The sequence below is a fragment of the Panicum virgatum genome, chromosome 5N (genome assembly GCF_016808335.1).
Source record: "Panicum virgatum strain AP13 chromosome 5N, P.virgatum_v5, whole genome shotgun sequence".
Taxonomy (NCBI): domain Eukaryota; kingdom Viridiplantae; phylum Streptophyta; class Magnoliopsida; order Poales; family Poaceae; genus Panicum; species Panicum virgatum.
Genome location: NC_053149.1, coordinates 40,377,074 through 40,449,162, shown reverse-complemented (window position 1 = coordinate 40,449,162; position 72,089 = coordinate 40,377,074). Strand labels below are relative to the sequence as shown.

At 42.7% G+C, this 72,089-nt stretch overlaps 2 protein-coding genes and 1 long non-coding RNA gene across 10 annotated transcripts in view; 1 reads left to right on the top strand and 2 right to left on the bottom strand.

The window, feature by feature from the left end:
- The window catches only part of LOC120673690 (prostaglandin E synthase 2-like), an 8,625-nt gene extending 682 nt beyond the window's left edge, over window positions 1-7,943 (top strand). Inside the window, exons 2-6 of the mRNA XM_039954656.1 lie at window positions 312-446; window positions 571-646; window positions 1,379-1,473; window positions 7,287-7,454; window positions 7,581-7,943. Of these exons, the coding sequence (XP_039810590.1) occupies window positions 312-446; window positions 571-646; window positions 1,379-1,473; window positions 7,287-7,454; window positions 7,581-7,741 (635 nt within the window). The 3' untranslated portion in view covers window positions 7,742-7,943. The remainder of the gene's footprint in view (window positions 1-311; window positions 447-570; window positions 647-1,378; window positions 1,474-7,286; window positions 7,455-7,580) is intronic.
- A 24,877-nt stretch (window positions 7,944-32,820) lies between these two features.
- LOC120673221 lies at window positions 32,821-37,314 on the bottom strand. Of its 7 annotated transcripts, none has more exons than XR_005674569.1 (5): window positions 36,569-37,314; window positions 34,915-36,363; window positions 34,463-34,540; window positions 33,743-33,799; window positions 32,821-33,410 (listed from the first exon to the last, which is right to left on the bottom strand). It is a non-coding gene; the product is annotated as an uncharacterized LOC120673221 (long non-coding RNA). The 7 variants fall into 7 exon arrangements; XR_005674570.1 differs by having other exon boundaries at window positions 32,821-33,355; XR_005674568.1 differs by having other exon boundaries at window positions 32,821-33,799; window positions 34,915-35,114; window positions 35,194-36,363.
- Window positions 37,315-41,361: 4,047 nt separating this feature from the next.
- Window positions 41,362-52,110, bottom strand: LOC120672355 (developmentally-regulated G-protein 2). Of its 2 annotated transcripts, XM_039952706.1 has the most exons (20): window positions 51,925-52,110; window positions 51,616-51,718; window positions 51,076-51,143; window positions 50,813-50,889; window positions 50,192-50,372; window positions 50,028-50,084; window positions 48,827-48,901; window positions 47,634-47,753; window positions 47,386-47,556; window positions 47,150-47,263; window positions 46,886-47,056; window positions 46,665-46,733; window positions 46,510-46,543; window positions 45,408-46,025; window positions 45,178-45,277; window positions 45,013-45,078; window positions 43,192-43,356; window positions 43,005-43,101; window positions 41,918-42,048; window positions 41,362-41,829 (listed from the first exon to the last, which is right to left on the bottom strand). In XM_039952706.1, the coding sequence occupies exons 2-19, from the start codon at window positions 51,683-51,685 to the stop codon at window positions 41,929-41,931; spliced, it is 2,373 nt and encodes a 790-aa protein (XP_039808640.1). In that variant the 5' UTR covers window positions 51,686-51,718; window positions 51,925-52,110; the 3' UTR covers window positions 41,362-41,829; window positions 41,918-41,928. The 2 variants fall into 2 exon arrangements, with proteins under 2 accessions (XP_039808640.1, XP_039808639.1); XM_039952705.1 differs by lacking the exons at window positions 41,362-41,829; window positions 41,918-42,048; window positions 43,005-43,101; ... (3 more) ...; window positions 45,408-46,025; window positions 51,925-52,110 and having other exon boundaries at window positions 46,302-46,733; window positions 51,547-51,637.
- Window positions 52,111-72,089: the final 19,979 nt, after the last annotated feature.

The following is a 72,089-nucleotide window of genomic DNA, read 5'->3' as shown; positions in this document are numbered from 1 at the left end:
TCGAGAAAGTCTTTTGTTTTAGGATAATATGAAGTTTTTTGAAGGTACATCATGTTAAATAATCAAATGACGGATGATTTGCTCTGTTTGCTCGTAATTCAACAAGGAATAGTTTATTGCAAAACAGTGCATCACCACTGAGAGGAGTACTAGTTTGCTGAAAATTTTTGTTTCAGTGTTGGTTTTTCCATTAAATAAGAGCAGTAGGACAGTAGCAATTGTCTGTTTGAAAACAATAACTTGTTCTGTTCTTGAATATTGGTGCTCCCACTGCCATGACACTAACCTTTTTTCCATTGCCTTCATATCAGCCTTCTTAGACTATCATGATATACCATACAAGGTTGTGGAAGTTAATCCATTGAGCAAAAAGGAAATCAAGTGGTCTGATTACAAGAAAGTCCCGATATTGACAGTAGATGGTGAACAGCTTGTTGATTCATCAGGTTACACTTTTTTTTTTTGATCTTTTGTCCTTTTTCATCACCGTACTTGCAAATCCCATGTTCTTTTTTCCCTATGGGCGAAGCAATGAATTCATTTTGCATTTTTCTGATCTGTTTTTGGCAGATATAATCAATATACTACACCGCAGGATCAGACCTGATGATGAACTCACAAATGAAGAAGAAGCAAAATGGCGAAGGTATCTTATCATTACTTTCATTAATTGCCTGTGCAGTTAGTGGTGCTTGATATGATTTCATGGTGTTGGTTCTCTCATTATTTAGCTTTTGTGTTATAGTGTTCTTTTTTTTTTAAATTTATGTATATGTGTTACTAAGTTATGACTTTCCATTGCAAAATTTCTAGCGAGCCCATGGTGTGGAAGTTAGAAGGAATATAGTATTTTAAAGTTAAACAAAACAAACATCAAATTAAATTTGCCTTGTTAAATTTCAGGTTCTGCTAGTTCCTTGAAATGTTTGCAAATAACTTTTTCGTAACTCCTTGCTTCCGCACATGTTTGAAGAAACTTGTGCCAACCCAGCTGCCTTTTGCCCTGTACTGACCTTATCGCTGTACCATTCACTACCACTATGGCCCATTGGGGCGAACTGGTATTCTATTGGAATCAGTTTTTTTTTAAATTATGCTTTCCTCACCACTCTGCATGATTATGCCTAAAACCAGTGCTTAAAAAGAACAGTGCCATACACAAGGTGGTACAACACTTTACTTAGAGATAGGCATTTTTTTTTCTAGGTGGTTTTCTGTATTTGCTTTATGTTTATTGTGTTGATATGCCAAAAGCACAGCTGATTAGGCGCTGAGGAGCCTGACCACCTGCCTATAGCGTTGCAATTTTCAAAACATTGGTAGGATCTCTTGCTTGTCCAAATTTCTTTTTTCTTCTAATGTTTGTTCCTTTATCTAGGTGGGTTGATGAGCACCTTGTGCACATGTTGTCTCCTAACATATATCGGACAACTTCAGAAGCTCTAGAATCTTTTGACTACATTTCCCAACATGGTAACCTGATAAAGTCTCAACTCTGTTCTGTGTATCCTTCTATGCTTCCTTTATTTCTGTTGAAATTTAGAGGTGCACTTTCAGTGTCTTTTGAATGCCTGTGCAAATTTAAGCTCATGCTTCTAATTATTGAGGGCCACATAAAGCACACAATTGTAAATAGGTGGTATTTGGGTGATATCTGCATGCAATCAAGTTGATAGGAAGTTGTGAATTCTGAATTCCACAATGAACAATGATGAGAAACATATCTGGATCAAATTGGATTATATTTTTGCTTGGTCTTTAATGAGGGGTTACAGACAGATCTGGATAATTGTCCAATGTTGAAAATACCTATTTCTTGTTGCCACTCCCAAATCTGTTTCCATTCATTTTATTCCAATTACCATCATTCCACAGTAATGCCTGCTACTATTCGAGATCTTCAGCATCCCATTGATTTCCAATATTTGTGACAACAGCACAACACTATCTGCAGTGGGGTTCTGTTGTTACCTGAGATGGAGAGAGAGACTGTCGAGAGCAAGAGCCAAGAGTAGCAGCCAGCAGCAAGTAGATGAAGAGAGAGCACATGGGCCACATGGGCCTAGAGTATATGGGCCAAGATATATACTTAACACCCCCCTTCAAACTCAAGGCGGAGATGGAGGATCCGAAGCGTTGAGTTTGAGCAGATGAAGCCGATGTTGCTCTCGAGTTTGTGCTTTAATGAAAAAATCTGCCACTTGCAGTTCTGATGGCACATACTGGAGAGCAATCGTCTTTTGATGACAGTGAGACCGAGTGAAGGAGGCATCAACACCAATATGCTTGGTAAGTTCATGTTTCACAGGATCATTGGCAATCTGTATGGCTCCAGTATTATCACAGAGAAGAGGTGTGGGGGCATCAGGAGAGATGCCAAAATCAGCTAATAACCAATGAAGCCATACAATCTCTGAAGTGGTAGTGGCAAATGCTCGAAGTTCTGCCTCTGTACTAGACCGAGATACAGCTGCCTGCTTCTTAGACTTCCATACAAGAGGAGAAGAGCCAAGAAATATGCAATAACCAGTGACAGAACGACGATCTGTTGGATCACTCGCCCAAGTGGAGTCTGAATAAGCATGAAGACGAAGCGGACTATCACGAGCATAAAACAAACACTGAGATGATGTCCCTCTTAAGTATCTCAACACACGAAGCAAATGTCCAAAATGAACTGAAGTAGGAGCACCCACAAACTGACTCAAAATATGGACTGTATGTGCAATGTCAGGTCTGGTAACAGTGAGATAAACAAGACTGCCCACAATATGCCTATATCTTGAAGGATCCGCCAAAGGTGTACCATCATTAGGACGAAGCTGCAAGTGAAGATCCATTGGTGTTGCAGCAGTTCGATTATCAGTAATGCCAGAACGAGCAATAAGATCTTGTATATATTTGGACTGAGAAAGGTAATAGCCCTTGGCAGAACGCAAAACCTCAATCCCTAAGAAATAACTGAGAGGACCCAAATCAGACATCTGAAAGTGCTCACCAAGTTGCTTCTTGACATGAGAAATGTGTTCCACATCATCCCCCGTAATCAACATGTCATCAACATAGAGGAGAAGCAAGGTACGACCACGCGGAGATAGATGAATAAATAAAACAGGATCATGATCACTCTGTGAAAAACCAGTAGCCAGTATTACAAAGACAAAACGCTCAAACCAAGCACGAGGGGCCTGTTTAAGGCCATATAATGCACGACGAAGATGACAAACATATCCTGGAGGTGCATCAACACCTGGTGGAAGCTGCATATAAACTTCCTCATGTAAATCACCATGAAGAAAAGCATTCTTAACATCCATCTGAGAGATAGTCCAAAAACAAGAAGCAGCCGCTGCAATCAGAGTACGAACAGTGGTCATGTGTGCAACAGGAGCAAATGTCTCATCATAATCATGCCCCTTTGTCTGCTGAAAACCCCTGGCAACGAGACGAGCTTTATATCTCTCAATAGAACCATCTGACTTGGTTTTAATTTTGAACACCCATTTACATGTGATAGACACTGCATGTGGTGGTAATGGAACAAGATCCCAAGTTCCTGTCCGATCAAGGGCAGCAAGCTCCTCAGACATAGCAAGCTGCCATTCAGGAATACCAACAGCTTCCTGATAAGTGACTGGCTCATGAACAAGTGCATTCACACGAGGAAAACCATACTTATCTTCAGGATGAATAGTACTACGATCTCGTAGATTATATCGTGGACCAGTCTGTAACTCATCAGAAACAATATGTGACTCATCAATATTATTATTAGAAGCATCAACAACAGGCGTGTCAGGACTAGCCGAGGTGGGAGAACTAGAAGGAAGCTCAGTGGGGATTTTGGGACGATGAGTGAAGAAACGTGTGATAGGTGGTTTTGAAAAAGGGTGAGGTGGAGGTGGAGGTGGAGGTGGAGGTGGAGGTGGAGGAGGTGGTGTTGGAGGTGGAGGAGTTGGTGTAGGTGTCTCATAGAGAGGAGGCGTGATGGAAATAGGAGGAAGACACATAAAAGACGTAGACTCTGTGGAAGAATATGAGGGCTGTGTAGAGGGGTTATAAAAGAAAGGACGATTCTCATCAAATGTCACATCACGGGAGATACGTATGCGACGAGCAGAAGGGTCATAGCAACGATAACCCTTATGTCCAGGACTATACCGTAGAAAAACACATTCAACCGACTGGGCAGTCAACTTAGTCCGTTCACGAGGAGCAAGCAAGACATAACATGTGCAACCAAAAACCCGAAGGTGATCATAGTTGGGAGGTATACCAAAAAGAACCTCACCGGGACATTTGCCAGCAAGTTTGGAGGAAGGTTGCCGATTAATAAGATAAACAGCAGTGGATACAACTTCTCCCCAAAAATGAGAAGGCATAAAAGATGCAATGAGAAGTGTGCGAGCAGTCTCTATAAGATGGCGATGTTTACGTTCAGCAACACCATTTTGAGCATGAGCGCCTGCACATGAGAGTTGAGCAAGGGTACCCTCGGAGGTGAGAAATTGGCGAAAAGCTGAGGACAAGTATTCACCTCCAGAATCAGAACGAAACACTTTAACAGCAGTGGAAAATTGAGTGTGCACCATGCGAGCAAAGGACTGGTAAATAGAACACAGTTGGGATCGATGTTTCATAAAATAGATCCAAGTGTATCGAGAATGGTCATCAATGAAAATGACATAGTAACGGTGACCTCCCTTGGAAGTAAAAGGTGCAGGTCCCCAGACATCTGAGTGAATAAGATCAAAAGGTCGAGCAGAATGAGAAGTACTAGTAGAATATGGGAGTTGTACCTGTTTGCCAAGCTGGCAACCCTTGCAGTGGAAACTAGAATCAATAGGGATACGACCAAGACGACCCTCATTAATCAGGGTAGACAATCGAGACCCACATAGGTGGCCAAGACGATGATGCCACTTGGCGAAAGATGAACCTGATGATGACACAGCTGATGACACACGAGCGGTAGAAGAAGGAAGATGTAAGGTGTCCAGAACATAGAGGTTAGAAGAATCTCTACTGCGATGACCAGTCCCAATCACACTTCCACTCTGACGATCTTGGATAAAACATGATGAATCATCAAATCCAACAAAGCAGTTCATATCAGCTATTTGACCAACTGACAGAAGATTCATAGACAACTGAGGTACACAGGAAACATCAGGTATATAAAAATGGGGAGAATGAAGGGAACCTTGATGAGTAATATGACATAATGTACCATCAGCAGTGTGGATAGAAGTAGCATTAGTGACTGGTTGACATGCTACCAACTTAGACTTGTCAGACGTCACATGAAAAGAAGCCCCTGAATCCCGAATCCAAGACTGCGAAGCGAAGTTCTGAGAGGCAGCAACGATTGACACAGTTCCACTAGTATGAACCGCAGCACTAGGCTTGATATCATTAGCCATAACACTGGATTGCAACATGTGGAAGAAAGCTGATACTTGTACTTGTCACAGAGCACCAGCAGCAACCAGTCAGCAACAAGGCAGCAGCAGTATAGAACAATTGAGGAGCCAGAGCACCAGACGTGCAGCACCGGGCTGAGCAGAGCAGAGGAGGCGGCGCCCCCCCTCCTCTGAGCAGAGCAGAGGAGCACCGGGCTGAGCAGACAGAGCACCCCCCCCCTTCCTCTTGCTTGCTGTAAAATAGCAGCAGAGCAGAGGCGGCGGCAAACAGGGGCGGGTAGCAGGCAGGCGGCGAACAGGGGCGGGCGCGCCCACACAGCGCGCAGACGGCGCGCGAACAGGGGCAGGCGCACCCACACAGCGCGTGGAGGTGCGGCGCGCGGACGGCGCGGAAGGGTGGTGCGCAGACGGCGCGCGGACGGGAAGACGGACGCTGCAACGGGCGGCTGGGAAGGGCCGCGACGGGCGGCCAGGAGGTGGTGCCGCGACGGGCGACGGACGGCAGCAGAGACGGGCGGACGGCGGCAACGACGGGCTGTGCCGACCGCAAGAATGAAGGCCGGCAGATGAAGACGAACGGCGCCGGCGGGTGGAGTCACCACCGCGACGGGCGGACGGCGGCCAGCGGACGGACGGCGGCGGAAAAAGTGGATCTTGGCTGTGATACCATGTTACCTGAGATGGAGAGAGAGACTGTCGAGAGCAAGAGCCAAGAGTAGCAGCCAGCAGCAAGTAGATGAAGAGAGAGCACATGGGCCACATGGGCCTAGAGTATATGGGCCAAGATATATACTTAACATCTGTGACATCACCTTTTTCCCCCCTTGCCATATGAATAAAGTACCCATCTTCTACATATCATTTTCCCTAATCAGGTTGTGCGTGAGATAGATGCAGATGTTTCTTTATTGGGGTAAAAATCCATCTAGTGAGAAGTAAAGGTATATTCAAAAATTATATGCTCTAGTGAGTTGGAGATTCACAGTAGGTCCCCAGAGAAGGCTATTACATCCTTTTCGGTCCTCTGCTGGGTTGTTCCATACTCTGGGTGCATGGGAACATGAAATGTATTACATAATATTCAGAACATGTGTCTCGTTGTTCACTTTGACCTCAATACAATTGTGAAGCCTTCTTCTGTATCTTGGCAAATATGAAGGACAAGCACACCATTACCTTTAATCTCTTAGTTAGATTCTGATCTATGAAACCCATTTTGCGAGTTGCATACTCAGATAGTGTTAACCATGGCAGCATCATGTCTAGTGTCAGAAGCATAATTTTCTTTTGGTGGTTGCATCTAACAGCTAGGAACTCTTCATAACATTGCAGAGATATTGCACTTAAAACTTCATCTCTCACTTTATTTTACATCTGCACATACATATGTTTTTGCCTTCTTTGTTTGGTGATTTTATATCAGCTCAAAAATACCAGCAAATACATCGAATTGCTTGGATGTTTTTCCTTTTTGCTCCATACACAATATCTGACACAAACATTTTGATGTTGTGAAACTGGCAAAGAAACAGCATAAGAGTCAAGTCTTGATCATTGATGAACCTTGACTTATTACTTTTTCTGGCTAATGCATTTTGCAAATAAACACATTTTCTAGTACGGACAGTCGATGTTGTCTCATAATAAAGGGTTGTTTCCTATACGTCTATCCAGAAAAAAATTGTGCGATTTTTGTTCTCTGATTTCTCTACCGATGATTTTAGCTATTGTGAAAAAAAAACTATTAGAAGATTGTACTGTACCAACTGATGTGATGACTACTCAAATTTACATTGGGTGGGACATGATTTTATTACTTGTTTCAAACAATATGTTCTTATCCTTCAAACCTTTGTGATGCAGGTAATTTCAGTTTTACAGAGAGGTTTGCTGTGAAGTATGCTGGTGCTGCGGTCATGTACATGGTATCGAAGAAGCTAAAGAAGAAATACAATATGACCGATGAGCGTGCTTCATTGTATGATGCTGCCAACACATGGGTTCAAGCCCTGAATGGAAGAGATTTCCTCGGTATCCTATTTATTTATTTGCAAAGAAAATAAAATTCATAGAAACAGGGAAATAGTAGAGATAAGTTGATTTTCTTGAACCAGTAGTAACTGTGTGGTTGTTTTGTCTTGGTACATTTTCCTCCAGGTGGTTCCAAGCCTAACTTGGCAGACCTTGCAGTCTTCGGTGTTCTGAGACCTATTCGGTACTTGAGATCAGGAAAGGATATGGTTGAGAATACTCAAATCGGTGAGTGGTACCTGCGAATGGAAGATGCAGTTGGGGAACCATCAAGAATCGAGGAGTAGAAGGAAAACCATAATTTTGACATTGGACTATGTCCTTAAGACACCAAGCTTTTCAAAATTTTGCCATAATCTAGTGTATGAAATAATTCTTTGCCATATACAATGCACGGAGGAACTGTGATTTGACCTGGAAACATGGTTGTGGTTGTTTGTGGTGATATGGTCTGACGACATACTTTGAAGGATCTAAAACTTCGGATGATGTCTGCTGTCCCTACAGTTTGTACAGTTTGTCAGAGCATCAGTTTATCAGAGCATGGATTAGCCATGACGAGGTGACGGCAAGGTGGTCAGGACAATGCTAAAACGATTTGAACACCATTAGGGCGCGTTTAGTTCGCGAAATTTTTTAGGTTTGGCTACTGTAGCACTTTCGTTTTTATTTGTTAATTAGTGTCCAATTATGAACTAATTAGGTTCAAAAGATTCATCTTATCATTTCCGGCTAAACTGTGCAATTAGTTATTTTTTTAAACTACATTTAATGCTTCATGTATGTCTAAAAATTCGATGTGATGGATAATCTTGAAAATTTTTGGGAACTAAACAGGGCCTTGCCACATTCTGCAGAACAACAGCGCAGAATAGGCATTGGTGTAGGAAAATCGTTCCTCTAGAAAGATGCTGAAGCTGAATCCCTCAGGCGGTCAGGCCAGAATTACCTGCAACTTGCTTTAATAGCTTGTTATACAATATAGCTCTACAGAAAGTAGGAGAATGTAAATGCATGAAGCACAAGCACATATATAGTATGATAAAGTAATTTTACTGGTAGCATTGTTAACAAGAATTTTTTCAATAATACTATTTAAAAGGACAATCGCAGTTTAGTTATTGTGATTCCGGAAATTAGCTTTGCCTCCATTTCAAATACTGATCATGACATACTGCTATTTGAAACACCAATTAGTTCTAGCCCATTCCCAAAGTGCAATTTTCCATTTGAATAAATATTATCATGGTGGCGCTGTTCTTCTATTGGAAGTACCTCATTTGCAACCACTTCAACCGTATTGTCTCAAAAATGTACTGAGTCCTTATTATTCTAGAAATTTCAACTTCATAAGATATCAGTAAATATGTAAACACAAATTTCTAATCTCAAGACGGTGAAGGAAAACACAACATAAGCAACGATGATGTCCACAACAACCTTGAATTCTACCACAACATCACAGGAGTTCTCTGTAAGAACTTCGTGCTCATATGTATTTTCAAGAATGGCTTCAAGCTTCAAAAGAGATACATTCACATGCTTCAAATGTCATACTCTGGCTCAATTTCAACCCAGTAAAAGCAAGCAAGGGGAGGCATCTCTGTCAGCACAGCTATTCGATACTGATGCTGAGCTATGGTCGGTGAAACTCCACCGCATCTTAGTTGAATGATAATGCAGCCTTAAAAGAGAAATTCCAACACCTGCTGTGGCCAGTTCATTCACTGCATTGGCGAGGGCTGTATCGCCGGAATCTGCACCGGGCACGGCGGATGCTCATACGGGAACAGGTAAGCTCGAGCCGCGAAGCAATCGTGTGCGCACAGCGGATTCATGGTGCCGCGCTTGATAGAGTAGGCGGCCACCCCCGCAGGCAAGGCCAGGAAGATGACGTCGAAGTCCGTCGGGTGGAAGCCGACCGGCTTGACGCGGCGCTGGAGCCAGGTTGCGTCTGCCTTCAGGCCCAGCAGCTCCCTGATGCCGACCCGGTGCGCCAGCGTCCACGCGCGGCCCTCCGCCGTCGGCGAGTCCCACACCTCGAGGTCCGACGGGTCGGCACGCGCTGGATCCAGTAGACGGTGCCGCTCTGGCCCAGTACCGGCCGCCGGCGGAAGTCGTGCTCGAAGATGGCGTACGAGTACCGGGCTAACCATACCGTCCGGCTCCTCCAGCGGCCGGTGTCCGAGGAGAAGATCCACAGCTGTCTTCAAATTGCCACTCCTCGATGACGACCACCTGGAACGTGCCTTCGGTGCCAGCCGCCGTCACCGTCAGGAGCCCGCACTGCGGCTTGAAGCAGAAGCCCCGCAGCTCCGGGAGAGCCATGCGCTGCCGCGTCACCGGGTTGCAGACGAAGTAGCGCGCCGTCGGCCAGGTGGGGCCCCTCGAGCACAGCAGCAGGCCGCCGGCCGCCGAGTGCGCGATGGCCAAGCCGTCCTCGGCGAGGTCCGCGCCGGGCACGACGACCTCCACCCCCCGGCATGCGTGGGCGGTGAGTTAGCGCGGGAAGACCCCCTCCGCGGGCTGCTCGGCAGCAGGCTGCAGGAAGGCGCCGGCGCGCCGCCAGTAGCGGGCGGCGAAGCCGGGGCTGCGGGCGAGGGCCCCGTAGCGGCGGGAGGTGGCGCCGAGGCGAAGGAGGCTCTTGGGCGGCAGGCGCGGGAGGATCTCCGGCAGCATCAGGATTTCGCACATTGCATCCATGGATGCGGATGGATGATGCGCCGCCGCGCCGCCGGTGGATCTCATCGCTGATCGAAAGAGACGTAATATGTTGGGCACAAGGGCGCGGATATGGGCCTAGTCCTAGACGTGGCCCAAATTTTCTCTTATGTACCCTTTCTTAATTTTCATGGCCCAGCCAGTTTATTCATGACTTGACCCTAGCCGTTCACATTAGAAAAAAGCCCATCAATTTTAGCCCAAATCCAACAAGCTGTCTTGCACTCCCTCCTGACCTCGATCCATATTTTCTTTTTCATTTTTCATTCGATTATTTGTTTTCTCTCTTTTAGCATGTTTTTCCTCAATTTATTTTCCTTTTGTTTTCCGTTTTCTTCCTTGTATTTTACATTGACTTTTCTTGATTACATATTTTATTTTCTTAAGTTACATTTGTATCCTAATTTGATCTCTAAGCTCGTACGACTGATTCTAAATATATAATTTTTTATTTTCTAAATTATATATATATATTATATTTAGTATATTTTTTTTTACAGGCAGATCTAGCGTCTCGATCCATTCCAAATTCACTACTACTTGGTCTATTTCTTTTCTCATGTAGATTCATTTGTTCGCGATCCTAACATGATGAGGCATAATATTCTTTTATTTATTTATTTATTCTCCTTATCTCTTCTTTTCAGTAATTCTAATTTTTATTTTTATTTACTTTATTTTTTATATTTTGTTTAAATAAATTGTTATTCATGTTATATAATTTATGTAAGTCATGTAGAGTTATTTTATAATTTATAATTTTTACGTACTAACTTGTTTAGCATGTGTGCATATATTTATAAGAATATTTTTTTGCGATGTAGATAAATTTTTTATTCTTGTAAAATTATTTATCTGCATGAAACTAATTTGTTCATAATTCAAAATTAATTATTCCATTTGTAGATCAAATTGTTTGGTGATGTTGACTTATTTGTTCACGATATTCATTTTGTTATTTATCCTATACAATCAAATGTTTGCGATGTTTAATATTTTATTTGTTGTACATTAATATTTATTCGTTATGTTTATAATTTTATATTTGTAAAAATAATTATTTTTTTGTTCCATTAAAATATTTGTTCCTAGTATACAAATTAAGTATTTAGTATTAAACAATAAATTTTAAAATACCGTGTAAACATAGTCAAGTATGGTCAGCGCACATATGAGGAGCAAGCTGCCAGGCTCGAGCCCAAGGAGGTGCAGCCCGTGCGGCTGCACAGGGCCCCCAAAATTCTGGGGCCAAAAAATTTCTAGTAGCCCATTAAGTAGTTAAGTAGTATAACTACTTGCCTCCTTTCTACAAGCCCAAACGTGCAAATGATCAAAGTAAAGCACTAAGCCCATGACCGCCGTCCAGGCCTGCCTAGTGCCCACGACTGCCCACGAGGCCACGACCGCCTGTCTCCTTTGCTGCTGTGTGCCGATTCATCTTCAACTCAACTGACCGCCGACTGCCGACTCGCCGTCCTTCTTGGGCCCTGTGCCAAGCCACTGCCCTGCCGAGGCAGACCGCCCACAGGCGCTTGGCGTCACGACCGACGCCCAACGGCCATGGGCGAGTGGGCGACGCTGCGATGGCCCTATGGGTAGGCACCAGCACCGGTCAGAGCCGCATGGCAGGGTGCAGAGGCAGGCCTCCAGGCCATCACGGAATCACGCAATCGGCTAAGTATAAGGTAAATCTGTAAATACTAAATAGATGTTTTTTAATTCCCTAACTACATGTACTTGTATCCTTTGAGTTTAAATCTGTAATAGATTAATTATAATTTTTTTCTTTCATCTTTTATGTTAAAAAGATTGATATCGATTGAAGTCATGTCTTCTGCAAATCGATCTAGAAAATATGATTCCGGTAGCCAAAAGCGTAAAAAGAATCAAAGACTAGATGATTTAACTCAATCCCAGAAAAGAGCTATGGATAGATTTATTGTGAAGGAATCACAAGTGTCCTCCAATAATCATATACTTAATCAGTGCCCTGCACTTGATAGTAATGTTGACAATGATCCTAGAGATGTTGATCCACAAACAGAAAATAATGTTGGGGTTGAGGAAGTTCCTATTGGTAGCACAAATATTGAGATGGATGGTAATGGTGATAATGTCGGAGCCACTAACATTGAGATGGATGATAATAATAGGGAAAATTCAATTCATGCCACCACAACTCCGTGAATTTGGGTGTCATGTTGAAAATCATGCCACTCAATGGCATGATTTTCAACATGAGATCCAATTTTAAGAAATTGGAGTGGCATGGATCCAACTAACCCATAATAATAATGGCGATTCTTTTCAGCCCGATATATTTGATCCAAGATATTGGGATTCACTTGATACTAAACAGATTGATATTTTGGCACAAAAGGGTCCTAAAAGAGATTTATCAATTCAGAAAGGTCCTAGAGGTAGATATTCTAGAAGGTTTTCTGCACTATTTTACAATAGAAACTACCAAATGGAGAGTATTGTGATAGAGATTGGCTTGTCTATTCTAAGGAACTCGGTAGAGTATTTTGCTTTGCTTGTAAATTATTTACAAAAGGATATTGAAAGGGACAGTTGGCAAATGAGGGGTATAATGATTGGACACATCTTGGTACTAGACTTACAGAACATGAGACAAGTGCAGATCATGTTTTGAATATGACCACTTGGTATGAGTTGCGTAGTAGGTTGCAAAAAGATCAAACTATTGATAAGGCTGCTCAGCGACAACTTGAGAAAGAAAAGGATCACTGGAGAAAGGTTCTATTTAGAATTATTTGCATTGTAAGATATGTTGCCAAACATAGTCTAGCATTTCGTGGTACTAATAGTAAACTATATGATGATAGCAATGGGAATTTCTTGGGTTTGATAGAGATGTTGGCTGAATTTGATCCATTTATTCAAGAGCATGTTCGTCATATTACAAATGAAGAAACCCATGTTCATTATCTTGATCATAAGATTCAGAATGAGTTGATTCACATGCTTGCTTTAGCTATTAAGTCTGAGATTATTACGAAAATAAAGAGAGCAAAATATTTTTCTGTCATACTTGATTGTACCCCGGATGCAAGCCAGCAAGAACAAATGTCTTTAATTATAAGATATGTGGATTTATCTTCAGGTGGTGTTTGCATTGAAGAATCCTTTCTAGGATTTATAGATGTCAAAGATACAACTGGGCAAGGATTGTTTGATGCGGTACAGAATCAACTAAAGCAGCCTGATCTTGATATAGATAATTTGAGAGGACATGGTTATGATAATGGGTCAAATATGAAAGGAGGCAATAAAGGGGTACAAAAGAAATTTTTGGTTGTAAATCCAAGAGCTTTCTATTCTTCTTGTGGTTGCCATAGCCTTAATTTAACACTTTGTGACATGGCCAATAACTGTAGTAGAGCAAAAGAATTTTTTGGGATCATTCAGCGGATCTACACAACCTTTACTAATTCTACTAAGAAATAGCAAATTCTGAAAGATAACATAAAAGGATGGACTCTCAAATCAGTATCAGCTACACGTTGGGAGAGTCGTGTTGAAAGTGTTAAAGCTATCAGATTTCAATATGGAGATATTCAAGAGGCTCTACTTGAGGTATCTGATATGGATAATGATGTAAAAAAAATAGCAGTGAGGCTAAAGGTTTGGCAAACAATGAACTTGGAGTGTATGAATTTATCATGGCACTAGTCATATGGTATGAAGTATTATATGCCATTAATTTAGTAAGCAAACAGTTGCAGGCAAAAGATATGCTTATAGATGTTGCTATTGAGAAAGTGCAAGGGGTGATTTCTTTCTTCAAAGGGTATAGGGAAACTGGTTTCTTAGAGGCATTGGAGGTTGCCAAAGGAATTGCACTTGACATGGATATTGGTACAATATTTCGCAAGAAACAAGAAATTAAAAGAAAGAGATAGTTTGATGAGAACCCTGATGACACAAATGATTCAACTCAATCTTCCAGGGGAATCATTTAGAATCAGCTATTTTCTATCTATTGTTGATCAAGCTATTTCTTCACTTACAACGAGATTTGAGCAGTATCAAGGTTACCAAAAGAATTTTGGTTTCTTATTTACTTCTGATGAATTACAGTCATTGGATAATCAGAGTCTGAAATCTTGTGAAAATCTTGAGGCTGCCCTTTCAAAAGATGGAAAATCAGATATTGATGCTAATGATCTCTATGTCGAGTTGAAATTTCTTTAAGATTTCATTCCAAAAGAAAATATGGGCCCTGTTGAGATATTAAAGTTTCTGAGGCGTCATGATTGTTTTCCCAATGTAACTATCGCATATAGAGTTCTATTGACTATTCCTGTGACTGTTGCCTCGGCAGAACGAAACTTTTCTAAATTGAAGCTACTAAAGTCCTACTTGCCTTCTACAATGACCCAAGAAAGACTTAATGATTTGACCATGATAGCACTTGAGAGTGACATACTCCCTCCTTTTCTTTTTCTTGGGCGCGTGGGAGGCTACACCAGATACCAAGATAGTGGAGGGTACACCAGACCTGCATGCACCAGCAACTAATGGCGATTTAATTAGACCTGCATGCACCAGTATATAGGATGCGGAGGGTAGTGGAGAGGACATCTTTTACCCTTCACGGACAGAATTAATCATGTGTTAGTTACCGATGCAACACGTGTAGAAGAGGCACCGGAAAACAAAGAGGCGCGCCCAATATATCTAAAAAAGTAAGAAATCGTCATGCGTCCAAGAAAAAGAAAAGGAGGGAGTATTGGAGAAGATTGATTGTAAGCCTATCATTGAAGATTTCATATCAAGAAACCCGACAAGAATGAAGTTGTTTCAGTAAAGACTATACAACTAAGAATAAATAGGTACGATTCTTGATGTATTTCATTCATATATAATATACTATAGTATGTTTAATATTTAATTGTTCTATTTGGCTAGTATATTAAGCCTCACTTTAGAATTTCGCACAAGGCCCCATTTTTTGCCGGTAGGGCCCTGCAAGCTGCATACAACTATACGAGCAGGAGCGGCTTGAACGGGTGAGGGCCCGTGAAGCTGACAAAGATCAGGAGCTGACTGTTGAGAATAGAATTGAAAGAGAGAAAGAGATAGAGATAATGAATGATTTGTTGTCTTGATTGATGGTTTAGATCACACTATTTATATATACAAGAGGGAAAGGGTATCTATTCACGAAGGGACAGACCCCTTCGTGAATGGCCCCTTCGTGATGTTTATAACTACCTAGTGACATCACAATGATGTCATTAATCTAATTACTAATTATGGAAATTGATCACTAAGTCTATTTTCCTTCGTAACACTCCCCTTGATCAATTTGCTCTTCTTGTGGTCTTGTAATAAATTTGATCTTCTTGTGGTCTTGTAATCAATCGAAAAGCTCCTTGAAAAACCCTGTGGGAAAAATCAGGAGATGTATGTATGTATATGTCATGGAAAAACTCCTTAAACCCTTTTGGGAAAATAGGAGAAAATTTTGATATGACATATATGTGTTGGTATCCATTAAAAACTCCTTTAAAACCCAGTGGGAAAAATATAAGGAGAAATGATATGGAATATCATTGATTGCAAACTCATATAAGAAAAACCTCGAGAGAAAAACTCATAGTAAGTTTGAATGATTATGATCTGTTGATCATGTTTGAACTTATTCTCCCCAAAAACCCATTGGGGAAATATAAGAAGAAATTATATCTTGAATATCTTCTTAAAAACTCTAATGAGAAAATAGAAGATATGATATGTAATATGTCTCGAATATCCCTTTAAAAACCCCGGTAGGGAAAATTTGAGGTATGACATAAAATATTGCCTCATTAAAAACCTACTTATGAGAAAAACCTTGATAGGAAAACTCATTTAGGAAAAGAGTACAATTATATAATCTATTGATTATGTTTGGTTGTATAAGTAATGATTCAGAGAGAATCTCCCCCTGAGCCTTGCAAATCTCATGATTTGGTTTGCAAGGTTTCTATTTCCCCATAAAATAGTTGAGGAGTAATGTATTTAGTGATATTGCCCTTTATATAGCTTGCTTTCTATTGCATAAATGCAAGCAAATTATCTTCATAGATAATTGTTGGTTTCATCATTGAACTAATGCCACATGACTGTTGTATGTGGTTGATCATTCTGTGAAGCCATATGATTTCACGTGGAGCTTCATATAATGTAATTATTTCAGAATGATTAGTGGATATAGCTACAAGAGTCAGCTTTGATGACTTCCAAGATGTAGTTGTTTCACTGTGTAAAATTATAAAACATGTTTAAGGTCTGGCATTGTGGGGATCGGACATATAGTGTAACCAACTATGGTCTTATCTTGGTTAAATCCAAGATCAATTGTGCCTTTGGAAATATCTGAAGATATTCTTAATTCAGGTCCAATGGCATTTTGTTGGAGCTATACTATGTCTAGCAAGTAAATTTATAAGCTCTATTACCATTATAGATAATGTTCAATGATTCGATAGAATCAAGGGTTGGGTTGTTCGCCCATTAATGCGGTACGTGAGCTGGGTTCAGAACGTCGTGAGACAGTTCGGTCCATATCCGGTGTGGGCAATTTAATCATTCAGAGAAGCCATATATTGATGATTGATGTCATGCTTCAGAATGATAGACCAAAGTGTTTCATTAGAATCTATTTTGATGATTCATATGAAACTTTAGTACTTTGATATCAGTTTATATTCTGGCATAATAGGAATTAGTTGGCCAGTATATCGATATCCCACTTTTGTCGTGTTCTGATTTGATAGTAACAAATCAATATATATTGTGCCTTCTAGATATCTGTGGATATCTTATTTAACTCCTACATGTATGGCATTGTTGGAGTTGCGCTAATTTGAGCTAGCAAGGTATCTACAAAAGCAATATCAGGCCTGTTGCAATTTGTATGATACAATAGCACTTTTGGCACTCAGTTTCTATCCCAGGGTCTAAATGGATATTGGTCCATTTTTAGGGATGGAATGAACACAAGTGCTGATGAATAGTATTGTCCAATATTAATTGAATATTGGCAAACTGATATATGTGCTTAAGTTGAAAACTTAAATATCTGTTGGTCTTGCCAACTTTCATCTCGAATTCCGTCAATGAATGTGTGTTATTTGTGTGTTGAGATGATGCAAATTCCATTTGGAATTTATTTATGAACACACATATGTATTTAGACTAATCCTTTTATGGGAGATACTCATCTAGTCAGTTGTACCACAATCAACTTGACTATCTCAAGTCATAGAGTGACTTGTATGTAATCATATGTTGCGATTTTTCATTTTGGATTAGAATACAAAATCCTCTAGGGATATATAAATCAAAATATATCAAATTCAATTGATCTGCCAATATTTCAATATGGAAATATAATTCTCACTTATACCTTGAGTGGTATGTTGTTCGGTCTCTGCGTGAAACCATGTGCTACAAGCTCTCGCTGTTTCACCACCTTGCTTTCATGGAGAAAAGCATTATGAGAAGTAGATAATACTTCCTTATGTGAAAATGAGAGCACTTCTCCTTAATTGCCACCTTTTGATTTGACCCAATTTGAGTGTTTGTTAACACTCTGCTTAGGACTTTTTGGTCTGGATCCAGTTAAAGGTGTATAGCAATTTTCAATAGGAGTATATGTCGACAAATTTGTAGTCTTTAATTTGATTGATTGATCAGAATCAATATATATGTTGTGAGAAATTAAACCTTTTAAATTCGATGTCATTTCCCACTACCATAGAATTAGGGCGTTCCACGACCCAGTGCCTAAATTATGTGCACATATACTGGGCTTTTGAATACAGAGCATTCATAGGCTTTGGATTCGAATAAATCCATAAATAAAGTGTCTAACAACATTCATAATGTTGATTTGCATTTACTGTCTTGGAGGAATGTCTCCCCCTATTCCCGCGGATGCTTGTAATAAGCTGTATTCCTAGCTTGTGACCATACTTCTCCCCCTCTAATGAGAGTTGAGTGACATTTTACTTCTTTCTGGCACTTTACTTGTAGGAATATTATTTGATGACACATTTGATGAGTAAATGCATTTGGCAGGTTATTTGCAATGTATTGCAAATATAATATATTCTGAACTATTGGTTCAGTTATTATTTGTGTATACGTGGATACGAGGATCGAATGTGATAATACTCTTTTATAATTTATAATTCATAGCATTCTATATATGTGGTATTAATCTCCCCCTAATGCCTGGAATTGTCCTCAAAATATAGTCAGCATACGGGCTTCTAAATGAATAAACTAATCCCTTAGAGTAATCCAAGATATTTTATGAAAGACGAATAATATCTTGTATGGATCCTCAATGCCCATGGATGTATGCTGTGGTGGTGATATCGGTATTTGTGAAACATAACCGACACGCAGATGGGAAATATTTGGCTGAGGCCAGATTCCACGTAATTACTGCAACGGGGAGTGCTGATATGATTGCAATAAGATTAATTTGAATTAAATTTACGGTTTGTATGACCGTGTGATGCCAACATGATGTTGGTGATTTGCAATTCTTTGATAATGGTCTGTCAATTAATCTCTTGATAAGAGATTTGGCTAATCCATTTTGTTTATGTATATATGATATAAAAATATTCCACATTAATGCCTAGAGCCATACAATAATAATTGAAGGCTTTTGAAGAGAATTTAGCGGCATTATCCATACTGATGGATTTTATTAGGTGTTCCGGATAATGTGCTCTTATTTTGGTAATTTGAGCAATGAATCATGCAGACACATGATTTTATGTGGATAACAAACACATAGGACCGTCTAGTTGATGCATCAATAAGTACTATGAAGTAGCAATATGGTCCGGCTAATGGATGAATTGACCACTGCTTGAATGCGTCCAAGAAATTGTAGTGGTTCAACCTTGATCTTAAGATAAGAGGTTCTTAATATTAATTCCCATGGCACATGCGGTGCACAAAAAACTCTAAAGATTTGGAAAATTTTGAATTATCTATGTGATGACCAATTGAATTGCTGATAATTTTGATGTCATCCAAATTTTAGGATGACTAAGGCGATGATGCCATATCTTGATGATATCAAGATTCTGAAAATTATCTTGTACGCAACATTTTACAAGTTTGATGTGTATGTAATACAATCTCGTTGATATTGAAGGAATTGTTACAAGCATTTTGCTTGATATATCTATCATTGTTAAGATGAATTGATATTCATCGTTGTTGTCATTATGTAAAAACCTTGTGACAGATATCTCTGTAACTCAATAGGGAGAATTAATATGGCTCTACCAAAACCAATAATCACAATATCGCATAATGCGATTTGTGTGAAATTTCCTTTACCCCTTGTGAGAGTTTTGAAGTATTTAATTTCCCTAAGTATAGTCTTAGTGGTACCATGTCCACTAAATATATTCCTTCTTTTATTTGGATTGTTCTTATGGGAGAATCCTTGACAACAAATATTTACGACACAATAAAAATATGGCTAGGTATCAAGTTGCTGGGAATTATAGAGATTAAGTTTTCTCCAAATATGTCGTTGAATTGAAATTCCATGACCTTATCGTTAGTGCTCAATAGGTTGTTCCACGTGGTGGAATCTCCTCATTATTTTGTTATGTAGAACATTTCATTGTGTTCCGTAGGAACATCTTGGAGCAACTGATGTTAGTAGGTGGAGTGTTGAAGTGTGCTTCAAATTTGTTTCCTTGAACTTGTTTACCAACGAATTTCAAGTATAAATCAACCAAATATTTGGCAATGTTGCACTTTTAGTGATGTGATTGTGATAATCACACTTTTGACAAACTTGAAAGTTGTCATGTTTCAGTATGTTTCTGAAAAATGCCTTTGCCTTTGTTAGGACCCTTATGTTTGTGATATTTCTTGGTGTTTCCTTGAAATTCATTTTGAATTTCATGCCACTAAATTTCATTTTGATATTCTGATCATTGTATTTATTTTCTGATAGTAGTGTTGAGCCCTGCGGGGCATAGTTGATGGTTCTTTGTTAAGAGCGCATCATATTTTGCTACCTATAGTCGGTCATGTAGAGATCAGAATATTTGGCATTGCTATGCCGACGGTATTGCTATTGCAATTACCTATTTGAAAGGGAAAATATAGATAATGTTTTTTTAATTATTTTTGTATTATCTATAATTTGATCGCAAAACTGTAGTTTGCAACAAATTTTTGGGCACTGCAGAATTGAATTCTGCGATAGATTTGAAGTTCATAAGGCGAAGTGAGGACCACTTGCGCCATGCTTCTAAAAAAATGATTGCCCTATGTTATATAATATTCTTTTAGTGCAACCTAAAGTTTGCGTAGATCCTTTTCCAATATCTTGAGATATGGGTAAAGATGATGTCTCAAGAATTGTGATGTTATATATTTGGTTGTATCTGAAATACGGGCTTGAGTATTGGTTTATTGATGTTGTCAATAAAAACCTTTGCTGTTAGCAATATTTTGACAGGTATAGCCATGCCCAGGATAGATAGTTGTGACTATCAGCTGTAATTTAGTGAAATCCTTATTGATTATATGAGCCATTTTTCTACATGAAAGATCATGTATAGGATTAATTTACTATAGTAAATTAAAAATTTATATGTGTGTAAATCTATGCAAAAGAATGAAATCAAGATGATTCTTGAATCATGATTTTAAGGTATACATGTATTTGAATAGTGTAGCTATTTTAATAATATTCTTGCGGGAATAATTGACTTGATAGTCTCAACATAGACAAATTGAATTTATATTGAATATTTTGGATATACACATTATAGGTAATCATCATAAGATGTAGACCTTTAGTAATGGACAAATAATTTGCTGGCTAAAGCATCGTCTCAGGGCAAATAAATTTCTAAAGAATTTATCGCAGCCGATGCCTAGGTCTCCATTACCTTGTGTTTTTTCAAAAAAAAATGATTTATATACCTTAATTTGAATTTTGCATATTACTACATGATGTAGAATGTAAATTATGTGCTATATTGATAGTAATTCAAATAAAATAAATAGCACATGAAAAATTGTTTGAAAATAATATTTGCATAACTAATGTGAGATCTGCAGATCACATATAAACAACTACTGCAGTAATTATAATATTCATATTATTTTGATGCTAATTTCTAAACTTGATAGTCTAGATAGACAACAATTATGCAAATTTAGAATAGTCGAATAGTCGAAGAACTAAAATCGAACAATCCAAGGCCTCAAATATATACATGCTGAACTTGATAGTTAAAACATGTAAATATATATACAATTGTGAAGGCCTTAGTGCAAGATTGCATGGGAGAGAAAAAAAATGCTTGGCGTGGCTTGGCTGGTGGTCTGTTCGACCGGCCTGCGGGCGCTGGGTCTACTCTGCTTGGCCTGTGAGCGGCCCGCCTTAGCGCGGCCTACTAGGCCTGACAGGGGAAGGCATGTTCACCAAAAATATATTTAAAAAAAATTAAAATTTCAAAAATATATGTCGGTTTTGGAAAATTTCAAAAATATACCCCGATCGCCCTATGGGGGAGCGACAGGGCTCAAATATAATTTTTTTTCTTCAAATTTGCAACGAAGTCCCTGGAGAAAAAAAAAGAGGGGGGCCTGTCGGCCCCCCCCACGGGCGACAGGCCCCTGTCGCCCACCCCAGGGGCGACAGGCCAGTGGGCCCGCCAGGGGGGCCGGTCGCCCCTCCTGCGGGCGACAGGGGGGGTCCTGTCGCCCCCCCCCCCCACCCACGGGCGACCGGGTCAGCCCGCCTATATAAGGCCTCCCCCTCATTCCCTCCTCTCATTTGACCTCAAAAAATCCAGAAAATAGAGAGGGGTGAGAAGAAGGGAAGCAGCGAAGCTCTGCCGAATTCCGCACTTGTGATCTACCGGTAACTTTCGTATAAATTCGTTGATATTGTATAACAATTTAATTTAATTAGCAGATTAGCTGAATTAGATTTGGTGCTTTAGAACACTGGTTTAGTATTACAATTTGAGTACTATTACAGACTTTTTCAAATAAAATAATTATACATTAGAATAGAATTATGATAGTACCTTATTGATATTGCAGTATAAGACAATAGAATTATAACAGTACCTATATTTTCACGCATCGATTTGGTATACGATATGTGCATTGCTTAAATTATGGTTTGTTATTTGGCGCACCACACTATAGCGCCAATGTCTTCGTCAGGATCAACCTACATTCCGTGGAGTAAGTGTAAAGCCACCGTACCCAAAGAAATTGATGTGCCAATGTGCTTCTGCAGTTCGTTATGCAAGTTCATGCAATCTGAGGTTTTAGGAGATGACTACGGCATGAGGTTCTTTATGTGTGAGAACTACGAATATGATCCACCTAAGCGATATGGCAAAGACCGGGCCAAGGTAGCAGAACAACATACGCTATTTTTCTATATGACCTAACATTGAGTTATGATTCTAACTTGTGTTGGACAAAGTCTCCTCCGCCTCTTTGTGATTTTATGCAGTGGTTCGACACCGTGCAGTCGCAGCAGGCAAAGGACATTGTCGAACAAAAAGCAAGATGGGCTGCAGAACGTTGGCGCCGAATGAAGCACGAGGAACAGCAAGAGGAGAAGCGCAACAAAGAGCAAGAAGAGATCCGCAAGAGGATGGAGGAGGTGGATCGTAAGGCGGCGGCCGAACGTGAAGCTGACAGGGAGAGAAAGCGAGAGAGGGCACGCCGTGCGAAGGAAGCCGGGCCCGAAGCAATTAGGAAGGGCAAATATCCTAGGTGCACTCAGTAAAGTAGTACCATGTAATCCTGGCATTTTACATTCCATAAGGCATGGTAGGTTTAGATGCAACAAGAAATTATCTTGTCGCGTGCACATGCCACTGCAATTAGTTGTTTGTGTTTTAAGTTGAGAGCTTAACTCTGTGTGTTGTAGCCTTTACCATTAATTTGCAGTTGTAGCCGGGAGTCTATGAAATCTTTGAACTTTTCTTTAATATTTTCGGAGCTTTTCATGTCACTAGAATACTAAAAAACACACATTAATATAACGATAAGAATTAAGAACTAAGAAATACATCAGGGTCTGCTGCTAAAAAGCTCGAATAGCTCAAAATAGGAACCATAGTGTATCTAGCTGCGAGTACGAGATCACAGGTTGCCACTGCTCAGCACGGCGATCACGGGTTTCCCAAATGTCGCATTCTTTGCCCAGACATACGTGACAAAAGACGACAACCCAATAGCAGTGCTCTTCCAACATTTCAAAAAGATGTGACAACACGGCAACCACACCAGCTCACCTTCAAAGCAGTCTCTCTGGCGAGGACGACGGACCTGTCATTCTACAGCGAAGGTCTGTGGCGTGTAGTGGGGAAGGGGCATCTAGGCGCGATCGACCGAGCGGCAGTAATGCAGTGCTGTGAGTCTGCATGCACAGATATGCATCGAGTAGTCATTTCGAGAATCGAATCTAGCCTTTTCAGTATTAGGTCAGCTAGCCTCTTCACTGTGTTGTCATGTAGGTTTTTTAGGTGCATTTACACTCCACACTCCGGGTATCAGACCTTTGTGCGCCTATAAATACTCCCAAGTTTGTGAACTCCCAGCACAACTCAAACATCAAACCTCATTGTATACCCAATGTCTGGAGGTGGGTCTAGCGGGAAGAATTACTATGGTTTTGGGAAAGGAAAAGGGGGAAGAAAGGGAGACCCCATAATATGGGAGGGGCCTCTTGGACCTGATTCCTTTCCGGAACCAGTGTTTGAGTTTCCGCCACAGCACAAGAGTGAATTTACCAATGAAACTCCTCTTCGACAATACGATAACCGTAGAGAACCGTGGCCAAAATGCAGACATGGTGAGGACTGCTTAGTGCAGATGTGCACCGACGGGATGGATGGCGGTCGGCGTTTCTTTAAATGTCCACATGCATGGGTAATACTCGGTTGTTTCATTTCTTTATCTTCAATGAGACACCTTACATGGAATTTGTTTTGCAGTCTTCCGATGCACCAGAAAACTGTGGTTTTACTAGGCGGGTAGATCCTGCACCAATTGATTCTGTTCAGGAGTTCATCGAGTACCTCCAGATAAAGATCTTTGATCTGGAATGTAAGGTGAACCATTATGAGGAAGTGAGCGAGGGTAACAAAGACGACGAAGTTAATGATATCAGCAATGCAGCCGTTTCACAGGATGAACCATGCACTATTCCTTACTGCAACTGCCCTTGTCACAAGAAGAAGGGTCATGCGCCTCCGGCACCACCGCCTGCACCACCTGCAATGGGTGGATACTGCGGAGAAGGCTCAACGCAGTTTGCTACGTGGGGGTACTGCTACTAGGACTACCCTAGTGCTAGTGATATGTTGTATCATTGTGTTTATTCTGTTTTTTTTTAAATTACCTAAGGCATGTTAGGTTAGTCCAGAATCTGTTTACCGTAGTTTGCAACGGGTTCTGACATGCCACTGCATGTGTGATGTGTGTTTCATTATCGTTGTATTATGATGTAAAATTTGGTGGTTCACATTACGTAATGCATTTCTTAGTTCTTATTTCTTATCGTTATATTAATTACATGTGTGCTTTTATGTTACCTGTAGATCAGGAGTACGCAATTCGGCAGAGCTTCGCCGCTTTTCTTCTCCTCACCCCTCTCTTTTTTTTTTGAATTTTTAGGCTCACATGACAAAGGGAATGGCGGCGAATGGTGGCCAGGGTTTAAGCAATAACGGAAGCAGCAACAATTAGTGGATTCATGTTGAGTTCCTCGTGTCAAAAAAAATGGTTAAGGATACAATCAACCAAGAAATTATTACTTCGAACTTCTAAGCTCTATTGGTAGAAGTAACTAATAAGTACAAATAAATGATAATCGAAATCGTCCGAATTGCTTCGAGACCTCGTTTTTAGTTTCTAATCATTATAGGTTTGTGTAAATCAACGTGAAATCTGCATCTACCAGACATCCGCGCTGACAAAAAAGTTTATAGTTCGAAATCACATGAAAAGTAGTTTCTCTAGTGTCATCCTTTAGAGGCCGCATCACCCACCAAAATTGACATCCGACACCTTCCGTAAATTTCATGATAATTCGAACTCGATTTCCAAATCCTTCTGCAAATATATCACAATAAATCTTCGGACGCTGGAGGAATTTTATGCAATTCAATAGGCTTTGTTGGCCAAACACAGGATCCTACCGTTGATGGCGGCTGTACGGGTGCGGAGGGTATCGACCCGCCTCCCGGGTGGAGGAGGAGCGGGTGCCGAGGGCGCCGCTGCAGCGGGTGTCGAGGGTCGCTAGCGCCGTTGGCGTTGGTGTGCGCCGCCGCCGCCGCAGTGCGTGGAGCGGTACGGGCGCCGAGGACGCCGTTGCTGGTGCCGTCGCTGCGCCGCCGACGGCGGGTAGATGGGTGCCGCCGCCGAGGGCGGCTATACAGGTGTGGATGCGTCCTCTTCAAGAACGATAGTGTGTTCCTCCTATGAGTTGCAAAGAAATTAAAAATGAACAGAGTCCATTCTTACTTGTTGGAGATTAGGCCTCGTGGCCTTGTTCCACGTGAGTTCTCGTCGATTTGCTGTTGAGTCGTTGATTTCTTGTTCTTGTGAGAGTTGTCGCCAAGTTCCAGTAGAAGCAAAGCAATTCGACGAGTTCTGTTGCCGAGTCTTTGTTCTTGCTGTGCGTATAGCGGTGTGAGGTCGACAGCCCTCCGGCGTGCGTGTTCTCGTCGAGTTTCCTGTTGCTTTCTTCTTGCATGAACTCGGCGAGTTCTTTATCGTTCTCGGCGAGATGGCCGATCGCTCTAGCGAGAGCAATGCGTGACTGATAACGTGTTGAGAATAGAACTGAAAGAGAGAAAGAGATAGAGATAATGAATGATTTGTTGTCTTGATTGATGGTTTAGACCACACTATTTATATATACAAGAGGAAAAAGGTGTCTATTCACGAAGGGACATGCCCCTTCGTAAATGGCCCCTTTGTCCCTTCGTGATGTTTATAACTGCCTAGTGACATCACAATGATGTCATTAATCTAATTACTAATTATGGAAATTGATAAGCCTATTTTCCTTCATCCTTCATAACACTGACAAAGATCAGGAGCGTGAGCGCGCGAACGCACCAATCGCGCACAGTAGACGGGCACACCGCACCATCCTCGGAGCAAGTGGAAGGGCCAGGACCGTCAAGAACCAGATCCTACACGATGAGCTCTGCATGCAATTCTTCCCGTGGGCCAGCCATAACGTCGCAGTGAACATGGAGTTGATGCGGATGATGCCGCCACAGGCAAGCCCGGAAGGATAGCCCACACTACCAGAAAACGCTAATTCGCCGTGTGCCAGAAAATTTGTCAGAAACAGACGTATTCGTCGTCGCGTATTTGCCGTGGGTCGCGCACGACGAACTTAAATACCGTGTGTTTTGAGGTCTTCGCTGTGTGCCTTGGACACACGGCAAATCGCCGGAATCCGATAGTGCCAGCGTGAACGAGCTCCGTGTGCTGCTGGAAGCCGCAGCGTGCCAGCACGCTGATAGCTCCAATGAGAGGAAGCGGCCTGATTTCGGAAGCTAATGGAGCCCCAACTGACGGGCGGCGCCAAGCGTGCACCATGGAGGTGCCAACGCTGAGGCGAGTGCCCGCGGAGGGCAAGAGCGCTCGCAGCGGCCGTTGAAGATGACCGAAGCCAGTAAGGGCCCAGATGCGGCGCAAAGTCGAACGGTTGCCCCGGTGTGAAGCTGACTTGGCGGCAACCAAGACGCCCGCAGCGTCATCAGTGCAAGGGCCTGAGAGTGGGCAGAGGCGGAGCGTGCCAACCCCGCGCACCAGGGAGAACCATGACTAGCTGGAAACGAGCCGAGCCGAGCCCGGCTCGGCTCGGCTCGGTGTGGCTCGGTGGGTGAGCGAGCCGAGCCAGGCTCGGCTCGGTCAAATTGCGAGCTAGAAAAGTTGGCTCGGCTCGGCTCGAACAAGGCTCACGAGCCGGCTCGAGCCGGCTCGCGAGCCGGCGCATCCAGCACAGCCGGCGGCCGTGCGCCTACCCCCGGCACCCCCGCGTCCTCTCCCCCGACCCAATCCCGCATGGCCGCACCGTTTCTTCCACCCCTGCTCGTGCCAGCCGCCGCCCTTCCCGTGCGCCGCCGCCACTCCTCCCACGCGCTACCGTCGCCGCTCCGCCCACGGGCCGCCGCCGCCCCTCTCGAGCCGCCGCCGCTGCCCCTCCTCCAGATTCACCGCCGGCCCGGGCGCGCGGAAGCCATTAGCCATCTGCCAATCGCTTCGCTTCTCTTCCCTTCCAGGCTGGGGGCTGGGGCAGTGGGGGACCTCGCCGGTGCTTGTGGACTCGGGGGCGGCGCAGCCTCGCCGGTGAACTCGGAGCCCGGAGGCCTCGCGGACACAGGGGCGTGCGGCGCCGTGCGGGTGGGGTGGCAGCCGAGGCGGAGGGGAGGGCGGCGGCCGGCGGGGACCGGCAGGGGGGCGGTCGGCGGGGGCCTGGGGCTTGGGCGCGGGCGCGCGGCAGCCGGCAGGCGCCTGGTGGCGGCGGGCGGCGGGGGAGTGGAAGCCGGCTGGCGGTGACGCGTAGGGGGGCAGTCGGCGGGGGAATGGAAGGCAAGAGGCTGGGTGCTGGGCGGATGGGCCTGCTGGCCTGCGATGGGCCCAGCTCGCGAGCCGCAGCGAGCCGGCTCGGCTCGGCTCGCTATTTTGGCGAGCCAGAAAGCTGGGCTCGGCTCGGCTCGTTCTAGGCTCGCGAGCCACTCCGAGCCGAGCCGAGCTGCTCCGAGCCCGAGCCGAGCTTCGAGCCGCGAGCTTTTTTTTCCAGCCCTAACCATGACCGACAACACGGGACCCTGACGCGTATAGCTCGAGCCCCTAATGGCGAGGGCCACAAGAATGCGGGAGGCCCATTCGCCGAGCCCGCACGGTTCGATGACCGTCCCACGTGCTAGCTTGGGCCTGCAAGTTTATTTGTGGCTAGCGGGTGGGTTAGTTAGGGCCCACGCAAGGTTAGCTTTGGGTTTGTGTTAAGTGTTAATTAATGTGTATATTGGAATCTAGAATTTAAATACGAACCTCACTCACGAAATTCCAAATAAATTCAAATGAAAATCTAACTCACAAATGCAAACTCGTGATTACAGGATCTATATGCACAAATGTATTTACTAGGAATTGTAGAAAAGAACAATTTGAACTTAATTAAATTGCGACTAAGTCTCATGGATCACACAAATCAAATATTTTTTCAAATCTTGGATTTTTTGCACACATTAACATTAAACCGCTGCTACGTGCTTTGTGATGTAAGCTGTGTGCACTCCACTATCATGCCACCTAGCTTGCAAATTCGGGGAGCAGCCTCATGGGGCCACCGCCCGATTGGGGCCATTGCTTGGTGGTCGAGACAGTTTGCGCTTCCCTTGCGGCCCCTGAGAGCATGAGCAGCACTTAATGCTGCAGCGGCAGGGGTGTAAGCGGCAGTAACTAATAAACGGCGACTAGGCGAGCAACGCAGCGAATAGGAGGTCCGCGCACACACATGTGCCCACTCCTGGCCGGCGTCTCGCGAGACGTTCGCTCTCTTTTCTCTTCTAATTTCTCTCTCTTCCACATCAAACTCTGCCCGCTCCTAGGCGTCTATAATACTTGCTTTGAGCTATGCCTCCTTATTGCAAGTCGTCTCACAGGTCGCGTCTATAATACTTGCTTTGAGCTATACCTCCTTATTGCAAGTCGCCTCACAGGTCACCCCTGCTGTATGGCTGGCACCGCCCAACAGCGTTTGAATCAGACCATCGCGGCCACCAAGTCGGGACCATCCATCCGTCCTTTGGGTATCTAGTCCCCCTCATGTATGCCCAAGGCCTGTCTAAGCCTAAACAAGTTTTTCAATTAACACACCCCTAAACATATCAATGGACCAAAAGAAGATTTTTTTGGCTGTGCCCAAGTGGAGTTTTAGGTTAAAATTTTGTTTGGTACTCCCTCTGTGTCCTAGGATATAAGACGTTGTCAAACTTATTAGCACTGTCTTCAATAATAATATTTGACTCTCAATATCTCTTAAAATAATAAATAGTTTTATGAAACTACTTTTAAATATAAATACAATGATATGATTTTTATAAGATAAAGTTTTTATTATACAAATGAAGGCGACACTTGATCAGCGATATGGTACGGAGTAATCACCAGTCAGTTTGAACCAATAAGAGCTTGTATAGTTTGTATAGCGAACAAACGCTACGAAACAGCTTAACCACCTGTGAGTGGATCAGTCTACTCCTTACAAGTAAGATACCCACGCGATGCTTGTTTAGGGGTTAAAATAAAATGATGAACCCTTCCGTTCACACGCACCGGCCCCATTCACTTGCATCTCGTCGAGGTTGTAAGTCAACAGTGCCCCACTAAATTCAAAGTGACGGTGGGGTTGAAAGACGAGAGTGCCTAGGATTTTTTTGTCAGAAAAATTTATTTTTACTAACTATAATGAAAAAAGAATAACTACTGCTTAACAACTTATATACATACAAAAATTATCCTAATATCTTTTTCCTTCCTTGAATCCTTTAGTGGTTCCGATCCCTCCGGTGATGCCAAAAGTCGTTTCGATATACGATTTTATCCGGTTCCTATTTTATTTATTATCCCTAATCCGGAAGTCACCTTTTCTTTTCCTTGGGCAGTACCTCCTAACAAGATTGATTTGTTTGGATCTTGGTCCATGATGGCCTTTTTATTGATTTTGACGATTGGATCTCTCTATGAATGGAAAAGGGGTGCTTCAGATCAGGAGTAACCACTAATGAAAGGGCTAAGGGGACGAAGAAGTATTGCGCTATTTACCTGTGAGTGGTATTATTGGACTGATCTTTTGGTGGGAAGCTAATCATGAGGCTTTAGAAGCCTGTGTACAAGCTCGTAACGAAGGGCGTGATCTTCCCCACCTCCTGGTTGTCATCCCTCAATCACTTCCTTTTCCACTAAGTGATTGCTGGGTAGTACGGGCTATAGACTTGAGCATAAAAGTACAAGACGTCAGAAACTGATAGATCCTTCGGCACAAATGCTGGGTGATACGAAGGCTATCTCTCATAGGCAAAGAAGTAAGTCAGCACTAGTCAAGTAGGAAAAAAACAAGTAGGAATAGCTAGAAGTACTATAGTTGTTGGCATGTCAAGCTCTATTCAAAATAGGTCTTTGGCAAAACAGCTATTGCAATAGAGAAATCGAGGGAAATAGGCTTAACCTACAGAGAAAGAGTGTAAGGAAAGAATGCAGAAAAAGATAGAAAAAGTGAGTGAAACAAATGAAATAAAAGTAAGAAATCGAACAAATAGTAGGTATTACCGGACTAGAACAAACGAATTAGCTTGTTTTAACTAAAAAGTTTGTTCCTACTCAACGTTTTGGTGATCCTAAATTGAATGAAATTCGTGGATTTACCACGACCTTGGTTGTGACCCCATAGATAAAAATGCAAAATGTCTATCTTCGAGACCTCAAACTAGTCCCAGAGCAGAGTTAATTAGTTAAGAAAGATAGTGGGAGGAAAGCGGAAGCAAGAAATAAAAAGAAACTAGAAAGAATATGCCCAACTCAGCACCTTTTGTTTTGAGATTTTGAGAAGAGACCACTTTGATAACGAGCTTTCAGGTCGCCGTATTGATACCACCCTTCCTATCATGATCTGAACCAGTAGCTTACAAAGAGAAAGACTCTGATCAACTTGGAAGTAAGAAAAAGAAAGAATAATACGGACTTTTCACTAAAAAAAGAAACTATCTGTACTATAGGTTCCTAGACTCATCAAATAAATAGAAAATCTTTTTATCGTATAGTGAGTAGAAGAAGACTCAGTAATAGGTGGTGTGGGTATTTCCTTTTTTTTCAAAAGAGAAATGCAAGCAGTAAGGGATAAAGAATCCTCAGAAAAAAATAATGTAGTTTGGTTCTTTATCGCATCCCTTCAATAGTTGAGTTCAAAAAGGCATTGTGTAGTCAAGAGTAGTTTCCCTTCGCTCCCGGCAAGAAGATGGATGAAGGCAGGAGTGCATGTCAATAAAGAATAAAGCGCTTAGGCTAGGGTTTGTCTTCAACGACTTCTGCAAGAAAAGACTCCAACTTCTTTCTTGCATACTATGTTATAGCTCTTGTACGATACATGAATTGCTATAAATAAAGCTTGGCGGCATTCTTTGCTTACTCTCTTCTTCCTTGTTGGTAGCTCTTCACTGTCAAGTTTGATTCATAGACCTATCAACGTGGCTATATACTTTAGTTGCTTTAAGGCCGGGAAGCGTTGCCGGCGTTGTTGAAGCTTCTGTATGGACCGTAACTACATGGCAAGGGACAAGCGTAACTACTTGAGTGCTTTATTCCATTCAGCTCCTGACTCAACTTCTTATTCCAAAAGAATAGCTTATTGTTTCCTTCTTTTTCTCGAGAATAGTGAACTTCAGTTATTGCTTGTCTTCTCACGCAAAGCACCCTCCATACCGAATAGGGAAAATGCTTGACTCTATGTACTACTCTTATCCGGAATCAGAAGAAAGAAGCCTTGAAGCGCCGGGATTGAAGGTCAAAGACTATGCTACTTGATGCAAAACTTAGTGAGTAACTACTTGCTTTTTAGGATCAAATTGTGAGCATATTATAGAACTGAATTACTTACTTGATAGACGTCAAACTCTATCTTCTTCTTTTCTTGCATTCTTACTAAGAAATTGAATTGAATATCTCACTCTTTCCTTTTCCATGAATTGCTCCTGTAGTAAGCCTCAGGCAATGGCTTTCGATTCCCCACCCTAAGTAGAGTCCAAATGTCCGCTATTTCTTAGGATGTGCCGTAAATAAGTTATGTTACAGTAGGAGAAAATCTATCTACATTTTCATTCACTTGAATTCGTAGATCAATGGTTTACGGTTACCAACTCGCCCCGGGTGGGTTCTAGGAATGAGAGCACTTATGTATCGAGGGGCTTTAGCACAAAATGAAGTAGCTAGCACTCCGAGGGGAGCAAAAATCACTCTCATCCTCAATTCATTCCTCTGGGTACAATGAAGAAATAACTCCAGGCCCCATTGTATTGTGTTGACTCAATGGGCCTAAGAACGTCGTTCTTCTTTACAGAAGTTGAGTCAGAGCGAGACGTCTCGGCTATCTTACTAGTCTATAAAACATGAACTCCTTATTCAAAAGTAATTTCTCAAAATATTTATATTCATCATATCAATCCGCTTCCGCTGTGGCTCTAGGTTAGAAGAAATTTTTTGGACATGTCAAGTCAAAGCAGTCTCGGGTCACGTCTTGTCTACGATAATGGAATGAGGAATACCTCGATTGCTTTAAACTCGCTTGAAGCTTAAAGATCACTCGAATGTTCTGGCTTCTAACCACCCAAGAGGCGATGGCTACAGCCAAGATTTATCGAAATTATTGCCTTGGGTAGTACGGGCTATAGACTTGAGCATAAAAGTACAAGACGGCAGAAACTGATAGATCCTTCGGCACAAATGCTGGGTGATACGAAGGCCTGCTGATCTAACCGATTCATTGGTTTATTGGGAATCTAATTCTACAGAGAAAGTGTGGTTCAGGTCACCCTTTCGCTCTCTCTTATTAAGCAAACTGACCTCCTATGAAGAAGTCAGGCCATTGGAACATTTCAATTCGAAGTTCTAATAATAAATTAACCACAACGATACAAAATTTATGAAAAAAAATTTCTCCAACACGCAGGAGAACTGCGCATAATATATTAAGAAGAAAAAAGGGCGGAGAACCGCCCCCAAAATGTTACAGCTTATCAAGGCCTCGATCTCAAACCTATGTGCGATCGCTGGCACAATGGAGTCCGCGAGGCCTTCTGGGGAATCCGCAATCACCGACACCACAAGGGCCCTTCCGGCGAGGTCCTCCTCACGCTGAACAATGGCGGCTGAACGCGAAATCACCTTGCACGTCCATCGAGCATGGTCGGCGGCGGTGCCCTGGCGTTCCACATCACTCGACGCGAGGGAAGGGAGATCGGCGGCAGCTTCAGGGCCAGGCGACGGACGACCACGGGTTCGTCTTCTCTTCCGCACCCGCTTGCGCCGCCGCCCAGGGGCAGCTTCCTTTCTTCACACTTCCAGAGTAGTTGCATTTTTAGATTTATTTTTGGCTTTCATTAATTGACTTTCCTGAACCATTTAACTTTGGATGAGAGTATTAACCACGATTTAAATCAGCTTTTTATTCAATTTATTACTTTGGGTCGGACTGCAAAATTGCAAACAAAACATCCTCAAGAGGCAACAACAAATAGGGACCCAATTACTCTTTAGTATCCATGTTCTTTTTCCCCCCTAAGACCAGAGCATCTATAGGGAGAAAAGAGAAGAAATCAACTCAGTCCGGATGGATCCCCATAAAGAAATCAATCAAGTTCGGCAGCATGTCCAGCCTAATGGAGGCCACTAACAAAACGATAAGTACATAAACGTCTAGAAAACAATCAGATGAATAAACTCACTTGATGAATCATCAAGATGGAGGCGCGGCGTGTCGTGGTGCACGTGGATGCCGCCCCCTATATATAAAATATATCCATTAGGGGAAAACTTTCCTGTTGCCTAAAACAACAAACATCTTGTAGATTCAAACGTTAGCTGACCTACAGTAGCAATATTTTTTCTGGATTAGAAATCCCTGGAAATAATAATTGCAAACTGGTATCATACATAAATGTGAATTCTTTTGTATTTGGAATACAAAACTAAACATTTCCACTAACCAGAAAGAAATGACCTCACAGAAGCCCGTAGGCACACAAAAATTAATAAGCGCCCAAAATTAGGAATCAAGAATTTATTCAATTTTCAGAGAGACAAAATTAGGAGTGATTAGCAAAGTATATTGATCATAACATATGTTTTTCATATATATGGACATCAGGCAATCAAACCTAACCAGGTCTCTGGGTAGATTGCGCTTAAAAGCCTCATATAGCTCTACACATAGCACACGAGAATGGAAATGGTAGAAATTTTTATGTTCTTTAGGTAAAAGGACTCAATGCCATTATAGTAAAGCGGAAACCAAATCAACATTGAGAAGTCGGATAGCTGTACCGAGCAAAAAGAAATTCTACTAAGATGTTTGCAACAATTGAAATTCTTAGCACATACTGATCAAGAAATAAATCTGTTAGGCAACCATTTATTTGCCTAGCTCTGAGATAAAAAAAGGTTACCTGGCCATTTGCTTTCATGCTTGGGAGATCACACTGGCTCTCAAAAAAGAATAACAGGAAAACTGAAGAGTGATGAACCTATTACAAAAAAAAACAATCAGTTCCTAGTGAACAGTAATTATGGTGTTTTCATGGAACAGAAGGTTGTAGGCTTGTAGCACTTTGCCTGAGTGCCTTACAACAAACAAGAGGAACATATTCTAATTTCAATCTAAGCATTAATTTGACACATATTAAAATTGTTAGGAGTTAAGAATTTTTCATCTGCAATTTACCAATGTTGATATATAAATACTAAGAGCATATAGATGTACATGTGGACATGTACTCCTCTGAAATATAATTCAATACAGGCTGGAGGCTACAACAACCAGTAATAACCAGCATTATTTCTCAAAGTAAACTATAATTCATCAAGAAACGAAAGTGGGACAGCAAGATAAAGGCCTTACACATTAAATGCAACTGCACTTTCAGTTAGAGAGCACCTTCTCACCATCATAGCATCCTCATCGCTCTCAAAGCCAAGGCAACCAGGCAGCCTGACCATAATCATACATACACACATTTCTAGAGAGAGCCAACACTCCAAGCCATGCCATCCCCGTCACCTTGTCATGGTCTGCTTATCCCCTCAATGTCACCCTCTAACCTGCTCATAAAGTCAATGGCATCAGGCTCAATGAGTTGGGTGCTCTCTCTATGGGCAGCCCGGCCATTGTCGTACTCACACGACATAGTGGGGTGGAGCTGCGAGGCTATGGGGTCGTCCTTGGGATGTAGAGGAATCCATTGTGGAGGGCATAAGAACCACTTGTGCAGGTTGCTGGTGTAGGAGTTGGGGCAATGTTATGCATGAATACGGGCACCTGGACAACGGCATGCGCGGCGTCGACCAAGACCTTGTCCATGTCCGCCTCTAGGGAGGTGAGGATCACTTTTTTGCGTGGATGAGGACACTGGGCATAGCAATGATTAGGTCATTGATGGCGAGACAGATGCTGTGGCCTGGCCTTAATATATGCTTTAATATAAGATTTTATCGAGCAAATTAACTCTTCTATGTCTCTTGTATCAAGGATCAATGAAAAACATTTATTCTTTCCTGGTGTAGTGATTTAACATCCTAGTCAAGCAACTCACACCACATTTTTTATGTTCTTCCTCGCTCAAGCACCTCTCTTCATCTGCCCCACTATTTCACGCTTGAGCATAAAAAGGTGTATCTGATACACCTCCTCTTAATATGATCTGATCATCATATGGAGTAGGATGGAGAACAACACTAAGGAGTTGCAGAAGGCCAGGATTATATGCTAGAACATGCAGATCAGATTTTGCAGTAAAATTAACTCCACCACAAGGCATCTACGATCTATTTCTCATATCATGTTTATCCTGTGGTTACCTTGTTCTCTTTCAGACATTCGGAGCTAAATGCATCACTTGCTCCACGATCAACTATAAGGTATAATGACTCAATATGTTACTCAATACTATTACTCAACGTGTTAGCTTGACAAGATTTAACACAATAAGAGATCATGAGCTAAAAAGTATTATCTTTGCTCTCAATGACAAATAGAGTAGTATAGCGTTATAAAAAATGCATATGTAGGGAATTTCACCTGTCCAATGCAATGGGATCCCCAATGATGTCATCAATGAGTGTCGCTGCCTCCATTCACAATAAGTACCATAGCTTCAAAATCATTAATTTATCCTTCTTGGCATCTTCAACTGTTGGAACTCGGTAGCAATGACACTCATATCAGAACAGTTCAATGTTCACATGACAACAAAATCAAGATTTTAGAATGGCCCAGATCAGATAAAAGGCAAAATGATCTTTGCCCACCCTCAAGCACTCAACAGATCAAGAAGTCCTTTGTAGAAATGATCTGAAAGAGGAAAAAAATAATAGACAAAGTCACTGGATTTCACATAATGCCATGCCCAAATGCACCAGAGCGATGGTAACTAAATAATACAGAGCAATAAATTCAGTTTTGACATATCGTGGCTAACTGAATAATGCATAGAAACAAAGAAGCACATTTTCAAAATAGCTTTGATGTGGCGGTACTTTTGGAGAGGCAGCGGTACCGGAATCGCTGCTCGGAGGCGGGGCTCAACGGCAAGGAGATGAGCTTCTTCGACGTGTTCTGCCTCGCCGTCCGGAACACGCTCCACGAGGTCGTCGCACGCGTCGCCTCCGCGCCCTCCAACTGCTTGCCCACCTAGGCCAGGCGCACATCGAGGGGGAGGGAAGGAGAAGAAGGTGGTGGCATGTGGGGGCTGCGGATCAAGGGGGCACACATCGAGGGGGAGGGAAGGAGAAGGGGGTGGCCGCCATGAACCCGCCGGGCTCGCCGCCGACCACCACAACTCCGCTCTCCTCCGGCGACGCCCAGGTCGCGGATGCGTCGATGCGAGGCGAGGCCCGCCGCCGACCACCACAACGCGCGGCGTCGATGCGAGGCGAGGCCGCCCCTCTCGCTGAGCGCCCTGCCGAGCGCAGCGCGCGGCGCCCCTGCGGCCTGCGCCCATGCGCCGCGTGGGCGCGCGACAGGCGGCCGGAACGGCAGAGCTGGGGCGGACCGCCAGCCGGGAGCGCTGGCGCTGGCGCTGCGCCGGCGGCCGGCCTGGGCGGCCGCGCGCGTGGGCGCCGGGCCCCGGGGACGACGAGCTCGGGCGGACGGGCGGCGTGCGGCGGACGGCGACGACAGGCCTGGGCGGCGATGCGCTAGGGCAGGCGGAGGCGCGGATAGGGCGGAGCGTGGGGAAATCGGCAGTCCGACGCGGGATGGGCGGGATGAGCGTGATTGGCGGGACCGAGAACTGGGAGGCCAGAGGCGGCGCAATTAGCGATGTGGGTACGCGGGCGGGTAAGGCCGTGCCGTGGTGAGAAAAAAAAAAGATTTGGACAGAAATATTTTTTTTATGAAGTTTTGTGGTTGGTCAAGCATTGAAGTCTTCCATGTGGATCTAAATGTCCCCAATAAAGCGAGCGATCGCCCGCAATCGGGCGGCATCTATCTATCGCATTCTGCGATTAGAAACTGTTACGTCGCAGAAACGCACACGCGGTCAGACAAACACGCGACGCGCGGGGGAACGGACACGGAAGGTGGCCCATCATGCTTATTGGGCTGAAATGTTAATTGAATGCCTCTCATTTGCAGCGCTAGAAGCAAAAGCGAAATCGTGAATTCGTGATCTACATGTTCGCTCCTACTTCTACGTGTTCCTATGAAAAAATTCCGAAAAAAAGTTTTGCACATTTTAAAATGTTAGCAACACATTCTGGAAATTGTTCCTGACCATTGAAGATGCTTGAAATATTTTAGAGTGTTTCGTAGAAATTGCTCCAAGTAACCAGAATTTTTTTGAAATCAAGTTATGCACTTTATAAAATGCTCCTGAACATTCAAAATTTGTTTGGAAACATTTCAGAGTGTTCTATGGAAATATTTACCCAAAAAGTGTTCATCAAACATTCCTAAAATTGTTTCTAAAACAAATTACAAATTTGTTCGAGAACAATTCACAATGATTTGGATAATTGCCTGGAATGTTCGAAATTTTTTTTTGCACTATTTAAAATGTTCCTGAACATTCATAATTTGTTTGGAAATATTCCCAGAGTGCTTCGTGGAACTTTTTATCCAAAAAGTTCTCAAAAATATTTTTTTGTCAAACATTCCAAATTGTTTTTTTAATTCCAAATTTGTTCAAGAACAATTCAGAATGTTCTGGATAATTTTTGAAAAGTATTCTGAATAAAAGATTTGAACTTTTAAAATGTTTCCAAACATTCAAAGTGTGTTTGGAAACATTTTACATTGTTTCGTAGAATAACTTTTATACAAAATGTTCCGGGTAACCGGAAATGTTCCGTAGAAAAAGTTTTGCACTTTTGAAATTATTCCAGAACATTCAAGAACTGTTTACCCAAAATGTTCCAAATAACCAGAAATGTTCTATAGAAAAAGTTTTGCACTTTTGAAATTGTTCCAGAACATTCAAGAACTTTTTACCCAAAATATTCCAAATAAACGAAAATATTCCGAAACATTGCAAAGTGTTCCCTAGAAATGTTCAATCAAAAAGTTTTTGAAAAATGTTCATGAAACACTCCAAAATTGTTTCAAAACAATCAGATATGTTTTGCAAACATTTTAGTGTTTGGAAAACATTCTGAGTTGTTTATCAACATGTCCAGATTGCTTTATTTTCCAAAGTCTTCCGAAACTTTTAGTTTGCTTAGAAACATTCCAGAGTGTTCTGGAATATTTCAAATTTGTTTTGAAAATATTTTAAATTTTGTTTTTGAAATATTTCAAAAGTGTTCCGGAACGTTAAAACATTTTCAGAAGTGTCCGAAACATTAAGATATTTTTCAAAAGTGTTCCGAAACATTCTGACTTGTCTAGTAGATTGTCCTGTTTCAAAATGTTTCGAAACTTTTAGTTTATCTCAAAACATTCAAATTTGTTCTCGAAACATTTAAAAAATGTTCCGGAATATTAAGATGTTTTCAAAAGTATTCCGAAATATTCTGACTTGTTTAGTAGATTGTCCTGTTGTTAGAATGTTTCGAAACTTTCAGTTTATTCCGAAACATGCATATTTGTTTCGGCAACATTTCAAAAATGTTATGGAAAATTTTCAAGATTGTTCCGAAACATTCAGATCTGTTTTCGGGATATTTCAAAAGTGTTCCGGAATATTAAGATGTTTTCAAAAGTGATCTGAAATATTCCGACTTATTAGTAGATTGTCCTGTTTCCATAATGTTTCAAAACTTTTAGTTTATTCTGAATATTAAGATTTGTTTTGAAAATATATTCTGAAACTTTTATTTTGTTTTGGAAATATTTCAAAAAGTGTTCCTGAACATTTAGATGTTCCAAAAACAAAAGGTGTTCTTGGAACATTCTGACTTGATTAGTAGATTATTTTGTTTTCAGAGTGTTCTGAAACTTTCAATATTATTTTGATATATTCAGATTTGTTTAGGAACATTCCAGATTATTCCGAAAATGTTTCAAATCCTCGAAAACATTCAAATGAGTGTCGTCATTAAAATTGTTCCGGAACAATTTTGAATGTGAACATGTCAAAACAATCAGATATGTTTTGCAAACATTTCAGTGTCTTAGTTGTTTAGCAATACGTCCAAATTGTTCTGTTTTTCAAAGTGTTCCAAAACTTTTAGTTTTTTTAGAAACATTCTACAGTGTTCTGGAATATTTCAAATTTGTTTCGAAAATAGTTCAGAAATTTGTTTTTGGAACATTTCAAAAATGTTTCACAACATTAAGATGTTTTTCAAAAGCATTTTGAAACATTCTGACTTGTTTAGTAGATTGTCCCGTTTTCACAATATTCCGAAAGTTTTAGTTTATTCCGAAACATTCAAATTTGTTTTTGAAATATTTAAAAAGGTATTCCCAAACATTCAGATGTTTTCATAAAAAGGTGTTCCCAAGTAGTAATTTTTCTTGTTCCACCTAAAAACTATAAATTGTAGCAGAACAAACAAATATGTTCTGTATGTATTCAAAAAACAATTCAGAATGCTTCGAATAATTTTTGAAAAATATTTTGAATAAAAGATTCAAACTTTTAAAATATTTCTAGACATTCAATGTGTGTTTGGAATCATTTTAGATTGTTCTGTAGAATAATTTTAACCCAAAATGTTCCAGGTAACCGGAAATGTTCTGTAGAAAAGTTTTGCACTTTTGAAATTAATCCAGAATATTCAAGAACTGTTTACCCAAAATGTTCCAAATAATCGGAAATGTTCTGTAGAAAAAGTTGTGCACTTTTGAAATTGATCCAGAACATTCAATAACTGTTTATCCAAAATGTTCCAAATAAACTGAAATATTCCAAAACAATGCAAAGTGTTTCGTAGAAATGTTCAATCAAAAAGTTTCCAAAAAAATGTTCATGAAACACTCCAAAATTGTTTCTAAAACAAAACTGTTGGAGTGAACGTAAATAATTCAGTACTCTTTCCAAAAACTATTTGAAGAGTTTTGATCAATTTTATGTTTTAACATGAAGAAAATTATTGCTCGTAAAAGTACAGCAGGTAAGCTAGCTAGTTAAGGGAACTTGTAGGTAGCTACCTTGTCTGTGTCTGTCAAGTAGATACTTATAAAGAGATGTTGCTCCGAAAAGGTGAACTGATGCGTCACAAGCGATTGGGGCATGCCAGTGGCCTTGGGTCAGGATAAAATGATCATCACCATATCAATGTGCAAGGAAAAGTAGAAAAAAAAAGAGCTCATAGCTGCACACGCGTAGATATGGATGCACGAATCACCGTGTATTAGGGAGATAATCACACAAAAAATTAACTAGATCCGGATAAGAATCTAGAAAAAAAAAAGCTAAAAGTTTTAGTAGAAACAATAGAATCGCCGGTCAATCTAGAAAATTGAAGCACAAGGGCACGCGCGTGAGAAGCATGGGAATAGGAGAACGAACCAAATTGAAGGAACGAAATCAAACCTTCAAAGATGCTAGACTGGAGTCATCAGAATCCGTGAGGAAATATGAGAGATCAGAAATCGAGTCGCCGAATTGGAAGGACGTAGAAGGGATTTAATATGGGCTGCTGTGCTTAAATGGGCCTCCTGCGAAGCGAAAAGAACCCAACAAAGCTCTTCAGCGACGAAATCACTCCAGGTAGCGCGCGCGATAAATAGAATCGCCGCGCAATCGGGCCCGATCGATCTCCCGTCCATGACACACTCATGCGGCCGATGGAATGTCGGTTTCACGAGCCTGCACTTCCACAGTGGATCAGCTCGCCCTGCTGTTGAACCTTTTGATTGGGACCTCTTGCCAGAAATGATTCAATTCAGTGTATATCATTTCACACCAAACAACATGATCCGTGTTAGACCTTTGATTTGCATATGAATCCGTTCAGTCACCGAGATGACGGTCAACTCATTCTTCTCCTGGACTACACGCATTTTACAGGATGGAGACGGTGCTAGCTCGGCCTAGCTAGATAATAAAGGAAATGAGCAACTTGTGATGTACACCCATCCCTGGGATGGTACTACCAATGCCCAGTGGGATGATGTCGTCCTTTTCATTTATATCACAAACAACTTGAAAGAAAGAACCAAGTGATGACTAATGCTAGGTGTGTTAAATTATATATAGAAGTAACTCTGAGTTCTCCATTCTTTCAGCTGCGTCCCGGGGTGCGGTTAGTAGGCTAGACATTTTGAACCAACCGTGGGCACCTTCATGCTGATCTGTTGCGTGTCGCTTGCGTGGTAAGGGCACCAACAATCTGCTCAGGATGATCAACTTTAGTCATGGTGCACGTCAAGCTGTGCAGCAAAGTCGGGCAATAATCTGTCAGGAAGCAGTTTTCGGGCTAGAATCTACGGCCAGCAAGAGAAATGTTCAAGTGATCACCTGCAGATGCCTCAGCGGAATTCGTCATGGAAATAGTCTTCGTCATCGCTAAGGTACACACTGCCGTAAAATACATACGGGTTCTCAATCATCTCACCCAAAGTTAGCCTTCCGTCATGATCCTTGTCTGCCTGCATTTTTCGATCCACGCAAGTCATTTCCAAAGGAAAAAGGCCCATCATATGATGAATGACCATAAAAGGAAGTTAATGGTGCAAGATAATTGCCCTCTTGTTTGACCATATTTTAAGCGCTCAACGAGAATAAAACAGCACCAATTACTAAACAGCACAAATACAAGGGGAAAAAAAAGAAACAGTTACTACTGGACTGTACTCTACTGCTTCATGACCAATCAGGTCTCTAATCAAGTATAAGCACAATCTAGTGTACTGCACTCAATGATCCATTAATTTGGGGCACCTTCGCTCAAATTATGTAGGGTTTACAATGTTCCTTCTATGGTTCTACTTCACTGAAATTTGACAAAGACATATGGATCATAGTTCTTTAGCTATACCACCAAAAAGATTCGATCAAATCACCGACAGAAACCATATATAATTTCCAGACTTCCTCTATTCATAACATATAATTACTGAACTTGGAATGGAACCAGAAAGAAATGATTTTGCAACTATGCGCATAATGAAAGACAATGTTTATTTAGTGTCATCCTGTTTGACTATGCAAACTAAACAAATTTATATTAATGACATTATTTGCACTCTATATTAGGTTTTTGGCAATATTATAAGCCCATCCACTGTTTTGCATGGAAGATAAAATTAGTTAGGAGCAAATCGACATGAAAAGTTTTGTTGTATCTGCAGACATGATTGAAATAATTTCTGAACTCATATATGAGAAGGCAGCTCATATTCATACCTAATTTGGCAACTCCCAGAAAATTACAAAGTTTTTTTCCTCCAACACAAAGAAACTTACCAAGTAAAAATCTAACAAATATTGCCATGTGGCTATGCACATAACCATGATCACACACTCAAATACGCCTAGAACAAGGAAAACAGATCAACTCAAAGAACAATAAAAAGAATCAATGGGAAAGAAATACGAATCAAACCTCTGAAATAGCATGAATGGCTTGCTGTCTAGCATAATAGCGTTCAGAAAGATAGAGCTTATCAAGAACAGGTTCTAGTTCATGCTCTGAAATAAACCTACATAAAAAGGATTATCTCAAATGAATAACAGTAAAATTCTATGAGAAACATCATAAAAGAACTTTAGTTAGAGGTTCACTTGCATACCCATCATTATCTTTATCAAGTTTGGAGAACCGATCCTTTGCAATTGTCATGTTCCCAATATGGGAAATATCTGCATGCTCATCATCATAACCATGTATATGGTCATGTAGCCCATTAAAGTATTCATCAAAATTTAGCTTTCCATCACCATCTTTGTCCCTCTGCCTGGATATGGCATAATGAGTAAGGAATTTCAAACATAATCTCGAGGAAACTGTAACTGTGCCATAACAGCATATGCAAACAATTAAATTATGAAACAATATTCACCCTCAGAAACTCATATAGTGACAAAAAACCAAAAACTTTCCAGTTTCCATAAACATGACGGAGAATATCTGTGGTGGTTCCAAATGTTCTTTGGTCCTTTAATCATAGCAACAGGTCCCATTCAGGGCTGCTACTTGCTAGTTAGTTCCTTTACTTCAAGTGATTAATACATGTCTGAAAAGATGTTCCTCATACTTAAGTGTTTAGTTTAGTCCGTTCATTGCCATGGGTTCGACATCGTGATGCTTGATGTGTACTTTACAAAGTTAGGTAACTATAAAACCTTTAGTTGTTAAGACAAGTGAAACAAACATAGTTGCCAAAACTATAAGGTCTAGCTGCCCAGTCATGCCCAACATAACTCTAGCCCAGGCCCAATCCAGCAGAAGCTCAAACAACCTGACTTGAACCCGAACCTACCAAAATCCAACTATATAAATGGTGTGAATAGCTTTGGTGGCTACTGTAACATGATGATGTGGCACAATTGCTGAGCTTCTTTTACACTTAACTTTGAAAAGGTAAGATGTTGTCAACCTCTAAAGAGGTAGTGTAGGGCTACAAAGTCATAAATTGCTTGTTTAAGTAACAAAAAACTGCACTGGTGTTAGATGCAGAAATTACTGTCCACACATATCATATACATGTGAACAGCAATTTCAAACATCCGACAACCAAGCAAAGCTAACAAACTTGGGTCACATGAGGTAGAATTAGACACTGCATGCAACATTGCCAATGTGACAAGAAAAGGAGAGAACTCAAGGAAAAGAACAAATGCTACCGGGATTTCGTGAAACATAAGTACATAGCCAAGATTAGACAATTTTGTTGATGTTATTGATGGGCTCTCCCATCAGTTAACCAAGGAAAAGAACAAATGTTACCAGGATACCAGGATTACGAAACATAACCAAGATTATACAATTTTGTTGATGTTATTGATGGGCTCTCTCATCAGTTAACCAAGGAAAAGAACAAATGCTACCAGGATTTCGTGAAACATAACCAAGATTAGACAAATTTTGTTGATGTTATTGATGGACTCTCCCATTAGTTAACCAAATATTCCCCTTAATTTTGAAGTGATATACCATCTTAAGTACACATAAACCATCTACGCATATGACCATGATATTTGCACCTTAGGTGGAATCTATCAAGAATTGTGGTTAGCGTAAAGGAATTACTGCTTTTCACCATCACACCTGTGGAATTATCACCCTGATGGCCTGACCCTAAAATCTAATATAAAAAATGTTTTGCTAGCTAAAGCCCACTCCCCGCTACAGCGTGAAAATGCAGTTATAGTGCTCATAGGCTAAGACAAACTTTACAAATATACTAACCTGACGGGTTCTAGAGGATACAAACAGATATCTCAGGACCCAAGCGCAAAAGACTGATTTGAAAATTGAGTTGTTTATGTGCCCTTTTACAGATAAACCCAATACTAAATTACTCCACGCCCTTTAAATGTATGCTACTAAATTTAACGTAAACATAGAGGACTATGATGGGGAAAAGTCATCAGGTTGATGAAGTACGCACCTTATTTCTTGTCTGCTGAGCAAATTGATGATTTTAGGATTATCCGAATCACTTGGATTAAGGAAACTGAAGGGGCAGCAAGACAATCGAAAAGGTAAACATTAGCAAATAATCAAGAAGCATATAAGAAAATTAAGTCTACAGCACAAGTTGATGAATCCTTACTCATTAAACTCAAATTTATCAAGGAAACCATCACCGTTTGTATCTGAAGCATTGAAGTGCTCCTCCTTCCACCACGGGAACCCCAGCATATTACTCTCTCCTACAGAACATGAACCAACCAATCATTCAATCAACTTGCTAAGACGCTAACCCACACTGATGAGAATAATTGTTTCCATCAATTGCTGTATTCATGTCTCGATGCACAAACAATAGTAGAGAATTGTTACCATGGGACTCCTGGCGCAGCGCATTGAAGGTCCCGAAGGAGACGATCCCGCTGCCGCTCTTGTCGTAGAGCTCCATCTCCCTGGAGGAACGGTGGTGCTGGGCGGCTCTGGCCTGCTCGAGGTTCCACGCGGTGAGCTCGTCGAGGGATACGAAGCCGTCCGTCGGAGCGACGTCGATCTTGGGGAAGAGCGCGCTGATGCGGTCAGCGAGGTTGAAGCGGTCGTCGTCGTTGATGAAATCCTCCTCCTCCTTGAGGAATTCCTCCCATTCCTTCATGTGGTCGTCCGGCTCGCCGCCGTCTTGGTCGCCGTGGAGGAGGCGGTAGTGCTCGCGCTCCCACTCCTTGTCGTCCAGCCGGCGCTCCAGCTCGGCAATGGCCGGGTCGAAGGAAGCCGCGTGATGGTGCTGCTGGTGGTGTTTCCCCTCTCCCCCAACGGAGGCGGCGCCGGATGATGGGAAGCTCTTGGGGTGGAGCTTGAGGCGGCGATGGAGGCTGCGGCCGTGGGCGTGGGGCTGGAGGCGGGGGGAGTAGAAGGCGAGGAGAAGCAGCAGGATGAAAGCGCAGGCTACGTAGAGGAGGAGCACGGTGGCCGGAGACTTCCGCCCCGCCGTGGCCCCTTCCGCCGGCGGCGCCATCGCCGGGGAGAGAGCGGGAGATCGGGCGAGGGGTGGAATGCCAAGCAAGTTTGCGGGTCGGAGATTTGAACCCGTTTAACATGTAAGTAACGGGTGCGACTTGGGCAAGCAAAGCAATCTGTTAATTAATTGCATCTCCCAACCCGCTTGGCGGTGACATGGAATGCAGCGATCGAGCCAACCAGCGTTTGACGCGTGGCCAGCACATACGAAGCCCTAGATGATTAGTCTCTCAAAGCCATCTCAAACACATGACATGATAATCAAACACACCCTCCCAGAAGGCCAGAACTCTCTGAAGAACTCGTGACACAGAAAGTATTCAGGATAGCAGGTGGCACAGGTGACAAGCCCATAACAGATTTATCTGAACAAAATGCACCACCATTCATGGGGGCACTGCACTAGTGATATTTGAGGGTTTTACTGTGTGGGTGGGTACTCTAGATTTGGCCCTTCTGGTACAAAACAAGGCGGCAAAAAGTAGCACCCGGCTCAGCTGGTTCCAGAATCCAGATTATATGATATGATGATGATCTAAAGGTTGTCCATCTCGTTTGGAGAAGCTGATCGCGGTGTGCTTGGCGACCCGATTATGTCTTCAGAGGAGCTTTCTTCACCCTGTCGGATATCCGATCAGGAGCGTTCGTGTGGGACTTGAACCGGCCTCGTCCGCCCTCCTCCTTTTCCTGAAAGTTGTTTAGAGGTTTTAGCACTTGCAGCTATTGGTCGTATGGTCGGCATACACAACCATCAAAAGCCCAAAAACAAAGAATAAAAAAGTGTGCAAACTGCATATGTTTTCAGATGTGACCAACTCAGCCAAAAGCAGATCGATCACCTTCTTCTTTACTATCTGGACGACATCCTCGTCTTGAAGGCCATGGCTGAGCCCACAATGCTGTGGATAGTGCCTCGCACTGGTTCCCCATACAAGCACATATTTCACATCCTTGAGCAAGCTTCTGTGGATATGATTGCAGAAGTCTTCAACTGTGCAGCCACCTCTATCCTGATGGCACAAAAAAGGACGTTAGACAGACTGTTCCCCTCTGTTCGTTGGAACAGCAACAGGTGAAAAACCATAGAGGGGCAGAGAACATACAGTAGAAAGAACAACTGGATCCGTGAAATCAGGTTGCTGACCCTGCGGCTTGGTGTACACCCTCACTAGACCCATCTCCTCCCACATTCTTGCCAGTAGCCTGTCCAAGTTCAGCTGTGCAGAACAAATTGTTTCAGTAACATGCAGATTTAACAATAAGACAACAAGATCAACAGAGCAGGATCGTAAGAAAATTTGATAGAGATGCAGGTCAGCAGGTGACAGATAAAACATGCCTTCAAATTGCAGCTGATCACTAGCGAATTTGGTTGCCGAGCAAGCTTATCCACATCATCAATACCGACAACATCAATCTTGTTATATACGTAAACACACTTAATGTACTTTCGATTTCCTTCAATGACGTCGATAAGATCATCCACAGTAGCATCTTCACGGAATAATACCTAAAATAAACAGAATAGTTGAGTCCACTACAAAGACATGCACATGCACACGCCCAAGCAAACACATGTCCACATACCTCAGCATTGTGAATTTTGTACTCATGCAGAATCTGATAGCAGAGCTTCTCATCAATATGAGTCAAAGGCATTGTGGTGTTGAAAGAAATCCCACCAGTCTTCTTCCTTTTGAAGTATATCTATTTGTACAAAAGGACATAATTAATCTATCAGGACGGAGCATAGAAGGTACTAATGCAGATGTAAAAACACCTCATAAATCAGAAGCAATACGGAATAGTTGGCCACACAAACTACATATTTAGGTCCCATCTGAGATGAGATAGTCATTTCATCAGAATTAGTTGGTAGACTTACCTAATTAGGTCAGTGCTTGTCAATAATGAAAATTATGTAGTTAGCTAGAAATTACTAAGAGATTTATGTCCTTTCAAAGCTGCCCACAGTAAGTCAAACCTTAAGTTACACTCCCAGGATATCCGGCACCCAACAAATTTTGATATGACATTTGCGCATAGAGTTCAGTGCCCAATGTATTACATGGCGTCGCAGATACAAATAGATGCAACCAATTCAATAAAAGACAAAAAAAAATGTAGTAGTGTCTTGTTAAGATAAACATACAACACTGGTTATATGCCACTGATATGTGAGCTTGCTGGACTAGATCATGACCCAAGCGGCCAAGCCACAAATAAATGTGATTCCAGAATCACTTCTTGATGTTATGTTATGCAGAAATAACCTATGTTCCTGCTGTAGTAAGAGTGGAAGCCTGTGTGACGTAACATTAGGCTGCACAAACATTTGGCTACAGTATGATCACAGGTTAATACAATTAGTTGATTCAGTTATGTTTTAAGTGAATTATGTGCCTAATTTGATAGTCACATATCATGGATAAATCAAATAATTGCTACGATTTTCAGATCCACGCAATAAAAACCATCCAATGAAGATTGTGGGGCACTATGTCCCTGAGGTGCCATGGGACATGGGTGGCATTCATCTCCAAACTTCCAGTTCATGGTTCGGACACTGCCTTGCATCGTACTAGGTTAGAAGCAGTAAATGTTAAGCATCATGCCCAGGATGTACATGATGTTCTTTTTCTTTTTTGGAACCAGAAAAGATTGCCTTATTTGAGTGCCTGAAGTGTTCCTCATAGAGTTTCAGTGTTACATAGAGTATCCTTATATTATCTACCTTTCTCTACATCCATTTCTATTTCACATTTTCAAGTAACAGATACCTGAGGAGGCCTTTTGTTGAGACGGAGTCCAACAGCTTCCAGTTCTCTGGTTAATATTTGGCGATGTCCTTCACTCTGAAATTTAGAACATTAATAAGCAAATAGAAATCAGGTCAGGTTTTGATTCTGTGCAATCACGTATTAAAAAACCAGGAAGCTCGTATGCAGTTAAATCACCTTATAGATTCAAAACAAAAATCACTCAATCACACACCACCATTTTGGCATGCAACTGTATACCCTTGATCTAACTACAGATTTAAAACAAAGAACACCTCCAGTAAGATTTCACATGAACTTTGAAGCAACTATATAACTTTAGAAAGGTTCCACAAAGATTTCGTAAGACCTTTCAAGTAACCATATTACTTCGGAAAGGCAGTGTGTAGATGTCACTGCTGAAGAACTTGGCAATGTTTTTCTACAACTAAAAAAAGCTGACTGCACTCAATGTAGAAATAAGGATTAACATGCAAAGTTAAAACAAAGAAAATTCCACCTATGCCACAGAACCTTAGTGTTTCCCCAATATATCATTGCTTGTTTGTTCTTTTACAGTGTCCACTTTAGTTTCCCCTGCCCCTTCTCCCCATTAACACAGGTGCAAAAAGACCAACATAACGCTGTCTAGCTAGCCAGGTCCCACAGTGGTGACCTGCCTAAGCATCATTGATTTTCCTAGTACCCCTATTTTTGTTGTGAATTGCATATCACCCAATTTCACTCTAAATTTTGCCCTTTTAGGACTTTCCCTATGTCTGTCTTCATTTTACCTTTTTTTTAAGCTTTCTTTTTATTCTTCATTTAAAGATTTTCTCGGTGTTTATTTCTTTCATAAAATAGAAATTTATCTGCAACAAGACCATTCATTAATATGAAATGTATTTGCAATGTAAGCTGGTGGTGGTGGACAAACTTGACTGCGGAAGGAGTTATCTAAAGTCTTCATACTCAAAAGGATTCTGCGATCAACATGTGGTATTTCTGTTATTGTCAGGAGCCATATCAAATTATGGAGACTGAAATTTTCAATCTGCTGATGAGAGACACGCACTACCCAAAAGACCTAGACATCTGCTCCTTCCCTGCTCTCCTAACATAAAATCTTAACTGTGCTTCAAAAACTTAGGTGTTCTAAAGAAAGAGTAATAGGAAGGAATGCAAAAGCAATTTAGCAAAGAATATTCAGTTAACCAATAACCTTTGAGGCATCCAGAACCATCAGTACAAGGTCTGATGACTTCGCAACGGCAATAACCTGAAAATAGAAACAATATATAGAAAAAATGAAATAAAATCAATAAATGATTTGTGGGTAGAGGAACTCTGCATATTTAAAAATAATTAACTATTAGCAGCAATTACCTGCCTACCACGCCCCTTGCCTTCAGAGGCTCCTTCAATAATACCAGGAAGATCAAGAAGCTGGATTTTGGTATCATTGTAGTGAATAATTCCAGGAATGCAAGTCAGGGTTGTGAACTCATATGATGCAGCTTCAGAGTGTGTCCCGGTCAACATAGTTAAAAGAGTTGACTTTCCAACACTGCAAAATATATCACACTAGTCAAAACACACAAGACATATCAACATCATTATCTGAGGGGTTGGCTAAGTTGACCATTTCATGCCTTGTATTACCAAAAAGAATTAAATTTCAGCTTCTGTTAGCAAGACTTACATGAAAAAAAAGGACATAGTAATATTAAGCAGTGGAAAGTACGGCATAAAATATGAATTGTATCAGTTCATCATTATTCACATATCTATTTTCTCTATAAAATGTAATAGTTATGAGAGTTAGTTAAACAGACATAAATGCCTTGAAAGTACAAGGTAACAGATGATGTATGTCAAATACATAGTACTACAACTGACCACAATTCCACAACAGAGTCCATGTGTCACATATCCAATTGTAGAAACTGAGGTGGATTGAAAAACAAGACTCTACAGCACTCAAGTCATAGGCAAAAGATGGTAGACCTGGGAAATCCAATCAGTGCAACACGACCATGCCCAAACTTTGTGACTTCAAAACCATCTCCTCCTCCACTGGAACCCTGTATGCCCAAAATGAGAAAAGTCAGGTGTGACAAAGCAAATGCAAGGAACTCTCATGTAAATACTACTTAGCCTTTTTGTACTATATTACCACTTGATGATCTAATGTGCTACTCAAATTACAATGCAAAAATATTATAAACGAAAATTCAAGATGCTGATGCAGTTTCTCAGTCCATCAGAACCTTCGGAGGCTCCAATAGTTGTGTCCTCAGCTTTGCTAACTTTGCCTTCAGTTGTCCAAGATGATATTCTGTATGAAAACAAAGAAAAAAATATTAATAGATACAAGATGCAAGATAAACTCCACACAAGGTTATCAACTATAATACAATGATGCAGAATCTGGGGGGAATGAAGCAAACAAGGTATACTCATCGATTTAAGTACAGGCATTTATGCCAAAGTTTTTTGGGGAAAAAGTCAGTCGTATGAGTGACCTACATTATATATTAGTGCAAAATACAAAATGGTACCCTTGGTTGTATTGATTTAAAACAGAACTGTAACAAAAGAAAAGGAATGTTGTTCAATCCAGTAGTCATTGAGTATACATGTCTACAGTGAATGCCCAAATGATAAGATAAGTGTTACAGTGATATGTGGCAAAAACCATTTCACTCAAATGGAAAGAAAATAAAAGACAGTAAGCATACACTGATGAGCATGAATTGCATAGTTGTAACGGTGGAAGAAGAGACAGCCATGCATGGAGACAGCACAACCTGTTGCTTTATTTTTCTGCGTCCGAGCCATCTCGGCCTCAATCTCCTTGATCCTCTCAAGGATACCCATCTTCTACACAACTCTGGGGGTCAGTGGTACTTTCTGCCAAGTAACAAAGAAAAGAACCTTGAATCCAGATATGCCTGACGAATGACGATCAGGGGCGGACCCGATAACTTTTGCAAACGGAATCGAAGTTAGCAGGTAATAATATATTGTAACGGGATCAGATCCGAATACAAACAGTTTTGTTAGGGTTTGGGGTGCTCCGTCTCGCACAGCAGAAGGAGAGAGAAGGGGAGGCATACCTGGTCGATGCTCGTCGCCGGCAAAGCGCTGGGCGAAGACGTGACTAATAGCGCCGCCGCTCTCCCACTCGTCGCCGCCAGGGAAGGAAGACAGTCAGAGAGATGTAAACGGGGGAAAGAAACGGAGATGAGCCTGACTGCCTGAAGCCCTCTGTCAATGAGCCGAGCTCGAGCGAGTCTGCCACCTCAAGCTGCAGTTGGATGGCATCTCGAGCCGAGCCCAGGTCGATCCGAGCCAGCTCTAGTGTCTCATCGTTTCTATGGGCTGTTTGGTTGGGGCCGCAATTTGCCACGCCACACTTGTGGCGGCTCCATAAAACTGACGCAGCTGTTTGGTTGGTTTGTAGAATGAGGCAGCCACAGCTTTTTTTTATTGAGTAGCCCGCGTATTTCTCGCCACAACTTGTGGCGCCCATTTGTGTCGATCGGCTGTGATTGATGGCTGATGTTGATTTATTATGAGAGAACAGTACTGCTGATCGGCTACAGTTTTTTTATTGAGTAGCCCGCGTATTTCTCGCCACAACTTGTGGCGCCCATTTGTGTTCGATTAGCTGTGATTGATGGCTGATGCTAATTTATTATGAGAGAACAGTACTGCTGACTGGCTAGTAGCCGGTGGCTGGTGCTAATTTAATATGAGAGAACAGTATTGCTGACTAGTTAGCTGACAAACCAAGCGAATACATCTTTTATCCACACGTAGCTCTTGCACTCGTTCGTGAAACTTATTTTTTTAGAATCACACAGTACAACGAAGACGCCCACAACACGTACGCACACTCACACCCTATGAATACACGTACGCAAACCCTACCCCTACGAGCACCTTCGAAGGACTGAGCACCGGTAGATCTGAAGATCCCCGAAGTCACCACTGGCGCCTCGTCGTCGACGGAAACGTCGCTTACCACTTAACGTGTAACACCGATAAATTCTATGAAAATCCCAGAAAAAAATGTAAATATCAGGATTTGAATCCTGGTGGGTAGCGTCCCACTGGACCGTCCTACCATTGGACTACAAGACAATTCCCCTCGTTCGTGAAACTTAAGAGCGCCAGTTACTGGATGGGCTTTGTTTTCCCCTACGCGGCTATGATTTTTTTTTCAACTCGGTTCGACACGTCTACAAAATACGATTTTTATTATGACACATACAATTCGACCCTCACAGGATACACGGTTCGATTTCGTACCACGGTGATTCGATTTCACCACACAACAGCCAAGCTCGAACTTGGTTCGATAAGCTCGTCTAAGGCTCGAGCTCGATTCGAATACGCTCGTGGAGTTATTATTATTTTATAGAAGAGAAAGAACATTCTTACCTTTTTTTATCACGACACGATAGAGCGGCTCAACAGCAAATAGAGGTCATATGTGGTATCCTTGATCGAACGAGGAGATGCAAATGCAAGAGATGGATTCAATTTTACGAATGGAAAGAGAAATAGATACAAAAATACATCTGGACATTTAGTCTTACCTTTTCTACTCCGTTCCAAATTATGATTCATTTAATTTTTTTGAGTCCAAATTTGACCACTCTCTTATCCAAAAAAATTTATACAAAATATCACTTATTTTGTTGTAGCTTGCTATTATTAATAAGAGTTCTACAAAAATAACTTAAATTTGACTATATGCAGCTTGCTTTATTATTAATAAGAGTTCTTCGAAAATAACTTAAATTTAATAATGTGGGCGCGTAACACGAAACTGATTGTGCGCATTTCAAAGTAGGGAGACCCTTGATGCTGTCCATGCTCTACTCACACTAGGAGTCCTGCAGGAACTAAAGAAGTGTCAAGAAAGAAGTGTCAAGAAAGGGGGGAAATATCCTAATGTTAAATAAGGAACATAAGTGTCAAGACAGGAACGAAAAGTAAATCTTATTGGTGTCAAATAAGAGAGGAAATTGTTTTTCAATATCATATAGGCAACCAAACTTTTATCCGATGCCATATAGGGAATTTCATTCCTATGCATAGGGAAGTTCTTGGTGTGGGAGGGGCAGGGTGAAGGCCATGGCACATCCAGGACGTTGGTGCAGCACGGGACGATGAGCCTGGCATGTGCACAGGATGAGGACTTGGAAACTCCAGCTGACCCGCTCCCGTACGCTCCCGGCGATAAAGAGCTCTCTCGTCCGGGGCTCCGGGCATTGCCTGCCGCGCCACTCGTGACAAACAGGAACAAAAAAGAGGAAGAGACATTGACTTAACTGAACCTCAGAAAAGGCCGGGACGAATCAAATCAACGCACGCCCATGGGGGCATGTAAGGCAAGTTGAATTTTGACTTAACTGACAAATTCATGCAAGGGGAAACGTGGATTCTTTGGAAAATAAGTTCAAACTGCCATCAAAGCTAAGAAAATCTATGTGCAGACTCGTGTATGTCTCTCATTTATTTCTTTGAAAAATATCAAAATAACTCTTGGGCCTTAAGTATGACCAAAGTTCATTTGACTCCGTAAATATTTTTTGGTTGAATTTATCTTCACAACTATGTAAATTGGTCTAATCCGATCTACCACCTAATAAAATTTATCTCTTTTTCTCTATGTGCAAGTGGAGTTTTAAGCTAAAACTTTATTGGATGATATTGGACATCATACTTTATGGTAAAAAATACATTATCAATCTTTTTTCAGTAATATTCATAATTTTTTATCATTAGGGTTAATTTATTATTAGATGGCATGGACTATTGATATAATGCTGAAATAATTATGATATATTTTTTAAAAAAGTTATGTTGTCACGTAATTACCAAAAACAGTTTAATCTAAAACTCCACTTGTGCAAAATGAAAGAAATAGATCTTCTTCTGATCCATTGATATGTTTAGGGGGTGTTAAGCTAAAAACTAGTTTACGGGATAGACTATCTGCAACAGTATCCCCTATAAATCACCCTCTAAAAGAATAATCCTATAGTCCTCTAAAAGATTTTAGTCCTCTAAATTACTATTCCCCTCTAAATCACCCTCTATTCATGTAGGACCCACCCCACTCTTTTGTTTTTCCCCTTCGCTCCGCCCAGGCTTTGGCCGCTCCGCCGTCCCCGCCCCACCCGCACGCCACTGTCCCCGTCGAGCTGCCTCCGCCGTCGACCACCTCGCCTCGTGCCAGGCCGCCGCCGCCTCCATCACCACCACCACATCTTATTCGTGGCGCCGGTTGTGGAAGAAAACGCGGAGGAGCTCGATGTGGCCAGGGAAATCGAGGAAGACAAAGTGCGGAACCTCGAGCATATCAAGCGCCTCGTCGTGGAATTTCCGTCGTGGTAATCTCAGCACCGTGGAGAGGTGGCTTTCGGAGCTGGATGTCATCTGGGTTCTCCACCTCTCCGAAACCGATAAATCTGCAGGGAGCATCCTTATCTTGTGGCGGTTCCAATATTCCGCAGAAAGCTAGTGGCTCTACACAAGATGTACGAATCCATCTCTACATGCTTTGATGGATGGTGCAGCCAGAGTCAGGATGGAGGAACGAGCATGCAGCCACCTGTTTCTAAATTAGTTCGATTTGTTGAAGCAGCTGTCTTGAAAATGCTCTGTTTTGTTGATGTTGTTATTGCTGCTGCTACGAGAACCAACGGCAGTCGGGGGCAATGGCACCAGCTGAGAAGCTCCAGGTAATGATAGAAGGTGCATGACACTCTATCCATGGCGCCTCGCCTCGCGCTGGCACACCGACTGCTTTACCACCGCGAAGCCGTCGAGCCCCACGACGCTCGAAGCTATACCGGCAACTCTGGGATGCGCTGCGCGACGCGGGGGTCGGCAGCGCGCGGCACGGGCCCGACACGGAGGCGCAAGCCATTGGCCCTATCCTTCCACCGCGCCATGGGTGGCAGAGGCGGCAGGTACGCGGTGAACGGCGAGGACAACGAGCAATTGCGGCCCTCCCACTCGCCGGCCTTGTGCGCTGCCGCGAGCTGCTGCTCCGCCTTCCTGCCGGCGGTGTCGAGCGGCGGGAGCGGGAGGAGGGACGGGGCTGTAGCAACGGAGGCGCGGGACGAGGCCGTGCTTCTTCCTCATGGTCGCCACAAGGTCAAAGGCCTTGTCGGTGGCTGACGTGGGATTATTGGCGTCGGCGGTGGCGGCGACTCGCGCAAGGGAGGTGATGGTGGCCTCATACGACGGCGCCCCAGTCTGAAGCATGTGGGCGAAGACGCGGCGCACGGCGGCAGCAGGGCTGGGGAAGGACGAGCGGTCGGCAGTGGCCAGGAGATGGAGGAGCTGGTTTTGCTGGTGGACGATGGGGCGGGCGGGGGCGTCGAGGTCGAAGATTTGGCGGAGGGGGCGGCGTTCGCGAGATTTGGGGGATGGGGCGAGGCGCCTGGACAATACAAGGTGATTTGGAGGATGCCGTTGCATATGATTTTGGAGGAAAAATCCAGTACTATAGGAGTTCAGGGTGGTTTACAGACGAAACAGTTGCAAATAGCCTTAGGCCGGCCTTAGACATACATGAGGGGACTAGGATGCCCAAAAGACGACTTTGGTGGCGGCAATGGACCGAGTCGGGTGTTGTTGGGTGGTGCGCGAGCCATGATGCAGGGGTGTGGGGCTGTGGGCCAGCAGTGCGTGGTTAGGCAACGTGGCTTGGTGGCGTGTGAGGGCACCCGCAATGTATCTTCACTGACCAGTAAGGTGAGATACAATAAAAGCATGTAACAGTTGTTCAAAATTTCACATTGTATCTTTACCAACTAGTAAATAAGATGGGTGTATCTTTGATTTTTCCATCTCCTAGCGTGAGTGGCAGCAGGTTAGAGCAAGCCGAGAGGAGAGAGAATAATTTGTTTTTTATTCTTACTACTAGGTCATAGGGCTACTACGGAGTATTAGTTATTGCCTGCTTTCACTATCCCCATTTGTTTGTGTTGCGCTGCTCGCACTACAAAAAGAATCTTACATGCATGAAGTACTAAACGAAATTATATTTGTAAAATATTTTTATGGATGGGTGTAATTTTTCGCGATAAATCTAATGATGGTAATTAATCAATAATTATTTACAGTAATAATTACTATAGTAACCAACCTATAATCATGCGGTCAAAGGCCTTATTAGATTCGTCTCGCGAAGTAGCACAGGGGTTGTGGAGTTAGTTTTGTAAACTGTCTTTATTTAGCATCCTTAATTATTGGTTAAACTTTGTGCTACTTGTGCTAAGGCACAAACCATGCTAGCTACCAGGTAATAGAGGTGCATTATTGCTTACTTCCTGCTTTTTCACCCCATTGCTGGTGCCCTGAAGGTGGCTTGCAAGATCCTGGTGTAGCTCGGGGCCCACATGGCCGCGCAAACTACCCTGACTAGGCCCCCCGATAGGGTGGTGGCCCCGTGAGGCTGCACCCCGAATTTACAAGTTTAGGGAGTGACTAGATATCAATCGACTAATTTTTGTTTGGATGTCAATCGATTTTTTGGACCAATCTTATCATGCCACGTAGCAGCATGAGAGGATAAAAAAACGAGTGGCAACAAAAACAACATTCAATCGATTTTAATCAAAAATTGAGAACATGCCACGTTTAGTTCCCAAAAATTTTTATACAGCACCCGTCACATCGAATCTTCAGACACATACATAGAGTATTAAATGTAGTTGAAAAAATAATTAATTACACAGTCTAACTGATTAGCACAAGCTGAATCTTTTAAGTCTAATTAGTTCTAATTAAATTATTTGTCAAGTAACAACGAAATGTGCTACAGTACCAAAACTCAAATTTTTTTCACAAACTAAACACACTCAAAGCTCAAGCTCATCCTCAAATAAAAAAAAAGTTCAAGCCAAACCAGCTTTACCCTGCACGGAGGAGCCCAGCACGATCCAACATCACGACGGCGCGAGTAGCAAGCAAGGCAACTAGGCAAGTGTATGCGGAATCCGTCGAATGCAGGTCCAGCCTGCAGGGCAACATCATGCCTTCAGTGTCGACGGCAAATGTACACTCACGACTTGCCGGGCATGCGAACTTGCGCGGTGCGGAGACGGCTTGGGGCGCGGTGAGCTTTATCACGGCGACGCATGGGCAGCAGCGGGCAGGTCACGGATGGGAAGGCTCAAGTCAGCAGTACTGCCATCACTCGCACGGCGAACGCAGCTGAGAGGCGCCTCAGTCAAGATCGGTCAGAACGGTAATGACAACCTCCAGGTACGACGGATGGGCCCGTCGGAATCCACTTGCCACAACAACATCAAAAAAGTACAAATACATGGCGTAGACAAAATAATAATAGAAATTCAAAAATTAAGTGATGACAAAATAAAAATCAATCGACTGATGAGAAAAAAAATTCAACCAAGGATGGCACCGGCTGGGCTGGATTCAACAAAAACAAAAACAAAAAAAATAAATACCTTCCAAAATCAACAAGTGACGGACAAAACGAAAAATCGATTGATACCATGGAAAGAAACACTCGAGTGTTGTTTAGGAATTCCTATTTACAAGCTATGTGCCATGGATAGTGGAGTGCACACATCTTACATCACAAAAATAGTGGCACCAATAGCAGCGGTATAACATTCCAGATTTATCTGAATTGTTAATGTGTGCAAAAATCCAGGACTTCAAATTTTTTTTGTTTGATTTTGTGTGAGCCATGATAGTTAGTCCCAATTTAAGATTAAAATGCCCCTTTCTACGATTTTTAGTAAATAAAACTTGTGCATATAGATCCCTTAATCATGAGTTTGCATTTGTGAGTTGGATTTCATTTGAATTTATTTATTTTTTTGAGGGGAATTTATTTGGAATTCCTTGAGTGATGTTTTTGTGAATATTCAAATAAAAATTAATCAACACTTAACACTATCCCAAAGCTAACCTTACGTGGGCCCTAATTAACCCACCCACTAACCACAAACAAACCTGCAGGCCCAAGCTAGCATGTGAGACGGTAGCTTTGGACCTAAACCAGTTTTTGCTGCCCAGCCCAAACCAGTATGTCAGGCGTCTTTTCCTTTGAATTTTTTTATTAGTTTAAACCTTTTAAAACTAATATTTTATAAATAATTCCTTCTGAACCAAAATTCCGAGAAATATGATTTTTGATTACGCCAAGCTTCGTGGCGTGATTGGTAACTTGAATGCCACGGTGGTCCATTCATGGTGCTAACACTGCGTTTTTTACATTTTAACCCTATTTTGAAAAGATTTCTATATTCGTTTAAACGATTTGCGTTTTTAAACTCTAAAGGTTGGCGCCATGAATCATGAATCATGACGGTAAGCTATTTACCATTATGTTGAGGTAGTGCCGATGAGCAGTTATTTTGGCGCTATAGTTTATAGCAAGTATTATGGTGGGCTAAAAGCAAGCTGAATGCTGAGGTGGAGAAGAGAGAAAAGAAGAGAGAGGAGAAATGGCCTGTTAGCTAACAGCCAGTTTCGACACAAAAACCAAGAAATTGTGTGAGATAGACAAGTAGGCCATGTATTTATGGTGGAGAGCTAAATTATTATATAAGTGGGCTAAGGGCAATCCCAACCCAAGACACTACTAGTAGTTTCTATACTTGCCATGTCATATAGACATTACTCATAAAAACTACATCCCCAATGGATGGTTTCTTCAAAATAAATTGTTATCCAATCATATTTCTTCTCTTTTTCTCTCCCTCCAATAACATCTTCTTTTGTCTTGGTTTTCGCGTAGACATGATTTCTTGCATGAGACCCAATTTCTTCATGTTTTTTCTTCTCTCCTTATTAACTCACCTGCCAACTCAGCTTTTTGCTTATGTAACACCATATTTAATGCTATAGAAACCAGCTGAGTTGGAGGGTTAGGACTGCCCTAAGAGATGAGCTGCAAAGGTCCTTGCAGCCAGCAGCAGGCTAAATCATTAGCGTTGCTCTCACGGGTCGCGGCACCTTTGCCCTGCCCTGCCCCTAGCTAGGCTTCAGGCCGTGTTTGGTTTACATCACAAATTTTTTTTCACAAAAAGACGAATGCATGCATGGAGTATTAAACGAAGTTTATTTACGAAATTTTTTTACGGATGGATGTAACTTTTCGAGACGAATTTAATGACGGTAATTAATCCATGATTTTCTACAGTGATGCTACAGTAACTATCCTCTAATCGTGCGGTCAAAGGTCTCATTAGAATTGTCTCGCGAATTTACCAGGGGTCCTGCAAATAGTTTTATAATTAAATTTTATTTAATACTCTAAATTAGTGGTCAAAGATAAAAAAAAATTCGCCAATTTTTTTCAGAGCTAACCAAACACGGCCCAGTTGCTGCTACTCTACTAGTACTGTAGCTGTCTGTTGCATGGCATGGGCTAGTTCCCCACAACTCCTCCAAATTTTCCAAACTTTCCATCACATCAACACATTAAATATAGCAAATGACATATCCATGGAGTACTAAATGTAGATAAATAAAAAAACTAATTGCATAGTTTTGATGTACGTTGCGAGACGAATCTTTTAAGTCTAGTTAGCCTATGGTAGAACAATATTTACTATATACAAACGAAAAGTGTTATAATACTTTTCACAAACACTTTTCACATTCTTTTGCTACTAAACACAGCCATGGATGGATAAACAAGTCATTGGTACTCGGATCGTAGCCTTTTTCTATAAACAAAAGTTTGTTGGGTTCTTACAATGATCTCGCAAGCGAACCCGGGCGCCACCCAGGCCCACCCGTCCAGTCGCCACCGCCGGTCAAGCAGGCTCTGCTTTCACTCGGTCGCCGCTCGTTTGCTCTGTTGATACACTCTGCTGCCGCTGACGCCTACATAAGCTGCGTTTAGTTCCAAAAAAGTTTGTGCAGTATCTGTTACATCGAATTTTTGAACACATACATAGAGCATTAAATGTAGTTGAAAAATATAACTAATTATATAGTCTAACTGATTACTACGAGATGAATCTAACGATGCTAATTAATTCATAATTGGACATTAATTATCAAATAACAACAAAATGTGCTACCGTGGCTAAACCTAAACTTTTTCACCAACTAAACACCGCCTTAGGTTGTTCGCAGTGGGTGCGGTAAAAGAACCTCTGCTGCATACTGCAGTACTGATTTGGCGTGAAATCATCCGCACTGGGTACTTAAAAAAAGGTATCATCTCGTATCGGCCGCGAGACGTCAAATCCAGCGCTCTGCGAGGACTCCGGTATCGTCCGACGTGGTGTGGGGGCCCGCGTACCCGCCTTTGTCCCCACCGCGAGCAGGAAAGGGGATAGAGAGAGGGATGGACGCGGCGGAGAAGATGAGGTAGGCGGCGGGCGGTGCCGATGGCGAGGCTACCGCCGCGCAGAGGAAGCCCCCGGAGTGGAAGAGGAAGGGGAGCCGCCGTGCGCCGCGCCTCGCGCGAGCTTCCGCCGCCACCCTGAGGCCGGAGCCCCTGCTCCTGCCGCCGGCGCGCAGAGGGAGGAGTGGCCCGGCGCGCATGGGAGGGATGGGGACGGAGGAGCAGAGGGCGACGTCGGGCGAGCCGCGCGGAGAGAGGAGGGAGGAGGAGCAGAGCCGCGCGACACCGGCCCGCCATGGGTCCTCTGCCGAGAGAGAGACAGAGTGAAGTGCATCTAGGCCGATAGATGTTAATGGTAAGTTTCGGTGATTAATGACAACCGTATGCGACTAACGTGTGTTTTGAAGGAAAAATTAATGATTAATTTAGTCTCATATGAAATGTGAAAATAGACCCCTCAATTCGGAACAACCATGCGTGCCAAGGACTCAATTTCAAAGATTAAGGACCTTTCTAGTCTCAAGTGTCACAAGGAGATGAAGGACACTTGATTTAGATAGGGTTTATAGTTTTTAGTTCTTGACCGTACTATTAAGAGGGGTTCATGAGTTAGTAGCTTGATCAAAATTGAGTTGGCCTTAGAAATCTTGCACACTCGCTCAAAAACAGCTCAAGATGGTCAATAGAAGTTAACACAACACTTGGAAGAAGAAACAATCAAAGTCACATTCGAATCCAAGTCATTTCAGCTCAAAACAAAGAAAAACAGCAGCACCGGTTGAACCGGTGCCCTAGCGTCGGAGCATCCAATGCTTGGCAGAAGGACCGATGCCTTGTCGGTCTATCTTCTCTGGATGCAGGCAGGAATCAAGTCAAAAAATCTATAAGCACCGGTTGAACCGACGGTCAAAAGATAAGCACCGGTGCATTGGATGTACCTTGTTCCAGAGAGCATGTTTTGGTGGACTTCAACTTCTCTTCAGCACCGGTTGAACCGACGCTTCAGAATCAAAGCACCGGTGCATTAGGCGTCCTATGTTCCAGAGAGCTTGTTTGAGTTGATCAGTGAACCTCTTCAGCACCGGTTGAACCGATGCCCCTACGGAGCATGCACCGGTGCAATGACGCAAGCCTGGGTATTGTGTCAGAACCCCAACGGCTACAATTTGGACACAGAGAGACCGGTTGAACCGACGCCTCAAATCTGACACCCATCGGTTCTTCCGGTGCTCACGGTTTTTCTGCAGTGGACTTCCAACGGTTATGTAACTCTTTCCACTCTATATAAGGGCACCCCATGGCTCATTTCAGTTGCCTTTGACACCCTGAATACTTGAGGTCACCCTTGAGAAGAAGAGAAAGTGCTTTGAGCAAACAAGAGAAGATCTAGCACTTTGTTTGTGCTTCAACCTTGAAGAATCCAACCTTTGCAAGTGTAGCAAGTGTGCTTGAGCTAGGGCCAACTGAGTGTAGGTCAAGTGAAGGCTTAGGAGCTTGTTACTCTTGGTGTTTGACGGCACCTAGCCGGTCTTGGTGATCGGGAGGTTCTTGGTGAGCTCTTGGTGTTTGTGGGAGCCCCAAGACGAGAAGATTGTACACAGTGTGAAGCTCGCCGTTCCGAAGATGGAGAAAGAGCATTCTTAGTGATCACTTGCTCCTTGGTGAAGCAAGGGAGCTATACCCTTATGTGGGTGCTCCAACGTGGATTAGGGGGGAGCGTCAACTCCTCGATACCACGGGAAAAAATCCGGTTGTCTCGTGTCTCTTACTTTTATTTCAAGCAATTAAATCCTTTTGTTGTTACTCTTGTCTTTGATTGCTTGTAGTTTGACTAGGACAACTTGCATGGTAGTGCGATTTTTTGCTTAGGTTTTGATCTTGCTAGTGTGATATCGTTTAAGCAACATGATCATGATAGTGTGTTTACCTACCTAATGACCTTGTGCTAGCATGCTCTAGTGACTAGATTTCAAATTTATAGATTGAGCAATACTAGTCTAGGTTAGGGAATAGATAGAAATTTGAAAAAGGCCCAATTCAACCCCCCTTCTTGGGCCACGATCCTTACAATTGGTATCAGAGCAAGGGCTCTCTTTTTAGGCTTAAAATCCTAGAGTATGGCCGGGGGAAGTGGTGGTCCACCCAAGCTCGATGGGAGAAACTATGCTTATTGGAAAGCTCGCATGGCGGGTTACCTTGAGGCTATTAATCCCATCTCTTGGGCGGTCACGGAGAAACCTATAGTCGGTCCTTGGAATGAAGACCAAGTTAAATATGATGCTAGAGCAAAGAATGCTTTATTTGATGCTCTTAGTGAGGAGATCTTTGCTCGTGTTCATAGCAAAAAGATCTCTCATGAAATTTGGGAAGCACTTGAAGCTATCTATGTAGGTTCTAAAAAGCTTTGTGAAGAAAAATATCAAGTGCTTAAGGAAAAACTTAATGAATTCAAAATGCTTCCAAATGAGTTGGTTGAACAAATGTTTGCTCGATTGAATGTGCTTATTGAGGACATTAACGCTCTCGAAATTTCTCCTTTGTCTAATAGTTACATCATCCGGAAGATCCTACATTGTCTATACAAGTCCAAGTACAACATCGTCACCTCATTGCTCTATGAGAAGGATCTTGAAACGCTTGAAGTGAGTGATGTTGATGGGAAGATTCGGTCTCATGAGATGTTCCTCTTGGGAGAAGTTGATCCACCGCAAGACAAGAGAGATCTTGCACTCAAAGCTAAGAGTGATCATAAGTCCAAGAAAAAGAACAAGTGCAAAGCTCCATCACCAAGCTCAAGCGAAGATGAAGCTAACGAAGATTCAAGTGATGAAGATGGTGATGTTGAGGTAGCACTTCTCATGAGGAAGACCTCCAAGATGATGTCAAGGTTGAACAAGAGAGGGTACAACTATGACCCCAAGAAAAACAAGTTTCGTACCCAGAAGAGCAAGGACAATGTCAAGAAAGTTTGTTACAATTGTGGCAAATATGGCCATCTCTCATATGATTGTCCGGAGCCTTCAAAGCTCAACAAGAAACAAGAAGATGGTGACAATCAATACAAGACTTCAAAGAAAAGTCATGAGAAGAAGGACCACAAGAAGAAAGGGTCTTTCACAAGAAAAGAGGAGGTCAAGGCTTTCCTTGGAGAATGGATCACGGATGGTGAATCCTCAAATGATGACTCAAGTGATGAAGAATCCAAGAAAAAGATTGTGGAAATTGCCATGCATAATGATGAAGATGATGGTGATGAGACACCTCTACCTCCACCACCCATGTGCTTCATGACAAGAGGTAACTCCAAGGTGAGTGATAATGATGACTCCTCTAGTGATGAAAGTGAACATTGCTTATCTCCTAATGAAGTACAAAACATCCTAGATGAGTACCAACAAGTGATCAAGAAGTACAAATCAAAATGTAAAGTTCTTGAAATTGAATATGCGAAGCTTAAGCCCTCAAATAATGAGTTGATTGTTAGGCATAATGAGGTAGTAGAAACTCATGATTCAAGCATTGTTCCTAGCAAGCAACTTAAAGAGGAGCATGACAACCTACTTGTTAAGCATGATGAATTAAATGTTAAATATGAGGAAGTAGTTGTACTTAACAAGTCACTTACTTCATGCAACAAGAAGCTCAAGCTTAATTATGCTAACTTAAATATGAAATATCAAGAACTTGACCTTGCCTTTGATGCTTTGGATGAAGAACTAAAAGAATCTCAAAAGAAAGTCATCAAAGTCAATATAGCTACTTCTTGTGATAATCTTGTGGAATTGCCTCACCCTACTACTTGTCATCATGTTTCTCCTTTTTTTCAAAGACTAACCATGATAGGGAGAAACGACTTGAGGAGGAACTTGAAAGCATGACCAAATGCGTGTTCAATGTGACAAGAGTAGAATACTTGCATAAGAAAATTCTCTTTCACAATGCAAGGCACTATGGGACAAATGGACTTGGATCATTTCCCAACCCTCCGGAAAATTGTCCCAAGTCGCCGGAGCTCAAGGCATGCTTCACCAAGGAAGTTGGCTCATATTGTCAACATTGTCAAATCACCGGGCATCACACAAGGAAGTGTCCAATTCCTACTCGTCCACCTCCTACCTTGCCTCCTAATTACAAGTCCCAATTCAATGAAAATCATTTCTTGTTAAGCAAGCTTAAAAGTGGCAAGGTTAAGGCAAAGTTTATTGGCACTCAAATTAAGGGAAAGCTACCACGCCAACTATGGGTTCCTAAAGCTTTAGTAGCTCATGTCAAAGGACCCAAACTTGCGTGGGTTCCCAAACCTCAAAAGTGATTCATTTTTGTGTAGGTGAACTACAAAGCCGGTGGCAAGCATTGGGTGCTTGATAGCGGATGTACACAACACATGACCGGCTATGTAAAGATGTTCACCTCACTAGATGAAGATGTGGGCGATTATGAACATGTCACCTTTGGTGACAACTCAAAAGGAAAAGTTGTAGGTTTGGGTAAGGTAGCCATAACCAAGGATCTTTCTATCTCTAATGTGTTGCTTGTTGAGTCGGTTAGTTTCAATTTGTTATCTATTGCTCAACTTTGTGATTTAGGACTAATATGCACATTTAGTGATAGAGAGGTTGTAGTGACAAACAAGGAGGACAAGAGCTTAATATTCAAAGGATTTCGACATGGTAACATTTACCTTGTTGATTTCTCATCTAATGATGCAAGCTTGGCGACATGTCTCTTCTCCAATAACTCCATGGGTTGGCTTTGGCATCGCCGCATTGCTCATATTGGCATGAGCCAACTCAAGAAGGCCTTCAAACGAGGTATGGTGGTTGGTGTCAAAGATGTTACATTTGACAAAAACAAATTGTGTAGTGCTTGTCAAGCCGGGAAGCAATTTGCATCATCACATCCCATGAAAGCTTATTTGTCAACATCAAGAAGCTTGGAGCTAATACACATGGATCTCTTTGGGCCAACCACCTACAAAAGTCTTGGCGGTAATCTCTATTGTCTTGTAATTGTTGATGATTACACTAGATATACTTGGACTTTCTTTTTAAAGGACAAGAGCAAGACTATGGGGATCTTCAAGATTTTTGTCAAGCAAGCTCAAAATGAATTTGAGTCAAGTGTTGTGAAGGTCCGGAGTGACAATGACACGGAGTTTAGGAACACTCAAGTAGAAGAGCTTTGCAACGACTTGGGGATCAAGCATGAGTTTTCATCAACATACACACCCCAACAAAATGGAGTGGTGGAGAGGAAGAACAAGACATTGATCACTCTTGCAAGAGCAATGTTGGATGACTATGGCATCTCACAAAGATTTTGGGCCGAAGCCATCAACACCGCATGCCATGCATCCAACTGAGTTTATCTTCACCGCTTCTTGGGAAAGACACCTTATGAGCTTCTCATTGGGAGGAAGCCCAACATCTCCTACTTCCGGGTGTTTGGCTGCAAATGCTACATCTTCAAGAAAAGAAAGCACCTAGGCAAGTTTGAAAGTAGATGTGATGTTGGTTTTCTTATTGGTTATTCATCAAACTCCAAAGCATATCGAGTATTCAATAGTGCTACAAGCAAGATTGAAGAAACTTGTGATGTGGAGTTTGATGAGACTAATGGCTCCCAAGGGGTAGTTTTCTCTTGTGATGATGTAGGTGATGAACCACTTCGAGAAGTCATGAAGAACATCACTATTGGGCAAGTCAAGCCAAATGAGGAGGTAGAAGAGCTACAAGCCTCATCCACTCAAGTTGAAGGCGTTTCCAAGGATGACTCAAAGGATGAAGACAAGTCTACACCATCACATCACCATGATGAGTCATCCGATGAAGAAGATGATGCCTCACCCCCTTTCCATGATACCCAAGATGAACAAGTGGTTGAAGAACAACTTCCATTTGATGACACGCACATCACAAGTGAACAAGCCCAAGCTCAAGATCAAGATGACGAATCACTAGAAGAATCAACGTCACAAGCACAAGAGAGGCTTACAAGAACTTCAAGAAATCATCCCATTGACTTGGTCATGGGTAACCCCTCTAGTGGAGTAAGAACTCGAAGACGTCAATATGCCTCTTTTTGTGAACATTACTAGTTTGTTTCTTGCTTGGAACCCACAAATATAGATGAAGCTCTTGAGGACCCGGATTGGGTGATAGCTATGCAAGAAGAGCTCAACAACTTCACCCGCAATGAAGTTTGGGTTCTTGAAGAACATCCTTAAGACAAGAATATCATTGGTACAAAGTGGGTCTTCCGCAACAAACAAGATGAGCATGGTGTAGTGATTCGCAACAAGGCAAAACTTGTGGCAAAGGGCTTTGCACAAGTTGAAGGGTTGGACTTTGGTGAAACATTTGCCCCTGTTGCAAGACTTGAAGCCATCCGTATCCTTTTAGCGTACGCTTCACATCATAACATGAAACTCTTTCAAATGGATGTGAAGAGTGCGTTCTTAAATGGCTTAATTAATGAGTTGGTGTTTGTTGAACAACCTCCCGGGTTTGAGGACCCTAGATATCCTAATCATGTTTATAGGTTGCACAAGGCGCTCTACGGGCTCAAGCAAGCGCCAAGGGCTTGGTATGAACGCCTTCGTGACTTCCTTCTCAACAAGGGCTTCAAGATCGGGAGGGTGGATACAACTCTATTCACAAGAATCATCAATGAAGAACTATTCGTATGTCAAATTTATATTGATGATATCATTTTTGGTTCAACTAACCCCACTCTTTGCAAAGAATTTGGAGAAATGATGGCTAGGGAATTCGAGATGTCCATGATCGGTGAGCTTAATTTCTTCCTTGGGTTTCAAATCAAGCAATTGAAGGAAGGGACTTTCATCCATCAAGAAAAGTATACAAATGATATTCTCAAGAAATTCAAGATGGATGATTGCAAGCCGATCAAGACTCCAATGCCAACTAATGGACATCTTGACTTAGACGAGGGAGGTAAATCGATTGACCAAACTCTCTATCGTTCTATGATTGGGTCGCTTCTTTACCTGACCGCATCTAGGCACGACATCATGTTTAGCGTATGCATGTGTGCCCGCTTCCAAGCTAATCCTAAGGAATCACACATTAGTGCCGTTAAGAGGATCCTTAGATATCTCAAGCATACGCCTAGCATAGGCTTGTGGTACCCCAAAGGCGCTAGTTTTACACTTTTGGGATACTCGGATTCGGACTTTGCCGGATGCCGTGTGGATCGCAAGAGTACATCGGGTGGGTGCCACTTGCTAGGGCGTTCCTTAGTCTCTTGGTCATCTAAGAAGCAAAATTCCGTGGCCTTGTCAACCGCGGAGGCGGAATACATTGCCGCCGGGGCTTGTTGTGCTCAAATCCTTTACATGAAGCAAAGCCTCTTGGACTATGGTGTAGTATTAGATAGGATCCCGCTCCTTTGTGATAACGAGAGTGCCGTTAAAATTGCTAATAACCCGGTTCAACACTCTCGCACCAAGCACATAGATATTCGCCATCACTTTCTAAGAGATCATGTGGCAAGGAATGATATACTACTTTGTGGTGTTCGTTCCGAAGATCAATTGGCAGATATCTTCACCAAACCTCTAGATGAGAGCACCTTTTGTAGGTTGCGAAGTGAGCTTAACGTTTTAGATGCTTCTAACGTCATATAATTGCCTTGTCATATAGATGCATTTCATATGTACATGTGCTAGGGGCTTGTCTAACCTTGTCAAGATAGTGATGAACATGGGTCTTGCATGAGCCGGTGGTCTTGGTTTCGCTCATGGCATGAAGAATGGTTCATCATGAAGAAGCTTGCCGAGGGTTCAAACTTGACAAGATAGATTTAAATTTTTGCAATGCATGTGCTTGTCATATAGAATGCATCCATGTTTAATTTCTAGCTTTGCATTGGCATTGCATCACGTTAGTAGCATCACAAGGGAGCAAATCACACTTCGAGAAAGATATTCATGCTAAATATGATATGTCATCTCTACAAGAGTGATAAGATCAATGTTGCGCTTTCATGCTTATTGAGCCCCGTCCTATCGAACTTAAGGTTTCAATCTCTAAGTTCATAGGCAAAGTGGCTTATACATTTGGTTTTTGTGTTTAAATCCTCGCTTGGATCTTAATTTGACTATGTTTATATAAAAGCTTGCGAGCACTTAGTTTGAGTGTTTGAGGGATGAGGTTGTCTCTCGAAAATGGTCCAAATGGAGTGTTTATGGCTTTGTTTTTGAAAATTTGGATCAGAAGTAGAGTTTGTAGTTCAGCAGAAAATTTCCTTAACCACCGGTTAAACCGACGCCTGGTTTTGCACTGCATCGGTTCAACCGGTGCTTAAAGTCTTCGTGGCTCGGTATCTGCATCGTCTCTGGAACAACCTCCGACTGTTACACCGATGGCCACCGGTGCATCCGATGGTTGGCGGATGAACCGACGCCTTTGCATCGGTTCAACCGGTGCTACTGCGTGGAGTTTTGGCCCTTGCAGCGTCTCTGGACCTTACTCCTGCCAATGCACCGACGCCCGTCGGATGTTCCGATGCCTCAGTAGCGGTTCTTCCGGTGCCCTCTGTTGACTTGTTTTCAACTCGTTCAGATCTGGTCAAAGTTACACCGATGGATACACCGATGCCTTTTTCACCGAACCATCGGACCTTTCGGTGCTTTAGGGTTGGCGGGCCCGCACATCCTATTTCACTTAACCTTTTCGTGGGCCCCGCGAGTCAGTCTCTATCCTTTCTTCTTCCTCGCGAAACTGCCGCCCCCTTACCCGCGTCTTCGCCCGTACGCCGCGCCGCCGCCGCCGCTCCTCTGCACCGCCGCCCGCTAGCGCCTCCGCCGCCGCCTGAGCTCTGCTCCGCCGCCGCGCCACGCCGCACGCCAGCGCCCGCTCACGCACCGCTGCCATCTACAATCCCCAGCGCCGCCGCAGCACCTTCCTCACCTCCGCTCGCGCGCTCCTCTACTCCTTTGCCCTCCTCGTGCCGCAGCAAGGGATCTATTCCATCCTCTACACCCTTTGCTTGGGCGCCCTCAAGGTGTTCGAGGAATTGCCTTTTAGGTTTTTCTTCGGTTTCTTCTCTGATTTGCAAGGGTATGGCCTATTCACTCTTCTGCAATGTGAAATTCCATTGATACATCATCCTTTGCACACATGCACACATAAACACACCTTTTCTTGATCCTGCAAATCCCTTAGTGTGGTATTTCGACGGATATCCACTAGATATCGTAGTTTTAGGCTCATATCATTCCATGTTATGCTTCTATGTCAGATGGCTGGTGACAAGAAGGGCAAGGGTAAGATGGTTGTGCAGAAGAAGAAGAAGCGCACCTGTGAGGACCGCGAGCGAGAGCAGGCAAAGGCTGTTGCAGATGCTGCAGACAGGCAGGGATCACTTCAGATCAGGGATCCTCAGACTCAGGGGGAGCCACAGCAGCAGTTACGTCGCTCAGGACGTACTCAGACAGCTCAGACCACACCGGAGTCCCGCTCACGTCCACGGACTCGAGGTGGTGGTACTCAGAGGGGAGAATGTCATGCACAGCAGCAGCACACCGACAGTGGCACTCAGACAGGAGGTCAGGAAAGTGGCGAGGAGCTGCCCGAGGTTGAGCTATTTGATCTCAGGGGTATTCCAGGACCTAGGGTCAAGAGACTGAGATATGTCACCCCGGAGCAGTGGTTTCCCGAGCAGAGAGACGTTGGAGTTGATCGTCGCTTTTACACTCTGCTTCAGGAGTCTTTTTACCACACCTACTGCCAGTTGGATATCAAGATCAGTGAGCACAAGATGCTCCACTGGGTGGCTATGCGTGTAGCAGCAGGTGGGACTCCAGTGCTTCCTCTCTTCGAGAGATATGATGGATTGCCTGCTCTACTCAGTGAGAGGTCCAGATTCATTCGAGAGTGGGTTCGAGTCTTCTACGCCACTCTGTTTATTGAGGAGGACCGGCAGTTTATTGATTTCATGTTCCAGGAGAGGCACTATTGTTTGACCCGAGCTCGACTGGCTACCCTCCTTGGAGTTCAGATTGCCGAGGAGCCACACTTCGTGCACTATCAGGCTTATGGCAGCACGGTGCCTCCTCGTCGTCCTCATGAGTCTCACGTCCCATTTGACGAGGAGATCAGTGTTCTCTTTCAGCAGCCCTTCCTGCCTGGCACACCGAGGACTCCGGACAGGCTGACTCCCATGTCACACTCTATCCACCTAGCTCTGAGGAAGAGTCTATTGTTCCGGATTGGATACAACGAGGGGATTACAGCTCTGCAGTAGTGGCTCTTATTGTACATCATGACAGGTCGTGACTTTGACCTAGTCGACTTCTTTATCTGCGAGCTAGAGGATGTGATTCTGGATGGGATGACAGTTCATCGTCGCCACCCTTTTGCTCATTAGATCTGCTGGATTCTTGCTCAGCTCAGTCAGAATGAGCATATGGATGAGCTAGAGTAGTCGAGGACGCACTTCAGTTTTTACTCACCTGCTACTCCTCGAGACGGTCGTCGTGGCTCGAGAGGCCAGCACCGAGCACAGCGGGTTCTGGATGAGCGTATCTTGGCTGAGGGCAGAGTTGCAGACGATCCGACAGCAGCCGAGGACGCTTCACTAGCAGCAGCAGAGGCCCAGCTCCCACACTACCTGATCACAGACTCAGAGGACTCGGAGGATGACGAGGATTTCATTTCCACTGTTACTGTTCCTCGAGGTGCTCATGACGATGAGGCAGGATCCTCCGGTGCAGCACGAGCCCCTGCTCCTCCAGTTACCACTGCTCAGGTCACACAGCCAGATTCTCTTGCAGCTATACTTACTCGGCTATCAGACCAGCAGGACAGGTTTGCTGCAGCTCAGCTGAGCATGCAACCCGAGCAGGCTCGCCAGCAGGAGGCCCAGACACTTTCTTGAGGGGATCCGGCAGCA

Excerpts from the sequence above, each read along its gene's own strand:
- LOC120672355 (XM_039952706.1), bottom strand. The coding sequence starts at position 51,685 with ATGGGTATCCTTGAGAGGATCAAGGAGATTGAGGCCGAGATGGCTCGG. Across the intron at positions 45,278-45,407 it reads GCTGCGCCAGGAGTCCCATG|GAGAGAGTAATATGCTGGGG; the intron begins GTAACAATTCTC and ends CATGTTCTGTAG. Across the intron at positions 43,357-45,012 it reads CTCAGCAGACAAGAAATAAG|GCAGAGGGACAAAGATGGTG; the intron begins GTGCGTACTTCA and ends TGCCATATCCAG.